General features: G+C 43.3%; 1 protein-coding gene across 6 annotated transcripts; it reads left to right on the forward strand.

Moving 5' to 3' along the window:
* The first annotated feature begins 5,938 nt into the window (after positions 1 to 5,938).
* On the forward strand, positions 5,939 to 30,429 carry KCNA6 (potassium voltage-gated channel subfamily A member 6). 6 transcript variants are annotated; one of them, XM_061357889.1, is made up of 4 exons: positions 5,939 to 12,148; positions 12,455 to 12,541; positions 14,034 to 14,230; positions 28,082 to 30,429. In XM_061357889.1, exon 1 carries the CDS (start codon positions 6,035 to 6,037, stop codon positions 7,589 to 7,591), a length of 1,557 nt encoding a protein of 518 aa, XP_061213873.1. In that variant the 5' UTR covers positions 5,939 to 6,034; the 3' UTR covers positions 7,592 to 12,148; positions 12,455 to 12,541; positions 14,034 to 14,230; positions 28,082 to 30,429. The 6 variants fall into 6 exon arrangements, with proteins under 6 accessions (XP_061213873.1, XP_061213854.1, XP_061213895.1 ...); XM_061357870.1 differs by having other exon boundaries at positions 14,055 to 14,230; XM_061357911.1 differs by having other exon boundaries at positions 5,939 to 12,144.
* The last annotated feature ends 33,871 nt before the right edge of the window (positions 30,430 to 64,300 follow it).

A 64,300-nucleotide genomic window follows, 5' to 3' on the forward strand; every position in this document is an offset into this window, starting at 1 on the left:
CTGTTGCAATCACCACCAGCTAAAAAGCGTTAGAGGTGCCACTGGCAGCCTGTGCAATCTGATCTTAGGCAAGACTCCTACCAAGGGTTTTCTGTACCTGAGCTAAAACCATTTTACTCATTATGCATTTGGAAGAACTAGAAGGGCTTTAAATGTCACTTGCACAAAAATGCAGATTTGCCAAATGACACAGCAGGATTTTAAATAATTGTTTGTCATTTTGGAAATAATGCCCCTTTTTGCAAGGAAAGTGAGCTCTGTTGAAATATTTGGGATTTGAGGAACTGAGCAAAACTTAGAAGGATTAGGAGCAGAAGGGACTGGGAAATGAGGAAGGATAGAACAGTGAACCGGAAGAGGGTAGAAGATGGGAAAAGGAGGATGGGACATGGGCAGGAGTCAAGGCACAGGGTGGCAGGATGAACACTGGGTATCAACTCAGGGACTACAAATTCAGGGATGGAAATTGAATGATGGAGTGCAAGAGCAAAAGGGGTTGAACAGAACCCAGAGAGGACAAAGTCCAGCTGAAGGGTGGGCAGACATCTCAAAGTCTGATACTGCATAACCTGACACTGGACATAGCATTTGTATGCCTCAGTAATTCTAAGGTGCATAGCAAATGGTGTGAAACCCTCCATCTTTTCTGGTGGTGAGTCTGCATATTGTTGTTATCTTCTGTCCTACTCACTTGTTTGCTCACACAACATAGGATTGTGTTGCAAGCCTAAAAATTGTGACCATCTGGCAGGCCAGCGTGTTTTTCATTCTGCGATAGTGTCCTGAAGTCCCTGAAACACTTCTAAGGGGTCTCTCTATAAAAGGCATTCAAGAAAAAACAGGTTTGTTTGTAAAACACTTAAGGGATTTGGCAATAGAGGTTTAAAAGACGTTTAAAAGTTACTCATCTATAGGATAAAAGTTTGGGAATTTATTTTCAGTCTTAGTTTTTTGAAAGTCCAAGACAATCACAGCATTAAAGGCACTTTAGGTTTACAGAGGTAAGTACCTGAAAGCTAGGAAACGCTTGCATGAAAGTTTCTGGTACAACCTGCTTTCCCTTCCCCTTCTTCCTTTATCAGAGTATTGTAACACAGTTTTTAGTTACATAGTGGTATATCTTTTGCCAGTACAAGGACCTGTCTTCATTCAATGCACAGAGAAGATTGTGCTCCAGGAATAGTCCTGGGTGATATAGTGAATGAAACTGTCCTCTTCAGCTTGTCACAGAAGTGTAATTCTTCCTCCATCACTTAACAGTAGCACAAGCATCCTATTCAAAGCATAGTGTAGAGACACCCTGTGTAGCATTTTGTAAAAGTGAAAGCATTGGAAACTATACACTGCTTTGTTATAAAATTATAGCTGTAATCTTAATGCTACAGGGAGACAGTTCAAGTGTGCATGTGGGAACATGTATGTGTGTACACATGTGAATTCATTGTCCTATGACTGGTGTTATATCTCTAAAATAACATCTCCACTCAAGTTTGCTGGCTTTTCTTGAAATGTGTAACTAATGGGGAAAGGAGGGAACTTTACATGGAAGAATGAAAGGAGACAGCAGAACTGGGATGGATGCTTTCTTATCACAAAACAGTCAGCATTGCTTCTGTCTAGGGAAAAATGGAAAGTCTTATACCTGCCTGTTGTGGCAATGCTGAAACATGCAGCTTCATGGGTACATGGGTGCTGTTAGATCCCCAAACCCTACTCACACTGTTGCCATCTGATGTTTTGAGATTCGCATTTGCATAAATTGAGAATTCTTCATATGTTTTCTTCCCTCTTACAGTGTAATGTGAATACAAAAGCCAATGTTCCATTTCCCATATTTAGTGAAGTCTGTCCTCTTTCCTAGCATGTGTCCAGCATTCTACCAGATAAAGAAAGTAACATTTCAGTCCTATGCCTTCAGACTAGTGTAAGGAGGCTGAAGGCACTAAAGAATTTGGCCATTAACATCTGATACCAGTTGGCTGCCTTGATGACTGGAAGGATGTCAGTGAACAGACAGGTTTGTTCCTGGTTTCTGATAACAGAATAAAACAGGAGAACTTCTAAGTGGTGTGGCTCACAGCTTCAGGGCATAAGCTAATTCTGCTCTCCTATCCTGTTTAGCACTCTCACATAGATTTATGACTCTGAGTAAGAAGGGAGGTATGAAGTTGGCTGTAATTGGTACTGTGCATAAATATAAATGACCATTTCCAATGTGGATGCTCTGCCAGCTATTACATTTTTTAAATTTCCCAGTCTATCACTCTTTTTAAACCACTGGGATTTTTTTTACTTGTGTGATATTTTGGCTCCTGGGAGATGAATTCTACCTCAGGGCTTTCAAGCATGCAGCAGTTTATGTTGTACCTCCTAGGCTGCATGTTAAGGCACTGATGCATGATTTTAGAGATCCTTAGTTCACTAGAGTCACTGCAGGTATGAAGAATTGTTTGATTTTCTTCTGGTCTCTTCATTTGGTATGGTATTACAAGAGTTCAACATGCTCTCCTGGTTGCTCAGTGTCTCCTTTCAGTGAACCAGCCAGTCGACCATCACCTTCAGTACTTGTTGGGCAGGGCCCAGTCCCAGTAGGAGTTTTGGAAAAGGATATGAAAAATACAGTGACTTTGATACTGGGGTCCACTGGTCTGCAAGAGAGTGAAGAAACTAGTAGGGTCAGCGAGAGGAGATGGTCCATAACTGGGAAAATGTGGGAAGCAAGAGATAGGGGTGGTACAGCAGCTATGGAAGAGACAATTGGAAAGTTCAGAAGATAGACTGGAAAATCCAGAAAGGCAGGAAGTGGATAAGAAGTTCTGCAAGTTCTAGACAAAAATCTAGATACACACTTGCGGTATGTTAGTTTTGGAGTGCTTACCTTGAGGGTCTCTGAGTTTGGCTTTCCTAAGAAAATGCTATGTACCCATACTTTTATGGCAGCTGAAATACTGTGGGCATCAACATCATGTTGACAGAACATCAACATGTTGATGTTCCCTTTCTCTGAACATCAACACTAGTTCAGCGAAAGGCAGCTAAATGGAATCCAAAATCTAAATGTTACCCAAAATGCTGACCCACACTCAGGGTGCAGAAGACATCCAAGAAATTCTTTGGCTTGTTGAAGCTGAACTGCCGTGTGGCAGATTGACAAGTGCCTATAAGGACCATGCTTGGGGGAGGCAACATCTCTCCAGCTTCTGGAGTAGGACGAGAGCCTAGAAGCAGGTGTCTTGCTATGCTAGAGTCAGTAGCAATTTTCCCCATGTATCTATGAAGAGGTTTCTTTGCACATCACATCAGTGACCGATATAGCTTTGGGGGAGGATGTGGCCATCCTAAACTCTTGAACATAGCATACATGAGCTTGGAGAAGTGAACACAGTCACTACCTCAAAGAGAAGTTTAGTGGCACCTTCAGGTGGCACTGGTCTCATGGTGTTGGCTTCAAACTAGCAGACATATCACTCCACAGAGAGTGCTATGGTACTGCTGTGTGGCTTTCTGGAGTGCTGCTTCAGGTTTGCCTTCTAGCCTCTCTGTGACATCTCTGGATCCCCCTTGTTCTTCTCCAACTTTGCAAACTGTGTACCATTGCAAGATGCTGGCCCAGCAAGATCTGCACGGAGGCTGAATGGTGGCAGCTGGCATCGCCTCTTAATATAGAAGTGAGGGGTGCGGTTGCACAGGCAGTGTGGTGCAGAGAGAGCAGTTTGGGAACAGGCTGTGTGCTAAAAAGAGTATAGTTGCATGTTGCAAAGGCTCGTGGGTTTAATACTGAGCCTGAAGTGCAGTGTAAGTACGCAGAGGGAAATACAGTGGCTTCTCCAGGGCTTTCAGGAGCAAGCAGAGGTAGTATATGGCAGCCTGCATTTTTACTCTGAGATGGACCACAGTAGGAGTTGAGCAGGGCGGTGGACGTGGCAGATGAGACTGAAGCTCACATGGAAACGCTTCAGCCATCTGTAACACTGCTAGCTCAGGTAACGTGAAGACCAGAGCTGTGGCAGCTTGAAATGTCTGTGTGGGCTGGAAAACTGTCCTGCAAACCGTTTCAGAGCTTCACGCTGTCTCTGCTATGCTGCTATAAGCCTGCTTGTTTAAACTCAGCGCAGGATGAGCTCAATCACAGCAGTGATTGCAATAGACATGCTTTCTATCCTCTTACAAACTTCAGGAGATTTTCCATCCCTCCCAAAAGTGGTTTTTAAAGGATTTTTCAATAGTTAACCACATGAATGAATAAATCATAATTATGATTCAAATAATCGTCTGAATGAATAATTCATTGTAATAATTGCAAAAGGAATCTCAGCAAGAAGCATTTTACTATTACAAAGGTAAACATTAATTCATTTTTTCTAAAGAAAGGTATATTCTACAGCAAAGTATTTTTTCATCTGACTGTCATACCCTAATTATGTATAATATGAAAGAAAAATATTCTTCCTTGTGCGACAGCCATCTTCATGTAAATGAAAAAATACGCTTTGTTTTGCAACAGCCATCTTCAATGCTAATGGGTGAGAAAGGAAAAAGGATTAAGAGTGTATTCACCTCCTTCCTGAGGACAGAGCCAAACAAGACAGCCACAGTCAGCTGGTCAAAATGTCCAGAGCCTGTAGTAACTGAATATTGACAGCTAGTTAGGGAGGAACTGGGAGGAGGGGTAATGAGCGGTATGTTTTCTTCTAGATCTGTGCTGCTAAGACATAGTGTAGGCTAAGCATATGGCTCACAGCCAGCAAAGGCATCAGATACTATGATGCTAAAAGCCTGGTTAATAATATTTAGCACTGACAAAGAGCATTCAAGGGAAAGAAAGACTTTGGTCCTGCAAAGGATGGAAGCAGCCTCACCTGTTAGCCCTATTTTCAGAGGGAGAAAGTACACTGTCTTTAATCTCTCTCTTTCAGATGCCAAGCATGACATGGACGTAGCAAGCCACAGGTTTCTAAAGCCAAAATAGCTGGTAGCCTTATTGCCTGTGAAATGCAGTTTTGGCTCCCAGGGAAACTGAACGCTGTGTGGTGATGAATAAAAAAATGAGCAAGCTCATGGAACCTTGGAGAAGGAGCAAACTCCATCCACCCCAAACGAGAGGAGAGAAGCTGTTTTTACCTGTGTCTTTCCCCAGCTGCACTGTTCACTGTGTGACAGGTTGTCTCCATCTGTGGATGGTCTGATGCCACTGTCGCGCTTACATCATATGGCAATGACATTTATAAAGGGAGGTCCGCGAGCCACCGGCATGGAGTGACTGGCTCAAGGTCAACTACAGCCGCCGGCACGGACAGGAGCAACAGAGTCCCACGGCGGAGCCCTGAGCACAGACCGGAGCCGGCGACGTTTGACAGTCCCCGTCGGGGTTTTGGCTGAAGGGCCGGGGCAGGTTTTCCAGGTGGAAGGAAAGCAGGGGAGAAGGCGGGCGGGTGAGGTGCCACCCTTTGGGCAAGCTGTTGCGAAGCGCCCGTCCGGAGAGCTGCAGCCCGCAGCGGGCTCCCCTCGGGGGTAACCCCCAAAGGCGTGGCGGCAGCTGCCGCGGCGAGGTCCGGGGAAGGGGTACGAGCACCAGCGTCCGCGCACGCCCACGGGTCGGTGCGTGCATCTGTCGCCATCTGAGCGTGTCCGTGCTGGCGCTGCCTCTATCTGCGTGCCTCTGTCCTTCTGTGTGTGGCTGCGTGCACCTCTCCTCTCCCTCTGTGTAACGTGTGTGCGCTCGCACACCTCCCTCTTCTCCCCATTCTCTCCCCCCCTCCCGTGTGTGTGTGTGTGTGTGTGTGTGTGTGTGTGTATACGGCAGGGAGAGCAGAGCCGGGAGCGCCGTGCAGCAGCGCGCCGGGGACGGAGTCGGGACCGCGGCCGGAGGAGGAGCTGAGCCGCGCCGGGAGCCCCGCGGAGCAGCCGGGCGAGCGCGGCCACAGAGAGGCGCAACAGGAGGGGTGGCGGCGGGCGATGGCGGCCAGCGGCCAGGCCGCCCGCTGAAGACGAAGGGGGACGAGTCAGCGGCGCAGAGCGGGGCAGAGCGGGAGGGATGCGGGCGGAGGAGCCGCTGGCGCTGGCGGCCCCGCGGGCGGGCGGCGGCGAGGCGGAGGCGCCGGGCGAGGAGCGGAGCGGCGGGAGCTGCTGCAGCAGCGAGCGGCTGGTGATCAATATCTCGGGGCTGCGCTTCGAGACGCAGCTGCGGACCCTCTCCATCTTCCCCGACACGCTGCTGGGCGACCCCAGCCGCCGGGTGCGCTACTTCGACCCGCTCCGCAACGAGTACTTTTTCGACCGCAACCGGCCCAGCTTCGACGCCATCCTCTACTACTACCAGTCCGGAGGGCGGCTCCGCCGGCCGGTCCATGTGCCCCTCGACATCTTCCTGGAGGAGATCCGCTTCTACCAACTGGGCCAGGAGGCCATCGAGACTTTCCGGGAGGACGAGGGCTTCATTCAAGAGGAGGAGAAGCCCCTGCCAGAGCATCACTTCCAGCGCCAGGTCTGGCTGCTCTTCGAGTACCCCGAGAGCTCAGGGCCAGCCCGGGCCATCGCCATTGTCTCTGTGCTGGTCATCCTCATCTCTATCGTTATCTTCTGCCTGGAGACCCTGCCTGAGTTTCGGCAGGAGCCCAAGGGCCCCCAGCCCGGCTTTGGGGAAGCGGCGCCGCCGGGCGACGAGGCGCTGCTGCTGCTGCCACCGCCGGCGGCGCCGAGCGGGACTCCGCCGCCCCTGCGCCCTGCCGCAGGTGCCGGGCCCTTCTTCACCGACCCCTTCTTCCTCATCGAGACCCTGTGCATCATCTGGTTCTCCTTTGAGCTCCTCGTCCGCTTCTTCGCCTGCCCCAGCAAGCCCGAGTTCTCCCGCAATATCATGAACATCATCGACATCGTAGCCATCATCCCCTACTTCATCACCCTGGGCACCGAGCTGGCCCAGCAGCAACAACAGAAGCAGCAGCCTGGGAGCAGCAGTAACAATGGGGGACAGCAGCAAGCCATGTCCCTGGCCATCCTCAGAGTCATCCGCTTGGTCAGAGTGTTTAGGATCTTCAAGCTCTCCAGGCACTCCAAGGGGCTGCAGATTTTGGGGAAGACCCTCCAGGCCAGCATGAGGGAGCTGGGCCTCCTCATATTTTTCCTATTCATCGGGGTGATCCTCTTCTCCAGTGCTGTCTACTTTGCAGAGACTGATGACCCTGACTCCCTGTTCACCAGCATCCCTGATGCTTTTTGGTGGGCCGTGGTGTCCATGACCACCGTGGGCTATGGTGACATGTATCCCATGACAATTGGCGGCAAGATTGTGGGCTCCCTGTGTGCCATCGCAGGTGTGCTCACCATTGCCCTCCCTGTCCCTGTCATTGTGTCCAACTTCAACTACTTCTACCACCGAGAGACTGATCATGAAGAGCAGTGCCAGTACACCCATGTCACCTGTGGCCAGCAGCAGTCACCCTTCTCTGAGCCCAAGAAGGGGGACAGTAATCAATCTCTCAGCAAATCTGAATTCCTGGAAGCAGAAGACCTGGAGTCCATGAAATATTCCAACTTCATTCCTCCCAACAACCAGGGTTATAAAGAGAAGAAAATGCTGACAGAGGTGTGATCAGTTTTGTTAGCCTGAGTCCAGACATGGAGCTGCAAGCTGCTGCACAGCCGTCTTCCTACTAGCAGCTGGATCTATTCAGCATTTACATGCCAGACTGTGAACTGTGATACTGTAAACAGAATGATTGTGATAATGGGCTCTTCTGTCCTGATTTGCTGTTTCTCATTACCGTGCACAGCCAGAAATGTTCTTGCTTTATTCTGTGGAGTGCTGTCATCCCTCACTCCCTTGTGAATTTCTTTCTCTGTTTTTGAAGACTGCTTTAATTCAACATTTGCAGTGAAACTTTGCCTGTCTACTCCGCTAGCAGAGAAGCCCTTGACACTACTTCAGCTGAAGGATTTAGAAGGGAGTAAACAGTTAAAGGGGCTACAAACGTCTGCCTCAAGCTGTGCCCATGGTTCCTGTGCCAGTGCAGTGCCCTTGGCTGTGGGATAAGTCACGCCTGCCATGCCATTGCCTTTGAATAATGGAAACACTGTAGCCAGCATCACAGTGAGTTCTGCAGCTGTAAGAGAAAGTCAGCAAGTAGATGCCTGCCTTGTTTGCAACACTTGGCATGCTGAAGATCCTCTTGGTTTGTGTTTCATAAAAGATGCATAGAACTAAAAGCTCTTTGCTACTTGTGACCATGTACGATTTATCAAAAACAGGCTTATAGCAATCAACAGGCTTGGTGAAGATTCTCTGTGTTTTTCAGCTTATTTCAGCCTTATTTTTCCCAGTGCCCTGATGTTAATTGGCTTTTATTGTACCAACTTAATCTTCATAGTGGTAAGTGCCTTCTGAAGCAAGGCACATTTGAGTAAGTTCATTTGTTATCTCCACACAATATTGTTTAATGAAATGTGCTTTGTGCTTCAGATACTCAGTTCTGTAGTCAGGCATGTGAGAGCAATTGACTTCACTGTGTTTTTATTGAAGCATTTGTATAGGTTAGGGAAGTTTGCCTGTTGGTATTTTGTTGACATGGCTAAAAGACCTGGACCACAGACAGCTGCACCTCTGCTGTCTGAAGCCTGCACTGATTTAGAGGGTCACAAGCATGAAATGCCCCAGGGTAAAGTGTCTCAGCATTTGAGACTGAAATTGGCACAAACTTCCCTAAGCCATCTGCACAAAACCAACAACATACCCCAGACCTTTCAAATGAGGGGAGAAACAGCTAGCCTTGGAGGTATGCTTTTGATGCATTACTCATCTAGCCAGTTCTTGGTATTTCATTGACAGAAGGCACAGGAATGTCTTTTGCATGAGCTAGGCTTTATGAGAGCCATCTATGCTAGCAATGCAAAATGCATAACTTGCCCTGCAGTGCTGGGTTTTCCAAGGGACCAAGGGGTTGCATCTTACAGTGCACATTTTGCTTCCCAGAGCATTTTAGGTTTTTTTAATCAGCTCTGCCTTACCCCAAACCTTAAAGTGTTTCAAAAGCTGCCAGTGGGTGAGAAGGAGAAATGGATGTTTTCAGGTTCTATTGGCAAATTTTCCTGCAAGGGAAAGTCTTTGTTTTAAATCTAAGTGTATATTCTGCATTCACATGTGTGCATGTGTATGAAAGCAAAGGCAGCCATTAATGCCTTGCATCATACTGTGTGATATGCTTATTAGAATGTACTACATATTGCATGTGACTCATGTAATACATAAACCAGGCATACTATCAAGATGCAAAATATATAGAATACACTTTGTGTATATATTATGCTTTTCAATCATAAGACTAAGAATGCTAAAGGCATATACTGTAATATAGTCAGAATAGGCTATAGAACTGGTTGTAAGATTCAGTCTGTTTTCATCTTTGTTACCCTGCTTGGTTTTTGTTGTCTTGAGATCTGGCTCCATGCCTAGAGTGCTTTTATTGTGGCTTCTCTTCATCTGGGCCCTGATCATACAGTAGAAGTTGTTTGTGTAAATCCTAACTGCTGTATTTCTCCAGAGTCCTGTTGTCTTCTCAAAGGTTTTTAGTGTTCAGGGATCTCCCCTGGGGTCAACGCACAACCTTTATGTTAAAATATCTGTTCTCTCTCTCTGAAATCAGTAGCAAAATGTCACTTGTCTCAGTTACTGCAGGTCAGTCTGGGAGACATATGTGATGTGATGAGGGCTCTGTAGCTTGAGAGGAGTTTGCCTGAATACGTAGGTGCCTAATTCCTCTTTGTCTCCTTGGGACTGAGGCAAATTCCTAAAGGTCTGGGCTTTGGGAGCCATTCTGCACCCCTTGAAGCATGTAACCAGCTGGTGGTTAAGTAATCCTGGTGAGTAAGTGGGACCGAGGAAGGATCAGCACAGTGGTATGTCTATTGATTTTATGTAAAAGTTGTCTTGGTCGCTGAGTTAATTTAGTAAAAGGCTGTTGTTCTTAGCTGTATTTCAGGATCACTATAATGAAATCTTTTCTGTGAGTGCAGGAGAATGACTTCATTTCGGGTTTTGTGTTGCTCAAGCAGATGTTCTAGAAACTAGCAAAATAACCTGCTATTTAAGAGGGATGTTTCAAGGCTCCTGCTGTCTCCTAGCAGAATGCCCATGTTTGGGGTTATTTTATTCCTGAGTGTATCAGCTGATAAAAGTTTCCCCAAAGTAAGATATAAAAAACTCAGGTTAAGCACAAGATCAGGAGGAGCCTACGTCAGAAAATTCCTGTGCTCATTTCTTCCCTTGGGCCTGACCCTGTTGCCCCTGCCAGGCAGGAGCCCTCCCTGTTCATAACAGGTTGTGCTTCCAGCCAGCATGGCAGACAACTGGGCAGGGAGGCTCTGGCAAAAGAAAAGATTATAGATGCATTACTGGTAGCATTAACCCAGCATGTCTAAGAAAAATGCTCTTGGAAAGAAATTTCTTGCTCTCAGGTGAAATTCAGCAGTGAGTTTGTAGCTGGACTGTTGTGGTTTCTGAAAATCTCCATACAAATGCATGCATGCCTACAGATGCACACCCAAAGCACCGGTCCAAAGGAAGTCTGTTGCAACCAGGCAGCTTTGTGTACTTTTTTGCCATCCACATTTTTCAGTTCTGAAAAGAAAGTGTAAATGAAAATGTGAAAACAGGAATGGTGTTTGCTCCCTGGGTTTTCTGTGTTAGAGCCAAGAGAAATACAAAAAGCCAACAGAAGCTTGGAAGTTAACCCTGAGACTTCCATTTGGCCATGCAAATCCTTCTCTAAACACCTTCTGAAAATCAAGGCAGTGAAATCCCAGAGTCGTCAATAACACTCTGTGCTATAGAAGTTCTGGAATTCAACATTTTTTATTAAGGAGCCTTTGGATTTTGTTTTCAAGTGATTGATGGGACTTAGTGGCACCTCTGCCACTGGCTTCACAGAGGACTCATGCCGTCAAATCACAGTGTCGCTTTCAAAAATCTTACCTCAAGTTTTCAGCCCTTAGCACTCATTCCTGGATGTCCAGAATCCAAATCTGTCTGTCTAGCTGTTTCCTTCTGAAGGCAGAGCACATACTCATGAAGCAAAGTAGGCACCTCCAGGGACTTGTTTCCATAACAACCTCCCAGACTGTTTCTCTTTACCCTGTGACTGTGGCTACAAGCAAAAGCACTCATTGCATATTTTCAGTTTTTAGATACTAGCACCTTGTCTTTCCAGCTGTTTCTTTGCTTACTGAAAATGATCCCACCACCTTATATCATGTACAACTGTCCTGTCCAACTTCAGACAGACAGTTTCCAGCATGTGAAAGCAAAGAGTGCAAACCAGGAGATGGGAGGGGATTATATTTGTATATCCTTGCACACAGAGAGGTGGGGAGTGTGTGAAGGACAGTCTGAGCACTCGCAGTCAAGGAGCTGAGGGGCAACTGGCCTGTGAATGTAGAGTCAACTGGGTGCCTGGTGGCAAGGAATACAAGCTAAAGCATCAGTTTAAAAACCCCAGATACTTCCTTTTCAGCAATCTCCTTCGGAAATAGTTTTGCTGTGGAAGAGACTGTTGCTTGTTCCTGAACCCTAGGCTGTTCTGCAACAGTCAGTTCCCCTGATGATTTTCCTATGGGGTGTTTTACACCAAAGCAAGATGTGGCAGAAAGCATCTCATTGGAGGTGGGAAAGGAAGGAAAGGGAAGAATTTTACTGAGAACACTGTTTTTTTTGTCTGTAACTCGTCGACCACATCAAAGACAGTAAGTGTGAAAGGCATGAAGAGCTGTTATGTGATATTTCAAAGCCTGTATTACTGGTGTATTGCTGCACTTACCTCCAAGATGAAATTCCTATTTTGCTCTTGCTTGGAAAAAGTCATAGTTCAGGACTCCTGGTTTGGCCCTGTTCCTTCTGATCCAGCTTTCATGGGTAAAAATTCACTGCTACAGCGGCTATGGGAGTGAAGGTGATCGGACTTGGTGTTCTGTCCTAGGCCCCTCGTTCGGTGTACAGAGGTCCTATGGAGATGAAGAAGAATGAGTACAAAGGAAATTCAGGGCAGCAAAAGACAGGGTAAGGACTGAAGTGTCTTCCATAGTGTGATGGAAAGAACAGCACCAATCCTAAAAGCAAAGGAACAAACAGATCCAGCATCTGCTGCTTTAGCAGAAGTAAGTAAGGTTTCTTTTTCTTCTGTGAAATTAATGACTGAGAGTTTCTTGGGATTAACGAGGCAGGATTTCCTAATTAAGATTTGCAGCCTAAAGGGAGAATTTGGTTCTAGGTGAAAAAAGGGAAGATAATAAAATACATCAATGTAGTATGAGCCAGATTCTCACCATCTGCTGATTCAAGTTGGCAAAACTCCATTTAGTACAACTACCTTGGTTTATACTGGGCTTCCACTTCAATCTTTTGCATCAAGTCAAAACATATGTACTATTTCTTAACATGCTTATTTTTATTTGTTCTTTTCTTGAGGTCCTGTCTATATCAGGGAAAGATCTGCAGATTACAGCAGGAGTTAACCACAGCTTTCCCAAAAGCTCTCCTGTGACTTGAGTCCAAGTAAGTCTACCAAACTTAGCAAAGTTTAGCTTCTCTTTATGGTTATATTGACAAAAATAACAGCAGCAGGATTTTATTAATTTATTTATTTTCTCAGTGGTGGAGATGCGCATACAAATTTATAGAGAAGTTTTAAGACTAAACAAGATTCTGCCCTGGGCTGCAGTCCTGTAAGCACAAGATAACTCTATTCACATTGCTGTAACCCAGAGCACAGTCTGAGCTCTTCATCTTTACTTTTCGGTGCTCACACTCTAGACAAATCCTATTCTGAAGACAATTGTATCCATGTTATCAGCAGGCTCACAGTCAAATCCCTGATTTGCAGTCATCTGCTTTACACATAAAATGAAGGAGAGGAGCAGGTGCTTGCAGGATGAAAAGACTGAATCCTCTGATAAAATGAACCTGTGAATGTTGAGTGTCTTTAGCTGCCACCAGAGACGATGATGAAATTGCATACCAATTACAAGATGGAGTTGTTCTTCTGCAGGGTGAGGTCCTAAATAAGGCAAGACCTTAGGGAAATAAATCCAGAAGAGTGTGGGGAAAAGCAGACAGGAACTGCAGTAACTAATTTTTTCAGTGTTGCTTATGGTGTTAGTACACATTAATTCTATATGCTTTGCCTAAGTGGCTGGATTTTAATTGCTCAGGGGAAGTCTGGGGCTTGTTGGCTGGTGCAAGAGCTTGAATATCATAGCATAGTTTTACACTTTGGGAAAAAACATTCATTCATAAACACTACAGGAAATATCCGTGTTTTCTGTAGTGCAAACTAAGAGGGGCTGGAGCAATAGGTTGAACTTCCCTATGTACAACTTTTTCTTAGTGAAAGAAAGGCAAAGTTTTATAGAAGGGAAAGTGCTCATCAACTTCCTGGTCACCCTAAAATACTGAAGCCATGTTGCCTATTCATTAGAGACAAGACTCATGGGAAGCTTTTGTTGTTTTACAGAATGTAACTGAAAGTTCAATAAGTCCTTCTTTAGCTTCACTTCCGCTAAATGAATATAAAACCACTTAGTTGTGTGTAAAGTTTTGGAAGACCTTTAGTCAAAAAATGCTATAAATCACAAATTTCTCAAATTTCTCAAATAACCAAATTTAAATGGTATTGTAGCCATGGCTTGTTTAAAGAAAGCAGGGGTCCCAATTCTGCTCTCTGCCCAAGGCTAGATAAACATATCCTTAAGGATATGAAGCTGTGATTCCTGATTTAGGTGACTGAGAGAGAAGAATGAGTGCCAAAAAGGAGGGCTGTAAATGCAGATGTGCAGAGTAGATCTCTTTAGGTGTTATAGGTAAACGTTGGTGCATTCACCTAAAAGGCTGTATAAATTTTACACCAACAGAAGATTTCACTTTTAGAGTACATATTGGTTTATTCTCTTGCATTCTCTGGAGAGAAATTAAATGGTATTTTACAAGAAAACGGGAACATTACTGTCTCCTCTTGCTGTTTGTTGGTGCATCTGTTGTTTTCAATTAGCTTGATGGCATCCATTTTCAGAAAGCAGATGCTGCCCTCTTTTACACTGGTGCAATTCTGGAATAACTGCACTGACGTCAGTGAAGTGACTCCAAATTTATCCCTGGTGAAAGCAGAATTGGACCACAATCTTCTTGTTTGCTTATCCACACTGGTGTTTTCAGGAAGGTGCACCATTACCGTACCGTAAGGGGAAGGTGAGTGCCTGTCTGCTGTGCCATGGTCAGCTATTTTGTGTCCTTGACATTGCACTCACATGCCTGGCTGGAGCAGAATTCAGGTCTGCCATGGGGTGTACAAGGGCACCAGATCATCCATGTTGAATGGAGCAGTTGCTGCCCCCAGATTCCTGGCCTGTTTCCTATTCCAGTTTCGATCAACTGCCTCATGATTGGATATGTTTTCCAAGGAGTGAGAGTTTTTTAAGCTTAATAAATGTAATTGCAAGTCTTAAGTAATATGATAAAAGAAGGGTAGCAGATGTAGGTATGGAGACAAACTCTAACCCTCCTGCAGTTTTTTGCTGCTATGGCTATGTAAAAATTGTTGCAGTCCTGGCAGATTGGCTACACATCTGTTGGTGTCAGAGTCTCCATTTTCAGGGAACACTAACTAAACAAATTTAGCTACTTCTTTCCTGCTCCATCTTTGCTGATCTCAATCATGCCTTCCCTGAAACTGGACAAAGAACTTCATATAAAGGCCACTAGCATGCTGTATGGAAAAATACCACTTCACATGGGGAAGATGAGGGTGAACAGAAGGAATACAGTAAGTAAAGAACAGCGTAAATAAATACACTGTGTGTGACAGGAGGGAGCTTCTTAAAGGAGTTCCTCAACGGTTAGTTCGGGGATTGTTTAAAGCATTATCTGTAGAGCTGAGACTATAAAATTTAGTAATGAAGCAACTTCAGTGTCATCGTCAAGATTGTATATTAGGACACAGAACTAGATTACTGGATCTAGTAACTGACTTAAAGAAATACATTAAACAGCACAGAAATTAACGTTGTGATAGGGATTTTCATGGTAAGCTTATCAGCTGGGGAAGACAGACAACAAGAAAGACTGGGGATGCTTTCAGATCAGCCAGAGTGCCAGTGTCACTTACTGAACCACCAGAGTAATGCAGCCGTAAAAGCTGCGGGTGGAAGTCTTTGAAAGTCTCAGAAGGAGCACATTCAGTGCCACCTGGGAAATACTAATTCCATCAGGCCTCATCTGGAATGCTGGGTGCATTTTTGGTGACCTAAATTTGGTCAGGAGGGATGTGCAGAAGAACAGCAAGAATGATCAGGCAAATGGAAACTGCTCTGCAAGAGGCAGCTGGAAGAGCCTGACTTTTCTAGGCCAGCAAAAGACTGACAAGACCTGTAGTTACAAAAATATTGGGGACAGAGTTGCCAAAAAGAGGTATGATCTATTTAAGCTAAAAGGCAATGTTGGGTTTGACCAGTAGAGCACAAATTGGCTATGATTAAATTTATCCTGGAAAGAAGAGGATGATTTCTAATATAACAGGCAAAGAAGGAGAAATGAAAGCTCATTCCAGGTTGGATAGTAGAAATGAAGACAAAAGACAGGTTCAGTTGGTTTGTTTTCTTTCCAGACAGACTTTGTTAAAATTTATGAAAGGGATAATATGGAAATAGTTGCATGCAATGGAAACAGTCTAAGTTCAGTGACTTTGTCTACTGGAATCACTCTCCTACACCCGGGATGTATTTAAGATACTGAATAAATGAGAAATTTTAAGATCTTCCCTCATCTCTTGTGCCCTCCAGCTCATTTGCCATACTGCACCCATTTAGCTGTGTACCATCAGATCCTGGTGATGTTATTATTTAATACTTGGGGGCAGGGGGGTCTGTAGGAGGGGGAGCTGGGGGAAGAACTGTAAGTCTTGAGAGATGTTTTTTCTCTATGAGACTGGGGGAAGCAAAAGAAGCCCTAGGAGTGGGTAGGTTGGAGCTGGGGTTACCAAATCACGCTAGGAACTAGTCTGGAGGCAGAGGGTAAAATTCACACCCTTTAAAAAACCACCAGTTTCTGTTCACTCCTCTTCTCCTCAACCTGGGACCTCTGTTGATCTTGTCTGATCTTTTCTCCCTATCCAGACCTCTCTGTGATGACCTTCCTTCTTCCTGGGGTCTCTGGTAAGTCCTTGCTACCATGAGCTCCCTGGAATCATTGGAACAGTGCGTTGCACCTAATTTTGAGAAAAGCCTTAAACCAGCTCTGCTGCAGCTCAGCCAGGTTATCTGATTTGGATGCCGAAATCAACAGAGATGTGTGATCTTCAACAACTTTTGTTGAATGGAAGGTCAGAGCAGTTGGTAGCAATGGCCACTCTGGTCTGAAGAGGGTAGCAGAATAATTTCCTATCCTAGGCACTGTTGTGGCAGAGACAGAATAAAGCTTCACTTTTCCTTGCTTACCTCTTTCATTTCATTTCATGCTGTGGAAAAGTCACAAAATACCCTGTTAAGCTCATCAGATAGAATAGACATTTACTGAGGTGGGAGCTTGACCCATCCATCCAACTCCATGTTAGAAAAGCACCAAGAAGAACCTGTCCTTATGCTTTTGTTCTTGAGCCTTCTAGCTTGTTGTTGCTCTTTGTTCACTTTTATGAGGAAACCAATCTCTTGTGGTTTGTATCTATATTTTGGCTTGCTTATTCTATTAAGAGAAGAAATAGCTCTGCTTTTTCTTCTTTGAGTAAAAAAAAGGAAAAAGCACAAGAGATTTTGCAAATAACAGTGCAGATTATGAAAGCATGTGAATATGGACACCATTTGAGCTTTATCAATTACATTAGCAGGATAGTGCACACTAATCCAGTTGTCTGTAAATAGTCTTAAGGCTTGTCCCTAGTGCTTGGTATAATTTCTTGAGTTATGGCAGTGGGCCAAATTAGAAAGGAATCAGAAAAATGCAGAATGAGGCAATGAGTTTCATTTGAATCATGAAAACAGTGTCGCATCTGTTTCTGAGATCAGTTCACTTTGAAATTGATGAAAGAAACCACCATCAGCATATGGTTATGTGCTTCTTAATTTATTGTTGTTACATCATGTGCAATGCTGTTATGTATATAGTGTTGGTTGAGGCTTGTAACACATTAATGGTGAAGCATTACTGCAGCAATCACCACACAAACACAGAGCAAAAAGGTGGTGAGAGGGCTTGTATGATTAAAATGGTGTATACCTCTTTGGAACTTGAAGATCTTTCCAATAGTGAGAGAGCATTTTGATTTTATAATAGGAGCAGAATAAGGTACAGTTAGCTTTTGACACTGGTGTGAAAGCAAGCATCTAAATGAGCAGAATCCATAACTCTTTCTTTAGCGCTACAGAACAAATCTTCATATTCTTTGCCCTGGCAACCTTGTCTTTTAGCAAGGAGATGTCGACTTTGACAGGGAGTACAGTTAAAGAGCACAGGAGCAAATCCTACAAGTAAATTTATGTTGATTTATGAGGATGTGTAAGAAGCATGGGAGATGCATTTATTGTGAATCTTCAAGCCTCTCTGATTTATTTATGCATAAATATTATTTGCATATATTCTCTTTTCATGGCTTTGCATTGCTAAGTAAACAGCTCAAGAGCACCCTATCCAGTGTGTGAAGCATTAACATGCTCTTAACTTGTGACCAGGTTCTGACCCTATCTTTCCTTTCCACACTTCAGTTTTAAATCTTCCTCAGTCAGGACCTTCATTCTCATAATGGATTTATATTTTTAAGGGTAGGCCTGTCATTAAACAGCCAGGAGCTCTGTGTACAAGCTCCTTTGTCAGTGGTGGAGGAACAGCCCTGCTATGTGTTTGAATCCCACTTCATCATCAGTGTGTGAAACAGAAGGGTACAGAATATCTGTTTTTCTACTGGTCCTGTTTGGTGTCAGATGGCCCAACTTAGAACATCTACTTTATTGCTGTAATTTTATTTTTTTTTAGATAAATACCACAGATATATTGTATATTTCTCAAGCTCTCAATTGTGCTCATATTTTAATGTGTCCAAAATAGTACTGTCAAGTACGTTTCTTTTGGTACTGTAGACTATAGTCTTTCATGCTTACGAAATAATACCCACAAAGCAATTGATCTTTGTAGTCTGTCCTTGCAGATGGCACAATGACTTTCAGAAAGATTTTTGGGAGTATTCACAACTGCTTATCCAGTAGTCTGTTATTAGATGATCTATTACAGTTTTCTGTTGGTGGATTACAAACATTTCTGTAGGACACATTTCCATCAAAAGATGCCTCTTCCTCAAAATCAGCAATATTTGTGAGAGGAGTTCCATTTCAGCTCATTTTGGTATTTTTTAGAAAATGCATGTTTGGAAAATTTTGTAATGTGCGTGATCATTTTCTTAATGTTCTGAATGTTTGGTTTTTTTTTTGCCTTTTAAAATTATCTTTTTTAAAGTAAATATATATAAAGAAAGTAAAATATGAAATTTTTCCAAGCAATGCAGTGATAGCCATTGATTGTTCTTGATTACAAGCAGTGTGGATCTGGTGTCAGCTCCGATACTTTCTTGAATCAGTGAGCTGATATTCAGATGCTCCTAAAAAGATGAAATGACAGACCAAATGGTATGAGTACCTCAGCATGTATTAGTAGTGACAGAAGGGATGTTCTAGTGCTTTGGCTATTGCTGAGGCAAGCCACTTGTTCTTTTCTGCAACTAGAAAACCTGTGCAGGTAAAAAAGTTGTTTAATGAGTCCAGACTGCTTTTACAATGCGGTCTGACTTGCTGGAATGTGTCTTTATGAATTGTGATCTGCCCCTGTTTCTGAGTCCCTCCTGCTTCCACTCAGCAGGTAACCTTTTAGGATCTTTCTACTCCTATAATATGTAATACAGAAAATAAAGAGAAAAAAAAGAAAAAAAATGATTACTGATAATTTCCTGGGAGTACTGGGAAGAATGGAAGTAGAAGGTGCTATCTGCAATGTGCTGTAGCTCACCCCCTTACTTACCTTTTTCTGTTGGCTCTTTAAAAACCAGCTGTGGGGATTTGTGAACTGCCATTAGCTAAGTGGATTTCAGAAAAGATGACTAGTGAGCTCTTTTTTGCATAGTAACCGTTAATCACCATTTCAATAGAAGATGTCTGAATACATATTGATCAAGCCAGCTGCAGCTGTGATATAACTGTGATGGGTTTTGGAAACTGTTGCAGCTTTCCTCTCCATTTTTCATCTTCCAATCACGTAACCTACTCAGCAGAAAAAACACCCACTGGTACTTCTTGCCCTGGCATTTCTGCTTATTTCTGATTTGCAACAATCAAAAGGTTGTGTAAGGTTTTTTATTAATTAAAAGACCACTTAATAAGGAAGGTCTTGTAATTAAATATTGGACTTGGAGTCAAGGGGGTGGGCCCCAGTACTGTCGCATGGGCTTTGGATGTCCTACATATCTCAGTGCCTCAGCAATAAAATCATAGAATCACAGAGTGGTTTGGGTTGGAAAGGACCTTAAGATCATCTAGTTCCAACCGCACTGCCATGGGCAGGGATGACTCAAGGCTCTGTCCAACCTGGCCTTGAACACTGCCAGGGATGGAGAATTTACCACTTCTTTGAGCAACCTGTTCCAGTGCCTCACCACTCTCACAGTAAAGACTAATGAGAGTATTATGTCATTTAGATGATCCTTTTCCCTAAACCATTTAGATGGGAAGATCTTTTTGAATATGCCTATCTCTTAACTAATACCTATATAATGTCAGGCACAGATGGGGACTCCTGCTCTCTGAGACACTGTGTGGTATTACTGTCATAACAGTAGTAACTGACATATGGATGGGGAGAATCAAACCAACTCAGAAAAACATTTGGCCCTGTACATGATACTAACAGTATATCCAAATGCTAGGAAATCCTGCTGTTACCTATCTCTGTGTTGGCTTTGGGCCGGTGCTTTGGCCATGCTGATCTGATTTCTGTTTTTTTTTTTCAGGCCCAGACCCAAAATATTCAGTGCAACCCCCTTATTTGTGACTCTCTGATCCCTTACAGGCTGCCTTATAATTAAAGGCGTGCAAAATATTTCTGTCTGACAAAGCCCAGAGCTTAGCTTACTGCAAGGTAAATTGAAAGCCCGTTGAATGTGCCATGGAGATAAGAAGCTGACATCAACTTCTATAGTCCAAAAGAAGTAAATTTATGCAGGTTTTTCTTTTTTCACCCCTTGAATTGCTATCAGGGAAGATAAAAAAATGCTGAAGATGGGAGGAGTTCACCATCTCTCTCATATACTTGTATTAGCTCTCCAAGCACGAAGGTGATTTGGATGCCAGCAGCTCACTGGTACTGAGCAGTTTAATCTGCACTTTGAATCTGGCAAGATCATTTTTTTTACAGATTTTCACTGGCATTGTTAGGAACTAATCCTCTTAAAAGCTTTGCTAGTTGTTGTTCCTTTATGGCTTTTCAGAGGAACACAAGCATACATAGAATAGCAATCATGGCTCTTCGTGGTTTATATTTAGTCATATATTGGTGATTCAGAAACAAGCATATGTGAAAAGGCCCAAATGAATCCTCTTTCAAATTCCTTCTTGTCCTATAGTGTATTTAGGTGCCTGAGTCACATTTTTGGAGAAGGCCTGTTGTCATGTCTTTGTGCCCACTATGGTGCATGAAGAGTTTTCTTGATGGCCGAAATATTTAAACACCTTGCTGATGCAAAGACTCGGTTTCAGCCAAGTGGAGCCAAATTCTCAGCTGGTATTCATGCACCAGCACAGTTTTCTTCTGATGCCAACTAGGCAGGGTGGTAGAGGGTGTTTTAGAAGTCTTAGTTTTTGAGCTGGTCAGTTTTCCATATGGTTAGGAAATGAGACCTGTTATGAAAATTCAGTGTTTTGAAGCATAACAGAAGTTCCCATTTGAATGTTTTTGAGTTTCAGCTGTTGGATCTGCCACAGCGCCATACCAGTCTGGAGGCAGACTGGTACTCACAGGCACGTTCCGGGTCTGGATCTAACATGTCATTTTTCCCTATGCCTCGATTTCCACAACTGTGGAAGGGAAAAAAGTCTTTTTCTCCTCAGCATGCAGTTGGGTGTTTATCAGTGATAAGGATCTATAGGAACAATCAGTGTGTTTGTTGGTAAACTCATTTTTCTCCAGATAATGCAAATTACCCTTTTTCCTACAGGGAATGCAAGCAGATGGTGTGAGGCAGGGCTGGTTTTCAGCTGGGGCACCTGATTACTGTGGGACCTTCAGTCAGCTTCTCTATAAGCCTTTTTCTGGTTTCACATGCTTGTGACTCCCATAAAGGTTATCATTATTTTCACAGCTGGCAATAGGATAAATGAGATGTTGACCCTCTTTACTTATTCAGTGACATTGTCTCTGATAGTATTTCCCTGCGCCCATACACTTCTTCCTACCAATAATTGTAAATGTGACTAGTAAGTCTTCAGGTGACTACAATGGGAATATACATACTTAGCTAACAAGTCAGACACTCATAAGATACTATAAATATCTCCCAGAAGTTTGATAGAAGATAGCATTTTAAAAATGCCTGTTAAAGCTTAAACACACCATGGCCGTTGGGATTTTTCTCTAGTGATCTTAGTGAAGCAGAGTTGGACCAATAGCAAGCACGTTTGAAAATCCTGCCTCTTGCTCTAAACTGGATTAGTACTTAACAGTGAAAGAGTGACAGGAACAAAGGATCCTTTGAATCTGAATTACCCACTTCTTAGGGACTGGTGAGCTTTAAATTAACTTTCTGCATGTATTCACATTGCTGGTTTTGATCACACTCCTTGTGTCCAGGTTATGATTGCTCTGGTTATCCCATGAGTATATGACCTGCACCATACTACCTCCATTCACACTTCCATGCATGGAGTCCACCAGAACAATACCTCCCCTCGCAGTGCTTTCCTTTAACTCCATGACTTCATCAAAGCATGGCAAATTTCCTATAGATCAGTATGGTTGCTTTCAGTTTATTAATGTTTTATGCCAGCCTGATGTCTCAGCTGCGAAGGCAAAATCAAGTATTGGTGCATATGTGGGGCCAGAGTTAAACCTTGGGGAGGAACAGAGAGAGAGAGAAAGGAGAGCTGAAACAGAGGGGCCATGGGGACCCTTGAGGGGAGGGGAGAGGTAGGGAGCAGAGGTGTCTATTGCCATTGCCACAGCCATGGCAGCAGTTTCCTCATCCCAACTCTCTTTCCACACTTCTCATCAGCAGCTGCAATTCTGCTTCCCAGGGCTCTGGTATAAGCAGAGCAGAGGGCAGGACCATGGCTGTTTTGCTGTCCCTGTCAGCCTGTTGTCCTTGGCAACTTTTCTCTTTGCCTCTGCTGTAGACCCACCTCTAATATTTTGTTGTGATTTTGCATGCCGCCTCCCTGGGTATATCCATACTGCAAAAGAAGCATTTAAACCATCAGTGAAGATGAAACAGATAAGGCTTTAACGAGGGCAAGCAGATGAAGTTAAAGCTGATACAGAAGGTTGGGCTCAACTTGAGTAAAACTCAAGTTACTTCATCAGCTCAGATACTTTAAGCTGAAATAAATGACCTTGGTGATCCCTTTCAAAATTCTTAATAAAGACAAGCGTATCTTGTTGAATTTTAATTTAGAGTAAGTGACTCTGCAGTTCTTCCAGAATATTTTTCTTGATGGGATGCTTTGTGAGTCTAAGGAAAAATCTAATCCCTGTGTCACAGGATCTTCAAACACTGATGAGAAGGCTTTGAAATCTGATCCACAGTCCAAACTTTAATGTCACCAACCTTATAGCCTTCTATGAGGAAGTGACTAGGTGGAGGGATGATGGTAGAGCAGTAGATGTGGTTTTTCTTGATTTCAGTAAGGCATTTGACACTGTCTCCCACAGCATCCTCATACAAAAGCTAAGGAAGTGTGGGCTTGACGATCAGGTAGTGAGGTGGATCAAGAACTGGTTGGAAGGAAGAAGGCAGAGAGCTGTGGTCAATGGTGCAGAATCTAGCTGGAGGCCTGTGACTAGTGGAGTGCCTCAGGGGTCAGTGCTGGGACCAGTGCTGTTTAATATTTTCATCAACGACCTGGATGAGGGAACCGAGTGCACTCTCAGCAAGTTCGCTGATGACACTAAACTGGGAGGAGTGGCTGACACACCAGAAGGCTGTGCTGCCATTCAGCGAGACCTGGGCAGGCTGGAGAGTTGGGCGGGGAGAAATTTGATGAAATTCAACAAGGGCAAGTGTAGAGTCTTGCATCTGGGGAAGAACAACCCCAGGTTCCAGTACAGGTTGGGGGCTGACCTGCTGGAAAGTAGCAAAGGGGAAAGGGACCTGGGTGTCCTGGTGGATAGGAGGATGAACATGAGCCAGCAATGTGCCCTTGTGGCCAAGAAAGCAAATGGCATCCTGGGGTGCATTAGAAAGGGTGTGGTTAGTAGGTCAAGAGAGGTTCTCCTCCCCCTCTGCTCTGCCTTGGTGAGGCCACATCTGGAATATTGCGTCCAGTTCTGGGCCCCTCAGTTCAAGAAGGACAGGGAACTGCTTGAAAGAGTCCAGCGCAGAGCCACAAAGATGATTAAGGGAGTGGAACACCTCCCTTATGAGGAGAGGCTGAAGGAGCTGGGTCTCTTTACCTTGGAGGAGACTGAGGGGTGACCTCATCAGTGTTTATAAATATGTAACGGGTGGGTGTCAGGATGATTGAGCTAGGCTTTTTTCAGTGATATCCAGTGATAGGACAAGGGGCAATGGGTGTAAACTGGAGCATAGAAGGTTCCACGTTAACATCAGGAAGAACTTCTTTACTGTGAGAGTGACAGAGCACTGGAACAGGTTGCCCAGGGGGGTTGTGGAGTCTCCTATGTTGGAGATATTCAACGCCCGCCTGGACAAGTTCCTGTGTGATGTACTCTAGGTTACCCTGCTCTTGCAGGGGGGTGGGACCAGATGATCTCTTGAGGTCCCTTCCAACCCTTGGGATTCTGTGATTCTGTGTGTCTGTGGTTTGTCTCCATCTTTCACCTGTAAATGGGAGAGGATTGTGAAACTCTGTGGATGCTCTATCAGTTGAGCTGCAGCATATGTGCCAAGTATGTCCATGCATGTGTGTGTAAAGACTGGAGCACCCTTCAATCCATGCTAGATAGCTGTAGGCCATGCAAATTCCAAGCTTTTACAGTGATCTTAAGTAGAATTATGTGATAATTAGCAAAATTGTTAACTGAATTTGTTTTGTACAGTACTTTGAATATAGAATCACAGAATCATAGAATAGTTAGGGTCAGAAAAGACCTTAAGATCATAAAGTTTCAACCCCCCTGACATGAGCAGAGACACCTCACATGTCACTCAAGGCTCTGTCCAACCTGGCCTTGAACACCGCCAGGGACGGAGCATTCACCACTTTCATGGGCAACCCATTCCAGTGCCTCACCACCCTCACAGTAAAGAATTTCCTCCTTCTGTCTAACCTGAACTTCCCCTGTTTACACTTGAACCCGTTACCCCTTGTCCTGCCACTACAGTCCCTAATGAAGAGTCCCTCCCCAGCATCCCTATAGGCCCCCTTCAGGTACTGGAAGGCTGCTATGAGGTCTCCACACAGCCTTCTCTTCTCCAGGCTGAACAGCCCCAACTTTCTCAGCCTGTCTTCATATGGGAGGTGCTCCAGTCCCCTGATCATCCTCGTGGCCCTCCTGTGGACTTATTCCAACAGTTCCATGTCCTTTTTATGTTGAGGACACCATAACTGCACACAATACTCCAGGTGAGGTCTCACGAGAGCAGAGTAGAGGGGCAAGATCAGCTCCTTCGACCTGCTGGTCACGCTCCTTTTGATGCAGCCCAGGATACACTGTTATTAATTAGTTTCAGGCTTATCAAATACTGTTTATCAGCAGTAAAAAGAAGCAGTTGTTCTGGAGGTTGCTGTGTAGCTACCAGGGTAAACCTTTTCTGGGGTTAGCTTACTGTTGTTTATTGAAGCAAAATGCCCACAGAAAGCAAATGGTGATCTTTCTGAGCAAAGACACACAAGATCAGTGTGCCGGCAAGGGAGAATCTGTGGAATTATGCTGAATTCCGGAAAGCCTGAAAATTCAGAGGAAAAAAACTGGTGTGAAAAAGCCTGCCTTATACTGACTGCTGCTGTCAGGAAAAGGCACCAAAAGCCTGTAGCAGGTTTGTGGGGTGGCATAGTGCCATCCTGTGGGCCATGGAGGTATTTGACAAGATAACACTCGGGTGTACGACCTGCACTGCAATAGGGTGTTGGGGGCTTATGACAGATTTATCAAGGAAATATATTTTACAATATCTAAACATTTGCTGGATTACTAATGTACACTGTGGTTAAAAGGAGATCCTAGGTACCAAATATAGAATATGTAGACTCTTCTATTTTTTTTTTTCCAGGGGAACACCTTTACTGACTTTGAGGAAGATCCACATCAAATACATCAGTATTAAACTAAAAGTAGAATCAGACCAACAAACCCCACTGTGATTTGTCATAGGTTCAATTAATGCAGCTGTTGCAGACATCTGTCTCTGCCTTTGTTTGATGGGGTCTTTGACTTACCAAACTCCAAGCAATCACTAGTAACCGTTGTTGCTGTGAATTTTTTAAAAGTATGAGCTAGCTTTTGTATGTCTACCAGCTTGTTCAGTCTTCATAATCCTTGGCTTGGAAACTTCCCTCTTCAGCACAAAAATCTACAGGGAAAAGCTTACATTAAAGAAACTTCAGTGAGGGAATATTGCTTCGAAGATCAGCACAGATTTAGCCTGCAAATCGGATTTCCCACAGCTTTGGTGAACTCAAAGCAAGCAGGCCGTACATTTTGTTGGCAGAGCTGTCTTATTCTTAGAAAACTTTATGAAAAATGAATGATTTTACAAATTTTTGTAATATTTTGCACATTTCTAGATACCTACAGTCTGCTTCAATATGTAGCTTCTGTGTGGTCTGCTTAAATATGTAGCTTCTGTGTGACTGTGAATGTGTTTATGTATATGTAAGCATGCATATTTATATATTTTATGTACCACTGGCATTTTCTCCTTTCTGAACCTAGACAGAGCTCTGGACAAACCTTGTTCACTTTGTAGGCTTTCTCCCACTTATTTCATTCTCCTCCTGTGGGCTTTGGCAATGTTACAACCAACCTTCTGGCTTACACTCTTTTTATAGCCAGTTCTTGCTCTTTTTTTCTCCTGGATACTTGAGTCATTGTCAAGCAGTTGCAGGAATTGCGGGAGCAGAAGGACTAGAAAGAGTATGGTCTTCATACTGCATTGAGCTGCTTTCACACTCTGTAGTGATTGGGAAATGGAACTGTCTTAGTAGAAAATACTGTGTAAAACTATAAATGGTGTAAACTCCTTGCAGTACAAGGCTTGAGCTATTCATGACATTTAGGCAGGCACATGTTTAACTTCTTTAAGCCTGTGACTAGCCCTCTCAAGTACTCACACAATTAAATTAAGTCTGGACCTCAGAATTTTGTTTAGGACTCAGGAATCCTAAAGTTATTAATTTAATATCACATCCTAAGCATGTATCTGTGGTGGGTTGTCCCTGGCTGGACAGCAGGTGTCCACCAAAGCTGCTCCATCACTCCCCTCCTCAGCTGGACGGGGCAGAACAAAAGTATAATTAAAGGCTCCTGAGTTAAGGATAGGGAGAGATCACTCATCAATTACCATCATGGGCAAAACAGACTCAACTTGGAAAATCAGTTTCATTTACTGCCAATCAAATTCGAGTAGGATAATAAGAAATAAAACCATCTCACATGTTCTCACTGCTCTCTCCTAGTTGCAGTTGTGCAATTTTTGTTTCGTTTTGGGTTTGGGTTTTTTTTCCACCCCTTCTTAAACACATTGTCCCAAAGGTGTTACCAACGTCATTGGTGGGCTCAGCCTTGCCCAGTGATGGATCCATCTTGTTGCTGGCTGGAACTGGCTCTATCAGACATGGGGGAAGCTTCTAGCAGCTTATCACAGTAACCACCTCTGTAGCACCTCTGCTACAAAAAACCTTGCAAATCAAAGCCTACATAGGGTAGCCATAGGAACACCTAAGTGCCATCCTATGTAAAGAAAAATGCAACAGGTAACTGTTAGGGGCATGTTAGGCTAGGAGAATTGAGGATTTGCACTGTTGACATAAAGAGGGAAAAGGAAAGTATTGCTCAAGTTATGAGGAACTCTTACATGATATTTCAGATTGCAACAGACTTTTATAGGACGGATCAAGTGCCACATTTATTCCAGTCACTTTTGTCTTCCCTTTCTCTCTCTTTTGTCATGGAGGACTGCAGATATTTTTAATAACTTATGAATAGCCCTTTAGGTTTCATGTGTCACTAGCACAGATGGACCTGGATGCAGCTAGAATGGACAGCATCGAAGTGTGACAATGAAGAAGTGTCTAAATGAAGAAAAGTCCTTGCAGACCCAACATGGTTTCCATTCATTGTCTCAATAAATTATTTTAGATCTGATTAAAAAAAAGGATTTAAAAAATAGAAGCCACTCTTGCTCTGATGGGCTTTCCTGATCCTCGCATGGGGGAAAAGACTTCTAAGCCAAATTGTTAATATAGATCTGCCTTAAAAGGACTTATAATTAGACACAAAGAAAATGGCTTCAGGAATTAACAAAGTGTCTGTTACAGTAAAGATCAGACCTTGGGTCTCTATTCTTGGAGCAGTACAGCACTTTAATGCATCTTAACAAACTTTGTAACCTTCTAATATGCATATTTCATCTCCTGCAAGAAGAGATGTATATAATTCCTATCAGCCAGAAGGAAAAATCCCCCATAAATCAAATTCCACTAGGTGTCAAGGTAAGGAAAAAATTGTGGCACTTTCCATTGTAGCCAGCTGTAGTTATATTGATAAGATATATCAAATTTGGTCTCTTCAGTCATTCTTATTAAGAAATTAGCACTTAGGTTGATGTTTCTTAACTGTCATCCATGCAATTGTCTTGGGCATTTATTTAACATGTAACACTTTTTTTTCCCTTGCTAGGCTGGATTCTGGATGCTGCAAGGCTGTCAGGATGCTGCAAGAGACATTGCTGCATCTTCTTAATGCAGAGTTGGAGAAGTTTCTCTGTGTGCAGGGGATACAACATTTATGGACAGGAAAGTGGTTTCCTTGATTTGCAGTTTTCTTGTTTCTGGTCTTTGTTAAAGGGGTTAACACTCTTAGTTCCGGGAAACTGAAACTAGATGTGAATAGGGATGGAGGGAGGAGGCGGGGAGAATCCCATATAAGATTCAAATTTGTCTGATTTCTGGGAAAACTAAATAAAGCTGGATTCAATTGCCAGTAGCTAAATAACAGCAATTTATGAGCTGTTCATCAAAAGCCCCAGTCAAGCACTGAGTACTGTGGGAAGCTGGAAATTGACACTGGGCACCTCCAAAAGACTCCACTGTTGAAACTTTCTTCAAACGCTTTTTCAAGTGAAGCATTTAGTCCTGGCAAATGCATAAGGTCAGCCCTTATAAGAGCAAATAGCTTTCTCTAGAGGATCTAACAAGTGGCCAAAGTCTGCCCATTTGTCTGCCTGTCTTTTGGCCTTGGATTACTGTGCTATTTAAAACTGTGTTTTCATAACTCAAATAAATGGTAGATGTTTCACATAGCTCTACAAGTAGTAATCATCATGTTCGTGCCTAATATCTGATATCTAAGGGAGGGGCCCAAACTAGAGGTATTTCTCATTTACCTAGGAAGTGTCTTGCTTTAGCGTATGTACAGTCAGTTCTTGTGGTGAACATGTGAGTCCATTGCTCCTCCAAAGGAGGCAGTGATTTAGTTTCAGTGGCTGTAGCGTTTCACTGAAGTAGCGCTGTTTGTAGTCTTTCATGTGATTTAGGAGGCACAATAGCCAGACAGTTCTAAAAACGCAATATAATTGTTTGCAGATTTCTAAGAAAATGCTCCGCAGTCTTCTCCTATGGCACCATTGTGACAAAGAACTGTTGCTTTTCAAGCTCCACAAGTCCATGCTATGTAGTGCTGAAACTGATAGAAACCCAATAAGAACCGAAAAGTGAAGGGCAGAGTGGGATACTCTGGCCTGGAATCCCCTCTTTGGCAGCAGGAAAGGTCAGTTATGCAGCCAAATGCCTATAACCAAAGATGGATCCACCCTGTGTGTGTTGCCAGCTCTGCATAGGAGAGTGGGAGGATGGCTAGAAAGAATGGATTCTGGGAAGGGAGAGACTGAGAGGAAGTGTGGAGTAAAAGGTACCCTGAGCATGACAACTGGGATTTTCGGAAGGTACTCTGAGGAATGCTCAACATCCAACTTCCCTAGGACTCTCTATTAATACATAAAAATGACTTTTAGCATGTTTGCCAGTCCTCACAGTCAGTGTGTGAGGGAGAAAGGATGGAAGGCAGCTCGCTCTAATTTGGCAGCTTTTGGCACCTGGAACGGTTTAGGCTGTAATATCTCCTTGTGGCTGCTAGCTGTGGGTCCGATCCTCTGAGGAGCTGTGACTTCCTGACTACCAGTGACTCAAAACAGGCTTAAAGAAACCCTGAGGTGCCAGATCCAAAGATGCTTTTGGAGCAGGTCTGCTCAGTAGTCCTGAGTGTGGATGTGAGCACACAGTTCTTTGGAGGCAACATTCACTCCACATTGATACTGTTTGGGACTCTTCAGAGTTAACCTAAGTGTAGGGTGCATTTAATAAAGTGTGGATATACTGCAGAAGTCTGTGGATACCCTTCAGATACACGGCAAACAGGTCAGAGACTTTAGACCATACTGTGTGCCAGCACAGTACGTTCAGCAGGGATGTTAGTTACAGGATAGCTTTGCTTTTGCTGTGAAACCTTGCTCCGATGCATTATCTCAAAGAAGACAGTTGGGATTTGCAGACCAGATCATGTGGTGAGATAAAGAGTTGCAGATCCATTATTGAAGCTAGTCTGATTTATACAGGTGTGGTCCAACATTTCTGAGAAATTGTGGATGGTAGGGGGTTCTGTTTGTTTGTTGTACTGAAAACCTGAAGCCGTGCAAATAAAGTATGTGAGGTAAAAAGGTGGAGCATGTGCTTTAGGCTGTTTGTTGGATTCAGACTTTGAGAAAACAAGTTCTTCGTAGACAATCCCACACACAGTATTAGAAGAGGTTATTGGGCTTGGAAGTTGACCAAGGAGACAGGACTCAACTGAGCTTTGAACAGCAATCATTTTCTGTATTGGTGATGACATAATATGTGCTTGACTCAAACCCAATGTTGCACAGTCCAGAACCTGATGAAAACATGTAACTAGATATTTGTGATTGTTCCTACCGGTGTGATCCACTGTTAAATAGGCTAGATATATGAATAAAATCAGTATTTTTTAAAGTGTGGTGTAGTTTTTATGTCAAAAAGTTTGCTTGCCCTCTTCAACCTTATTATGTTCCTATGAAATATTTGGTGTGGAATTAATACAGCTGTGAAGCTTGCCTAGGACTGGTCACAGCCACTTGCAGAAGAGCACCTTTTCTTCCTCAGAGGCACTCTGACTGCTACCAGCTCTGTCCCTTCCCTTCTTGTCTCATGGCCCTACAGATACCAAAGGATGGACGCTTTTTGAAGAACTGTGTCCTTTTCTACACAATGTGTGACTTCATTTCAGCCCTTGCTCAAGAAAGGTACCTCAAGAAAGGTTTTTGAAGGTACCTCTGAATTGCTTCTGCGTCTCTCAGATTCTGGATCTTGTTGAAAACCTAGGCAAGATCAATCTGTTGCCATCTCCCAGGAGACCTAGTTTGCTCTATCAAACTCACCACATCTGGGAATGTTCAGTGATAATCTCCAAATTACTTCTCAGACCTTTTGCTTGCTCTTTGACTTGGCAGCCAAAAAGGTAAGTCCATGTATGTGGAATTTATCCACCGGGGAGGTATTCTTTTGCTTTACAATCACACTGAAAGAGGGTGATAAAATAATAGTCAAGGAAAATTCCAGATTCTGTTTCCCGCAGTAGAGGCAGTGGTCTGTATCTTTCTAAATGAAGCAAGGGCAACAGTTCACACACAGCATTTGTTTTAGCTTGACATTGTGACAACACTGTTACTATTGAGTATATGTGTTTGTCTGCTCCCTGTCACTCACCCAAAGACCTGACTCTAATCACAACCTCATACACCATTATATAAGGTCCTTGGCTTTCTTTGTAATTCCTTGAGCCCTGGACAATCTCACTTTCAAATTTGACTTCACACTCATCTTTTGTTCACCTACAAAGCTGTTGCTTTCTCAGCCACCTTATTTCAGACCAGTCTCAGCCTAACTCCACTTACCTACTTCATATCTGTTCCTTCTTCTTTCAGTTCAGATAATCCTTAACTCCTTTTTAGGAGGAAAAAGGAAAGCTGCTGTTCCCAAACCCTCTGCATTAAAGTGGATGACACATATGCCATTGAGGAACCAAAATGTCCCTTGGTTCCCATCATTACCGACACTATCACTGCAAGCCTTGGGTCAGCAGTGGTCAAAACCTGCAGCAACACGTAGAAACTAGATTGGTCATAACCGCCGAAGCATTTTACAGGTAGATGCATTGTGTCTGGGTATGTTATAGGCAATACTATCAGATAAATCATCTGTTCAGCAAAAAAATATCAATTATAACCAGGTTCAGGTTATAATTCACATCTAGCCGTGTCCAGTGATGCAAATCCCCTTACATCCCCATCATCACCACCTCTATCCTTTTTTTTGTTTATTAAGTAAAGCTCAAAATGCTTCTAAAAAAATAATAATAAAAAAAGTTTTTCCTATGAAAATGTGCATTTTATCCAGCAGAAAACAAAGATCTAAAGTACTGCCAAGGCAGGATTGATCATCTTGTCTTTCTCAGGCTGCATGTAGGTGATCACTCATCAGAAGTCTAAATGGATGATGAAGGTAAAACCATTTATAGTCAGGCTGTAATCTTAGCCCTGATCTCCACTCCTGTAAATAATTACAGAATAAAAATGCCACTTCATAGTAACACATGGGTAATATAGATATAAAAGAAACAGCAGGAAGAAGGAGTAGCAGTGAGGAGTATAGACATATTAACTTTGAGTACAGCATTTATATGTGGTATCATAAATGGCCCATTACAATAATTTTCTTAGAAGTGAATTAGTGATCCCAACAGAGGATACAATTTGCAGAGTCATTGAATTAGAAGAAAATGAAATCAAAGACAGACTAACATCTCTCCTCTTAAATAACTGTGGCAGATATCGTGTTGCAGAAATACAGATGAATGCTAACAAATCACCAGAATTGAATGATGTTCACTCATGAGTTTCAAAAGAAACAGTTAAATTACTTATGGCACTATATAATTCACTTAAACTTCCATTGGTTCCTGAAGTCTGCAGAGTAGCAAGCATGGTGCCATTCTTTAAAAAGGTTGCCAAAAGGGTATCTAAGGAACTGTGGTCTAGCAAATTTGACATTTGTGCTAGGCAAATTAATAGACAATATAACAAAGAATTGAATTGATGAATGCCTGATAAAAGCATAAGTTTCCTTGGGAGAAAGTCAACATGGTTTCTGCTACGAAAGATTTTCCTTAGATAGATAATTCTTTGAAGAGGTAAGCAATGATAATGGTGAGTGTACTTGGTTAAGTTAGATTTCCAAAAGGCTTTAGAGGGAACTGCACAGCCACAGGATAAAAGAGAAGATCCTGGCATGTTTACAAATGGGAAACAGTGGGCAGAGTGTCTGGTCAACTGATGAATGGAGAGAAGTCACTGTTGGATGGTGTCTGTCCTGAAACTTGAGCGGTTCCACACTTTCATAAATGACCTGGCAGAGGAGCTGAGCAGTAAGGTGATCAACTTTGCTGATGATACAAAGCTCTTCAGAGCAGTGAGGAAAAGAACGTACTGTAAAGAGTTGCAGAAGGACTTACAAGGCTGAGTGACAGCACAATGAAAAGGCAGACAAAATTTTTTGCTGGTAAATATAAAGTGATGGGTATGGGGAAAAATGATCCTAACTTCAAAGCAATAGACGAGTAAATCCTTGCCAATCAGGAATGAGACTATGTGGTTATGATAGATATCTTAATCAAAAAACATCTCAGTGCTCAGCAGCAATCTAAATAGCAAGCAAAATGTCTCTTCCAAGAGCTTGAGTACCACCTGTAGTCCTGGTATCCCATTTTCAGACTCTAACTGCACAATATTTGGAGAAGGTAAGGAGGATCATCAACGTAAGCAACAGCCCTGAGGAGTAACTGAGTGGGCTGCACTCTCCCACCTGGAAAAGGCACCGTGGGTGGTGGGAAAAACAAGGGAGAGGTCTAATTATGAATGGCATGGAGAGCTTGTTTCTTCTGGGGTAACTAGACTTGGAGTAATCAAATGAGGCCATTGGGATTCAGGTTTAAAATACAAAGAAGGAGATGGTACTCATGCAGACAGGAACAGAACTGTGGAGCTCTCTGAGAAAGAATGGTGAGGAAGAAAGATATTTACATGGAAATAAGAAGAGAATTGATAGTGAACTAGGCAGTGGACACTCACTACTGGGAAACTGGCAATTCAGTAGACACAACAGTGACAGTCTGAAGCTGATGGAGAAGGGTGATGAGAACTGCTCACAAGAGAAAGATGAGAGCTCTACATCTCTCTGACTTTGTGACTTAGCCAAATTTGTCTTCACTAAATACCATGCCCAAAGTATTGAACTGAAGTGATAATATTCTTGATGATACCATCAGGTAGCACAAGATCTGTATAGCACGCTCTTGTTCTTTTAAAAGGGAGAAGTCATATTCCATCCCCAGACCAAGCTGAGCCAGTGTGACTGGTGTGTTTGCCTCTAAATGGAGCAGGCAATCTGCTGGTGTATTGATTTAGTGCACATTAAAAGCTCCTAATAGCCCAGGCCATTTCCTGAGTAGCAATTTGCATACTTGTAGGGGAATAATTTCCTTATTTATTAATAGAAAGATTCACCCTTTAGGTGAACTTCCAGTGTGTTTTGCTGCTGACAAGAGAATAATCATTTGTAGTGAGCCTTCTGCTCGAGCTTTTAGTAATTTTGCAATCCTGACCCCCCCCTCCTGCTTACCTGCTCCACTGTAGTATCCGAATTTTGCAGCCTGCTCACTTAACTCTGCTGTGGATTGAGCTAAGAGAGCCCCAAATCCCTTTGTTAATCCCTTCCCCTCAAGGCACCATGTAGGGAACAGGCTCACCCACATCAGCTGTTGCACAGTGCTTCATTTTTAATTCATGTATTACCTTTACACTGCACTATATCCCTCGAGCTTCCTCCCTTCTAAATGGCCCGGCCTTTTCCCAGCTCTGGTCTTTCCTGTTGCGCACCTCTTGCAAGGGTTGCATGCTCGGTTGAGATAAACACAGTGCTCCAGGAGAGGGCGCAGGATGCATTCAGAGATGAGATGGAGACAGTTGGAATGCCTGATTTTTTTTCCCTTCTTTTTCTTTTCTTTCTTTTTCTTTTCTTTCTTTTCTTTCTTTTTCTTTTCTTTCTTTTCTTTCTTTTCTTTCTTTCTTTTCTTTCTTTTCTTTCTTTCTTTTCTTTCTTTCTTTCTTCCTTTCTTCCTTTCTTCCTTTCTTCCTTTCTTCCTTTCTTTCTTCCTTTCTTCCTTTCTTCCTTTCTTCCTTTCTTCCTTTCCTTCTTTCCTTCCTTCCTTCCTTCCTTCCTTCCTTCCTTCCTTCCTTCCTTCCTTCCTTCCTTCCTTCCTTCCTTCCTTCCTTCCTTCCTTCCTTCCTTCCTTCCTTCCTTTCCTTCCTTCCTTCCTTCTTCCTTCCTTCCTTCCTTCCTTCCTTCCTTCCTTCCTTTCCTTCCTTCCTTCCTTCCTTCCTTCCTTCCTTCCTTCCTTCCTTCCTTCCTTCCTTCCTTCCTTCCTTCTTTCCTTCCTTCCTTCCTTCCTTCCTTCCTTCCTTCCTTCCTTCCTTCCTTCCTTCCTTCCTTCCTTCCTTCCTTCTTTCTTCCTTTCTTCCTTACTTCTTTCCTTCCTTCCTTCCTCTCCTTCCTTCCTTCCTTCCTTCCTTCCTTCCTTCCTTCCTTCCTTCCTTCCTTCCTTCCTTCCTTCCTTCCTTCCTTCCTTCCTTCCTTCCTTCCTTCCTTCCTTCCTTCCTTCCTTCCTTCCTTCCTTCCTTCCTTCCTTCCTTCCTTCCTTTTTTTTCTTCTCTTATCCTTTTCCTCTGCAGCACTATTTCAGACGTGTAAATACTTATCCCTGCAGGCTCTGCCTCTAGGACATTCTAGATTTTTTTTTTCTCCCTTTTTTAGCACAGTCTAAGGAGCTGTCTGCTTTCTTCTTTTTCCCAGCTGTTCATGAACTAGACAGTGTCTATGGAGCTGCCCATGCATCTGTCCTTATGGGGCACAGCTGTTTTAGAAACAGTGAGAAAAGGAAGTTGACATGACTGTCTGTGAGTTTGATCTATATTTGTGTCTCCTTTAGTAACAACATTCCAGTGGTAAAAGGTGGGTCCTTTGCCTCACTGGTGTGGGGTGTCAAGCCATCACTGATGGAAGTGTAAGGTGTCTGCCTGCTGAGGTTGTCCTTTTAGAGTAACTTAACCTGTGGATCTATAGAACAGGAAAGGTGCAAGGGTGACAGTTGGAGAAGAGCTAGTTTGCATTACAGGGCTGCTTTGCCAGTAGCTTGAGCTTCCACTGTTTCCTTCCCTATTCTAATTACATTACATTACATGACCATGGCAATCCTTTCCGGCTTTAAAACTGATGGCAGATGTATTCCCTAGATAATGGGTCTCATAAAAAATTATATGAAATCTGCCATTGAATTTGATAGCAGGGGTACTGTTATAATTTAAAGGTTATAGAATGATGCAAAAAAAAGCTAAAGAAAGGTTACCCTTTTCACTCACCCTCTGAAACTTGGGTAATTATAGAACTGACCTTGCCAACACTAAAGCATATGTTTTTGGATGACTGAAAGGAAGCTCTCTATGGATAAGGAAATGCAGGAACTTTCCTTATAGAGAGATTTGTAGCCTAGAGATTTTGCAGCAGGTGCTGTTCTGCTTCTTTGACACTGAAGTCTTTACTCCTCTTAGCTGTGGATGATGGCTGCATGGATGAAAGCCCTGATCTGACACCAGCCACTGTGGTGGACTTGCAACAGTGGCAACAGATACCTTTGTTATGATATTTGACAAGTATTTGCTCCCATAGTCACATAGGTGTTTGAATACAAACATTATTCCTAAAAGCCACGAACACAAGTATGGCCCAGGCTCATACTCAGCAAGAGAGTACAAAACAACCAGACCCGTGGTGTCTTAACACATCTAATGTCTAGATAGACTCCTTTTCTGCTGCTACAAATTAAATTAGACAGAATTTGGTACTGTGGTCCATGACTGGGGATGCTAGGGACCACAGCAAAGCAGATAATGAACAATCACGGAAGAATGTGTGCTAATATGGGAAAGGTGTGAGCTGTTACAGACATCCAGGTTTTAATGGGTGAAGTTCTATTTAGTGCCACTGGGGGATACCCAATCCGTTTCTCAGTGTGTGAGAGATGGCTCCATAACCTCGGCTTCGTTGGAAATCAATTGCTAGAAGGAAATGTGTGAGAAAGGAATAGAGGTAATAGATATTTAAGTACATCTAAAATCTTTTCTTCAGGTTACAGTGGGAGTTAAGTGAATAGAATCACGTGCATACAAATTGAATCAGTGACTGACAGCAAACTGGGCTGATGATCTCCTTGTGTTTAAAAACTGTAACTTTCTTAGTGTTAGAAAGCGTCTGATTCCTGTGGAATACGACTGATGTCTCAGTGAAGGAGCAGCAGCATCCTATTGTGAGAGCCTGGAAAAGCTGAGGTGATATGGGAGAGACAAGGACATATCTAGAGGTTGAGAGAAGGGGCTAGTGGGACATTCTAGATTTTTCTGCTCTCTGGATAGCTGATGCAAACCAGGTAAGTGGACCCAATTCCAGTTAACACTGCTTGTATAGCAAGAGAGAGCAGAACAAATCCACCAAACTCAGTCAGAGCTCACTTCTGAGGTGTGCTAGGGATAATATAATAATCATGGCCTCATGTAGTGATTCAGGGATTGCTTTACTCCAGAATACAAACTGTTTCAGACAGGGAAGAATCTAAAGATGTGAAGAAGTTCTCAAGGAACTAACAAGAAATAGCTAGTGTTTTACTTCATAAGTCATGCCAAGTAGGGATCAAAGCATTGTCTTACCTTGGCCAAACTAGGCTACACCAAATGCATCATCAGCACTGCTGCTGAATTTCACAGTGTCACCACCAACACTTGTGTCGGTCGGTGCAGGAAACCGATTCCTCTCTGACCTCTAGTAACATGCCCTGTGTAGTGTCTCGGTTCTACCAAGAAGACTGCATCACAGGTTGTTATCTTGTCATTGTCTGAACCATCTTTTAGAGATAGTTAAGCTGACAAAAGCTGTTAATTAGAGCAATGCAAAGTTCTTTGCTACTAACCAAATAATATTTTTTAAGGGCACATGGAACATGTCCTCTTAAGACCCATGGCAGAGCTTTGTCTCCATCAAGTTACTCACCAGTGGTCTCATCCAACACTTGTGGGACTTATGCCCAGGATTCATTCTAGAGCTGTCTTTTCAGTCCTTGCCTTCCCTTTAAAGACTGCAGTGGCATGAATGGGATATGCACCAGGAAAAAGGTTTCTAAACAATTTCCTCTAGAGACTAGAGGTAACTTCTTTCACAGGTGCTGGCCACAGATGCAGCTAGAGGAGTTCATGCTTGGAAAGCTGTACACTGGGATGGCTTTCCTCCACAGCCAAGGCCAGGCAGGTGTTGCTTTTCGGATGTTATTTCCTGAGTGATTGCTTATCTGTTGTACCTGCCCACCTGAACATCATCTGTATGCTGCTTGCATAAGGACTTGTTTCTGCTCTTCCAAGGGCTGTATATCAGTGTTGAATAATGTGGCCAGAAGTCTCTAGAGCTCATGTACTGCAAGTCATTAAACTGGATTGACTTTGGCTCTATGTATGGTGAACAAGCTGTTCTTTTTGAAACAGTGATTGATTGTTTTAGACTGTAGTAAATAGTACCTTATAGAATAGAAATAACTCCAGTTTGCAGAACAATACCTTATAGAATAGGAATGACTCCAGTTTGTAGTGAGACAGTTTGTTTTAAGGTCTTTGAAGACACTCTAATTGCTTTCTTGGTTAAATTATGTTCATTTATCCTCACTGCCTTTTTGATCTCAAAGCAGGATATAATACATCTGAACATTTTCTATCCTAGCCATTTGTGGTGCTTTTTTCACACCAGGAAGTTTCTCCAGCTATGTGTTTGCAATATTCAAAATTTCTTCCATCTTTCCCTCTTCTTCCCCACCTGATTCATCTCCTTTTGTCTTAAAAACTGTCCCAAATGCTTCCCTCAATTCTTCCAAGTGCAGGTTCCCCTTTCATTCTGCTCATTGCTTGTGGCAAAGGCAAAGATCATTTCTTCATCTTGACCAAGGTCATCTGTGGCAGAGGAGAAGCAAAGAATGGATAGATGAGTCTTCTTACCACCTTCTTATGGTTTGGGATTTCACTTGCAAAGAGCCATACCAGGCTTCCTAACTCAGCAAAACTGTATAGGTTTTTCCATTATCTTCCATTGTTTTCCCCTCGGTTACATACAATATTTAAGTATAGTGGGGTTTCTCAGAAATAATTCAGCTCATGTGTCTTATGTTTGGTTTTTGCATCTATGCAGTAAGCTTGATTTTGAAAATCCATAGGACAAGGCCTTAACGTGGGCTGAAAGGTTAACCTCTGGTGCCCAATAGTGCCAGTCCACTGCGCTTGCTGGGAATATCATCCTTTTGGCCAGAAGTTCTGTAGAATGGAGCTCTTGGCGCCTATTAGTGGGCAGGGAAAGGGTGGGCTGGAGCTTTGTGTGGAACCAATTGTGCCTGTGGGCCTCTGGAGAAGGGTGACTGCTGCAAGGTGAAACAAGTGACTGGTGAATTGTTTAAATGTTTTTCAGCTTCAAGAGTTTAGGATATTTTTGTTGAAATGAAGTTACGTTGGAAGCAATAAGCCTCAAGAAGAGACACAAGTAAATGGCTCTCAAATGTGCCCAGGAGGTGAAGTCATCCTGTCCTCTGCAGGGCTGGGTAGTACAGATGAAGATGAAGAACGGGTTTTTCCCTTGGGAGAGTTTGCTCCAGGCTTGGTGAAGCTTCCTGTTCCTCTGTAGTATTTCTCCCAGGAGCAGTAAGAGCTGGAGCATGGTTGAGGTTTATGTAGGCCTGCAGGCTAGCAGCCTGTGAGGGAGGACACTGCCATGACATCCTTTAGCTGGAGAACCCCAGAGATGCCTGGATCTGCTGCTCAGAGACCCCACACTGTGAGGAGCGCAGCAGCAATCACAGGAAGTTGTGAGGCTGCATGTCACTTAACTTCCATGTCTCCAGAGGTAACTTGATTTTCTTATGGATCTGGGGAAAAAAAATAAAACTAGGGTAATCAAAGTTCAAGGAAGGAGACCATAGGGAAGAAAACCTTTCTTTTGCATCAGACAGCACCTGGTCACAGAAACAAGGCTATCCCATAAACAAATGGCTGTCACACTGTCCTGGGTTCTGCTTAAACCATGACACACAACTTCAGGAGCCACCATTAGGAGACCCTGTGACCCAGAGTGGCACACACATGAGGCCCAAATTTTGTGGAGTCCACTCCTTGGTAAATATCACACTGTGTTGGAGAAAAGACAAGTACATTTAGTAAGTGCTCAAGTAAAAAAAGATCTACAGTGAGCAGTTGTTTGTAAAGCGGCTGCCACAAGCACAGGAAAAACCTAATTTGGCTGAATTTTGTAGCTTTTGTAGAGGAAGGTAGCTCCCTGAAGACTCATAACTATTCTCAGAAAAGGTGACAAAGTGTCTTTTCTGGGGGTGTACAACCTCCCCCGTACCAGCTTGCCTTTCTGTTGCAGTCTTAACAAGAAGTCAGGCTAGGTTTTGTTCTCTCTGCAAATCTCTTGAAAGATGGACCAGATTATCCCTAACAAGTGACCATGGCCATTTTAAATGGCTCACCTTTTCCACTGGTGTCTTCTCAATTAGTAACAAGAATGTGATGCGCGGATAGACTCCACAACTCGTTAAAGTTGTAAAGTAGGTATGCTTTTTATTCAGCGCTGAGGCGCATGGGGGATAACTCCTCCAAAAGCATGCGCACCTCAGCATTGTTTCCCCTTTACATTTATCCTCTAAAGTTATACATATGCATGAGGTTGCACAGCACGCCTATACATATTCATGTCCTATTCCCGCTGCTTATTATAATGAGCTAAGAAATCCTCTGTGCCTGAGCAGTGCCTCCTAATGGTCGTGAGCGAGGGTCTCAAGATGAAGTAAATGAGTCTTCCTCGAGCCTGAACTTTTCACCTCTGGTCGTTACGTATGGCCCCTGGAGGCTTGGTCTTTGTCCAAAGCGCAGGGCCAATTTCAGCCAGCCTAGGTGTCCAAAGGACTGGAATCAGGTCATGGTCCCTACTTCTTAACAATAGCTATGTCCTTATATCTAGTTCTAGCATACACGGAGGTATCCAAAGGACGGGAATCAAGACACAGTCCCTACTTCTTGACAATAACTATGTCCTTATATCTTGTCTTAGCATAATCATGAGTGAGCAATGATATTGTTAAGCAAGCGTCCTGATCTATCCCCTTGTACATTGCAAATACCATGTACTATAAGCATGAGCAAGCAGTAACATTGTTAAGCAAGTGGCTCAACCCTAACCCCCCTGTACATTTGTTAACCCTTTGCATCAAAAGAAATTTGGCCAGGCGTAATCTCTGGGTGAATCTCAGATTTGACAGATGTGCCAGGATTTTAACCCATGTGAGTCTGAAGTCCACACATCTGTCTGTACTTCCTGCTCCCTGCCCCAGTACATCCCACCGACTTGAGCTGTCAAGACTTTTCCATACTCTTTGCTGTGCCAAAGTAAAGTAGGTCAGCTAACCTGGAAATCATCTACAGCTAGCCTCCAGCAAGGTTACTGGTGCAGTTTTGGCCACCGGAGGGCTCCAGTTTTATTTCACAAATATAACAGAATGATACTAAAAATTACTATTGCTGTGGGTCCACAGGGGGGTCTAAAATCCTGCAGAAGCCTCATGCCTTTTCCTAATGCTTGGCATGCCAACTGAAAACGGGATGTCCAGCTTCCTGCATCACGAACAATCAAGAATCTGGGACGCTTGCTTAAAATTATTTGGGTTATTACAACGATTTTCTCAGCCTCCTGAGGTCTGTCTCTGTGCCAGTGCAGCAAGGATGTGCTCATAAAATCCTTTTTGTGTGAAGAAGCATTAGCAGGGACTGAGGTGTGTGCGGAGGGAGAGGACCATGGGAGAAGCAAAGATAGATTCACGCCACTCTGAGATGCTTGGTGAGCACAGCAAAGGAGGGAATCCCCAGATTGCACCTGCTGAAATCTGTTAAATTCCTGACTTTTTCTCCCTTCTCCCCTCATTGAGGGACCAGTGCAGGGCAGGAGGGAATCAGAGAGGAACCTTTTATAGTAGCACTGCAGTGGATTCAATGTGTCCTTGAAGGAACCCAGGTTTTGTAGCTGACCCTGAGCTTTACCATCAAGAAAAAAGTGGGTTTTTTTCTTCTTTTTCTTTTTTTTTTTTTCATTTCCCCCTCCCTCATCTCCATTCCTATTTTTAGAGCTTGACGTTTTCTCAGGGGTTTCACAGTCTATTTTTAAAAGGCTATGCTGGCTGCCAAACCATTGTTATTTTCTCTAGGGTGGTGTCAACACAGTGCCTACAGTAAATGAGCCGATCATTTGCAATAGGTAATGTTTTAAAGCAGAAAAACATTACTGTTGAATATGAAAAATGCTTTTGCAAATACATCCCCACTGTGAAGTGTTTTATTTGCACAGAGCAGCCTTTTGCTTGCCTCATGACTTTCCCCTTTTCTGAAACAGCATTGGTCTGACCGTCAGATTGCTCATTGCTGCATGAACCTGATCTGTGCATTATTAGATCATCTAGAGTGACTGTAAATCAGGTTTGGTCCAAGTCTTGCAGCACACTTAATGTTTTCATAAAGCTATTTTTCTTGCCTTTTATATTGGGAATGAGTTAAACAGCCCAGCTCTGAAAGCAATATAAGGAAGAATTTAAAGGAGTTAAAATATGAACAGTAGCAAATATTTAGTAGTAATCATTGTGATAGCATCAATTTCAGTGTCATTTCTCAAATAAATCCAGCAAAATCACAGCTTCTTTTCACCTGTGGGGAGAAAAATAAAAAAAAAAAGAAAAGGAAAAAGTCAGGAACAGTTACGTAAAGATGTGGGAGCAGATGTACTTCTGGTGTAAGCTGGCACTGCTCCACTGATGTCAGTCAAACTAGTTGATGTGGGGGAACATTTGTCTGCAAGGGAAGACAGTCTCAGATTTTCCAGTGAGCTGTGTTGGCTTCATAAGCTACCTCACAGCAGCTTAACACAGTATTTGCCCATATCATGTTCTGATACCTTCACAAATACGACAGACAATGTATTGAAGCTCTTTCATTGATGCTTAACCCAGTGTCTCTTCTACACTGCCTCCTGAAGACAACACTGCCCAAGAGAACAATTCCTGCTCTTCAACCTATGTGCAATGGTTCCTTGAGCTGTAATAGCTCATCTGTGCCTTTGAGAACCAAGTCTATAGGCCACAGACATGTGCAGAGCACCTCCTCAATCAGCTTCTTGTGTGAATGTCATGGGAAGACATGGTAAGCCACCCTTCCTCAAAATTGCAAGGGCATTTAGAAACCTGAAGTGCCTTGTTTCAGTAGAATTTGAGCTCATAAATACTTCTGCACATTTGAATCCTGGTATGCGCTATGGGTTCTGGGCAAGGAATGGCTCTGTTATTTTCACAGTCCTTGCTCTCAGTCCTTTCCCTGAATGATGAAACATCCAGGAGCTTCACAAGCTGGTGGTATTCATTTCCATTATAAACCTCAAAGGGATTTATTTTCCATGAATTTGTCCCGCTGCCTGCTGAACGCTTGTAAACAATTACTATCCACTACGTGCTGCAGCAAGGAGTCTCACAGCTCAGCTTTCCCACGTGGAGAGTCACCTCCTCTTCTTTGAAAATGTCCCTTTATTTGTTGCCTTCTCACTCATAACTTTACTCCACTGCATTGCTTGATGGCTCTAAGCTGCCTAGCATTCAGTTTCTGTTCTCAAAGTCCCATCTCAAGTTTACCAGGAGACCTGTGAACTTTTGTGAACCTAACCAGAGACTTGTGTTTGTAACCAAACCGGAGGAGTTTTGCCCAGGTTTGCATTTCATTGCAGATTCCTTACATCCTTCTTCTTACCCCACCAGGCAAAGGACCATCACTTGAAAGCCCTCAGTAGAAGTGCTTGACTTCAAGTTATTTTGGCACCATACCCCAAACTCTGAGAAGCCACCAATGCTGGTTCATGCTCTTGGCTGCTGAGCTGGTTGGATGGTTTTGAAGGTGCAACTGCCATGGCAGATGGCTGTGAGGTTACCTGGGAATTTATTCAGAGCTATGCATATACCAGGCTGTCTTTCCTCAGCAGGACTGGCAATCAAGAGCATGCTCACACACCCACCCACATCTGCAGGCTGACATCCCAGCACTATGTAGTGACCAAGGAGTGGAGGAGACAGCCTGTCTGTCACACACCAACTCTTTTGTGCTGCTTCACCCCACAGTCTGTGCCAGCTCAGCAGGGCTGTTGGCTCAGTCTGCACTGCTGAACAGCGGAGGTGTTTCATGAATAGATGAACCTGCTTTGTTCAAAGCAGAATACGGCTGAAATGGTGCAGGGCCTCCATCTTGGGCATATCCTTTTAGATACCCTTCATGATCCATGCCCAGTCAGCAGTCCCATGTTGCTGTTGCACTGTTCCACTGCAAACTAGGTATCAGCAGTTTGTAACACTGTTTTTCTGAAGTCCTGGCTTATAGGAAGCTCAAAGTCTGATGGCAATCAATGGGTTGGGACAGAAGGGATAGGAATAATTCACTATTTTCCTGGAAAACAACATTGTGTTAGATGTTGGTGTTGCAGTGAAGATGGCTGAACAGAGACAAAACTGTAAACCCTTGAGAAGGTTCCTCTTAAGTGTCTGTAAGAGTTAATCATGTCCACCATGTGCTGGAGAAAAGATGAATGACCCTTGGTCACAGCCTGTGATGAGTCGGCAAAGACACCCACAGTTAATGGGATCTGAGCTGCCAGTTCCTTAACTTCTTTCTCTACCCCCAGAATAGCTGCATTAATTTTTATCTTTAAACATTCCTGATACATGAGAAAAAAAACCCACCAGTGATACCAGCTCTGAGTCACGCCAGCACATTTGTATGCCAGTGTATTTAGGAGTAAAGCTGTTTGAGTTCAATAAGTGTAAAGTGGCACTTGATAAGCGAAGTAGTGGTAGTAGTAGCTTATTTAGATAAGGCAAAGGGAGGTGTGCTATGCTGTCAGTAAGTACTTGGCACCTTGCAGTGCTGGCCTCAAATGAGGTTGGCCCAGGCTGTTTTAAGCTACTGTATTTCCTGTGAGTTAAATTCCTTTCCTCAGACTTGAAGGACATATCAGTGTTATCTGCCCAATGGGAGGCAAGTTTAGATGATCAAGTATACTTTGCTGTAATAGTATCAATATCTATCCTTCTTACTGTGGCATTTGAAGACCATATATGCTAAGTGATACGACACATATCACCTCTGTCCTTTTCACCTCAGGCTGTGGCTGCACAATTAATGACCACTGATATGGGATCTGTGCATTATTGGATCATCTAGGAGTACCTGCTGGGTCTTAAACCAGCTATGGATGTTTATCATGTTTCTGCTGACCTATCAATAGATAGCAGGTGAGGCAGTTGCTTTTGGTAGTTGCAGGAAGAAGGGTAACACCTGCTCTGACACAAAGCTTGACAAGATGGGGTTAATCTTGTACATATTGGGGTGTATTCAAATCACAGAATCATAGAATAGTCAGGGTTGGAAAGGACCTTAAGATCATCCAATTCCACCCCCCCTGACATGGGCAGGGATACCTCACCGTAGACCATGTCGCCCGAGGCTCTGTCCAACCTGTCCTTGAACACTGCCAGGGTTGGAGCATTCACAACTTCTTTGGGCAACCCATCCAGTGCCTCACCACCCTCACAGTAAAGAACTTCTTCCTTGCATATAACTTAAATCTCTCCTGTTTATGTTTGAACCCATTACCCCTTGTCCTGTTGCTACAGTCCCTAATGAAGAGTCCCTCTCCAGCATCCTTATAAGCCCCTTTCAGGTACTGGAAGGCTGCTATGAGGTCTCCACGCAGCCTTCTCTTCTCCAGGCTGAACAGCCCCAACTTTCTCAGCCTGTCTTCAAACAAGCATAGTAACTTTACATGCTTTTGTGATGTGGTTGTGCCATTTTTGCTTTAGCACCAGGACTCCTAAAAGCACATTTGTGGTGTACACAAGGTACAGGCTCTTCCTATGTACTATTCTTGTGCCTGCAGTACAGTGGGTGTCTATCAGAGATACATTTGAATTGTGACTGGAAACCTGTGAGGCATCCCTTTGATTTGTAATGCCCTGGAGTTGCACACTAGACCATGCAAACATGCTAGCACTGGGACATGGATTTAGGGTCATCCTTAAGGCAGTGGCCTAACTGTTGCTCCCCAGCTCCCTATTTTATTCCACAAAAAAAAAATTCTTATTCCAAAAAGAAATTATCCCTCTAACCAGACCAGTGCTTTGCCTGTTCAGCCCTGGTTCCCAGTCTGTCTTTGTCAGATGTCTGCACATAACACAGAAACTCACTTGCTCCCCTGAAGTACAGAAGAAAAGCCTTTCATTCAGTTTCTAACCCAGCTCTTTGTTCAGATCTGTGTGCAAACAACCTCTGCATGTCAGACTGCAGTTTCTGGGTTACTGCTCTGCAGAGCCCTTGCTGGTGTTTCAGGGGAATTGGTTAGCTTCTAGGTAACGGGTTACCTCTTTGCTTCCAGCTGCTGAAGAACATGGAAACAAGCTAAAAATACATTTCAGCTGATACCTCATGCCAGTTCTACACGTGAGGTATTTGTGCAGTTGCTACAGGGATGTGAAGCAATTGCACAGGGGAGGGGACATAACCCTGATTTTTGTGAATAGAGGGGGAGGTGCCCATGAGAAAAATCCCTCTATGATAAGGCTGTGTAGCCCAGTGCTTTGATGCCTGTGCTGAAAAAGCGTGCAGCTAAACACAGATTTAGACCAACCAATCATGTGGGAATGCTATTTTTGGATAGCACAGTGCAGAGCTACGGCACGTGCATCACATGTGAATTGGGAAAGTGCAATCTATTTTTGGAGCCTGTTTGCATATGTGCTGAGTCAAGGTTTGCACATAGAGCAAGCTTGTACCTAACATCTCTTAAATCTGCTTTAGCAAGGTTGCTAGCTTTCAAGCGATTTATGGGTACCACAAAATCCTTTCTCCCTCTGATTTTACTAGCATCTCAGTATTTCAGGGAGATTAATTAGAAAAGCCAAACGCAATTACTTGAGAAAGGGAGCCATAAGAATAGGTGAAACAATTTAGAGTTGAAGGGAGATGAGTTCTGCAAAAGTAATAGCTAGGTAGTGCAGAAATGCCAGAAAAGCATTATAAAGAAAGAAAAGACAGAAAGGGCTCTGAAAGAAGCTGGGAGATCTACACCTTTTTATATCTTTGCTAAAGCAAGCCTATATGCATGGAGCAGCCCCAGAGAAAACAGGAATCAAAGAAAGAAATCTGAATTTCCATGAATTTACATTGCATGAATGACAGCCAACCCTGGCTTTGTGAGCATGGATGAAAAGCCTCAAGGTTACCAGGACTCTCAGGCTGCACAGCAAAGGGATGCTAGCTGAGGATAAAGGACTGGCTGGCTGGTGGTGGTCCCAGAGGACGAACTCTGTTCTGCAGGACACAACCTTTGGCAAACTACTTTCCAGAGCAGTGCTGTTGTCCTCACAGATGATGGAAACTAAAACAGAGGTCACTATATGGTCAGAGGTTTTACCCTGCATGGGATGCTTCTTTATTGATTATTTCCAGGAGGCAAAGACCTCAAGTACTGGAGACAATTAGGCTGCTTGCAGACTGCTGTGGTCATCAGGGGAGGCTTTAGGTCCATGTCTTCTGTCCTGCCATGCCCTTTACACCACTATACACCAGTGCTGCAGTTTACCTTCTGCTGGTGGGAAGCAGCAGCACAACTCTGCGGAGGGGGTGGGAGGGGAATGCGGAGGGGAAGCTCAGGTATGGCACTGGAGTGCTTTCTTGATCCTGTGTACACAGAAATGGGGATGCAGGTGTGGAGAATATGGTGCTAGCACACCAGACAGACAGTGGGGATGGAATGTGGCTGGGCAGAGGAAAAGCAGGACTGTTCTTTAAGAGCAGTTAGTCATAGCCCACAAACCACAGGGTGTGTTTTCCCAATGTGTTATTGCCTCCGGGAGCTGGATAAAGCATGACATAGTGATGAGTGAATACAGCATGCTAGGGCTGCCTGCTCAGCCATCCAGCAAGGGCAACACAGGTGAGCAGAAGGTGAGCTGAACTCTTTGCCTGCCCATTCTTACTTTCCAGCAAGTCTCCTGACTTGTGGGTAGCTGTGTTATGAAATGACAAAGTAAGCCTAAAGAGAGCTGCTGTGTTCTGGAGATGCGAACACAGTGTACCTGCAGCTTGCTGGAGCCATTCCTACAGTTCAGGAAAAGGCAGGTTGGATGTTTGGAATGACCAGAATGGATTTCTGCTCAAATGGAAACCAGAAGGTGGATGGAGCCAGATGATACTCACAGCTTCAGCACATACAGCTCTGGGGTGAAGGGAAGGTGTTGTTATACTAAAGATGGGAAGGACAGCAAGTGCAATCTGAGTATTGGTTTGTTGGTGGAGGTCCAGGTGAAGTCCGGAGCAGAAACATCCAGTATCCTTCACATCAAAACCAGTCTTAAAGATTTTATAGAGATGCCTTAGAGTCCTTGTCCTGGTGAGGTTGGCTGTAGAGGTTGAGCTGAGTGCCATCTAGTGATCTAAAAGCATAAATAGGTGGCATTCCAGACAAATGACCATGCTGGACTGCAACAGATGCTCTGCACAGCTCAGTCAGAAAAAGCAGAAGCAGCCCATGTTGATGAAGTAGATCTCCATGAAGTAGACAGCAGTTTCCTAAAAGGCCAAGTCTAGAATGGTTTGACATCAGATGTGTGAACAGCTCAACTGAGTTCAGCTGACCCCCATGAAATCTGCACCACTGCAGGATGTGCAGAGAGCTCTTGTGTTGCCAAAATGTGAGCAGCAAATGAAAACCCTTCTGTTGCAACCTACATGAAAGGTGACAAGCTCTATCCATGTGCAGCAGACACTGGGTTTTGTACATTCCCCCCACAGTCTTCTGAGGTTGTACGTGTAGAAGGATTTCAGTAAAATCCGGCTGTGTTTTCTTCTGACTACACTAGATCACCCACAGTCTGTCTTCCAGAAGTTAGCAGTGCTTTCTGAAGGCCATCAGTTGCAGTGCTTGTTCAACTGTTGTGTAGCTGCTCAGCACATGCACAGCATATTCTGTAGGACTGTGGGTAGACTTTGTGGCAGCATGTGGGAAAGACATTAGCCATGTTTTCCTGTTTCCCTGACAGGAATGTCACTGCCCCTATGCACCCTCTTACAGGCTGCTGGGGACACAGGAGGAGCTTCAGCAATGTGACCTGGAAGAGGCTTGGAGCAACAGCTATAGATAAAAAGGAAGCACCTTACCCTGAGACAGTTAGCATCCCTTTTGTTGATGATAATAGCATGTAATGCAGCAGGGTGCAATGAAGAGGTGGGATCCACGCTGATCTCTGTAGGGGGGATACTGTTGAGTCAATTTGTTTATTCAGTTGCTAGAGGCATAGATGTCAACATAGAGACAGATGTTAAGAAAAGAATTGAGACGTACCTGTAAAAAGGGTGAGACACTGCATAAAGCATGCCTGGAAGACTGCCTCCTACGTGTGCACTCCTGGTGTACCTAATCCTGATGGAACAAAACCCATATGGTCCTTTCTGGGCCTCTCTCTGCTAGGTATATGTAGCTAGGAAAAGTTTGTTAAAATGATAATATATTCCATTTTTCTTCTTGCAATCAGAGAAAACAAGAAGTCAAATTCACTCAATCAGATTACAAAAAAAAAAGGGGTTGGAATACACATGAGATCTCAAGCCCTAGTCTTGAAGCAAGCCTGCGTTTAAAAGCAATATGACTTAAAACAAGAGTAAAAAATGCAAATGTTGATATAAATTCCAAATTTGGCAAGTGGATAGCAGCCAAAGAAATGCCAACATAACAATGCCCACAAAGCAAAACAAATCAGAATTCCCCTCCAATTTTCAGTGTATGCTAACAAAGACTTGAACACATATCCAAAACCTGTGGAAAAGCAGAGGAAAATCATACAGGTCTCCACTTTCAAGCAGTTCTACTAGTAAACCTTTTTTCATTCTGACACTGTTCTGTTCTTCATATAACCAAAGAACAGAAAGCATCACTTTTCCAGATCTTAGGCTAGACTAGTTTCTGATTAAAACCACTCAGGTTCATTACCTTCCTTTCTGCAGCCATAGATCCTCAACCCTAGAGCCTAGGATGACTAACTTGGTAATGCTGGAAATCTGAGTGGTCATTTCATTCAATACTCGGCTCATATCCAGTGAACTTCAATAAACCTAACCTGAGATTCATGCTTGTAATCAAATCTAAGCAGAGATCAGTTTTGCCTGGGTTTTAGTTTCATGGAATAAGGTGCCCACCTTCCTGCCTGTCTTCACCTTGACCAGGCAGTGGAATGTCCGGCTATCTCCTTGCATGTCATCAGTAGCTTTTCAGGTTACATTGCCAGCCTGCTTGTCCTGAAACTAGTAACCTACCCATTTGTGCTTTATTCTCATAAATTTTGCTTATTCTGGTTAGTGTTCCCTATCAGCTGATGAGATCAGCTCTGTTCGAGGAATGACTCTTCACCCAGATGGTGGCAAGCCTGACAAGGACTCTTTCAGAGCTATGTACAAATCATGCTGTCTTTTCTTGGATGGATTAGAGTCAACAGCACCATAATTGCAAACCCACACACCCACCTCTGCAAACTATCATTCCAGGCCTGTGCAGGGAAACAGAATGCTTTCCTGACCCACAGAAGTCTGCCGTGCCAACAAACCTCACTGGCTGTAAGCAGAACTAGAGATAATAGATTATTAGCTCAGTAACAATTCACACAGTGTTTCTTGTTCATAGCATCAGAATGGTTATTTTCCACTGAAGAAACTGAGGTACAGCAAATCAAAATGCTTTTTAGAGGTCAGGCATGCATCCAGGAACAGAACATTGGACAGTGACTGCGCCATATACAGAAGTGATGATTTTAATGTTAATTCAGTGTCTTCTATTTTGCTTTGCAAAAATAATGTGAAAGAATACATGTGTTTGCATCCTCTCTTCTCTCAGATTGTCTTAACTGTCTGCCCTCTTGTGTCTGAAGAAGTATGCCATATCTCAGGGGACTCTGGTGCTCACAAATAGGTGCTTATGAATAAATTGCTATTTAAACTCCTAGTTATGTTAGCTTGCATAGATCAGATAAATAAATTACGTGGTCTGTTCTGGTTTTGGACTGCTGAATGTCTCAAACACTTGCTGGCCTGGAAGAAATAGTCTCATCAATGCATTTAAAGTGGACTTTCTTTAGATATTGTGAATGACTTGCTTTGAAAGTATTGCTTTTCTGGATTGTCTGACCATTAGACTGTTGTTTTTAAGAAACCAGTTAATCCCCAAGGTTTAAAACCAGAGCTTGACTAATAGCTCTCAGAAACAATAGGGCATTTTGGTATAGCGTTTTGTTTTTCAGAGCAAAGGCCATTCTTACTTCTGTTATCGGTTAATCCAGTGGTAAATGTGTCACACTGGGCACATCTCTCTTGTGAGGACATAGTAAAATCTTCTGGTCCTTTACACACTGCATCTCTTCTAGAGCAAGAAGGTTTGAAATAAATAAGCGGTGAGTTTCCTAGGGCATCCCAGGCGAGTGTAGGGACTTGCGGGCATGGCTCATGGCACTGTTCTGAAGCAGCAGTAGAAAGCCAAAGTAGGGAAATCCTCCATAATCTCAGATGTCATCAGATGTCCATAATTAGACAACTGAACTGAGCCATGGAGCTCCCACTGATGACCAGTGGAGCCAAGAGAGTTTCTGCTTGTCTGAAGCAGGCTTTATCTGGTGGATAGCTGGAACACTGGACTCCAGGAGCCTGCACTAGCTGGGTTTCCTCTGCAGGTCAAGCAACCAGACACTGTCACAGGCACGTTCTTCATCTTGAGCTCAGTCTTTCTCCAGCTGAGATGGCAAATGAGCTAGTGTAAATATAATCATGCCCCTATTCTCGTTGATAGTAGGAGGAAGAATGAAAAGAAGGAATAATGACCTGCATGGACTGGTAGCAATCTGGAGAAGGTGTTTTGGAACATCACTGCTAGGCATCCCGTACAGGTTGAAAATACTAGTAGGTACTTTAGTAAGATGCGCACCTGGAATTATATATATATATAATAAAGCCAGCTATAGTGGCCCTCTTCAAGGCTACGGCTAAAATAACTCCACACTGTGAATGTCTGTTGGCTGTGTGTGGTTTTACACTAAGAATTATAACCTAGCAAAAAATATATTGATACCGTATGCATAGCATAAGTCACACAGTCTACTACTAGTGATGGTAATAAAACAGGCCATTTGAGCATTACACTGGTTTTGCCTGCTGGGTTATTTTTTCAGATGAATATGTGAAGAATATATGAACAATAACTAAGCTCATTTTAACTTCTGGGAAGAGGCACAACTCTCTGATGCTGATCTTAATATTTGGAATAGAAGTAGCTCCACTGAAGCTGATGAAAATCCAGTTTGAACCTGGTCCACAACACACACCTATCTCCCTTTGGGTGGCAGAATTGGTGACAGTTTCTGTGTGGCATCTGTGCCTGCAGGTGGCCTATTAAACACCTTTGCGGATCCAGCAAAGAGCACTTGAAGCACAGCATGAGCAATGTTGACTTCATTAATACTATGTGCACGTTTAAACAGCTGCTTGAGAGCCCTGTTGTATTGAACTTACATATCTAATAAAGAGCCCTGAGGGCTGAGTTTCATCTCTGAACACAACTTTATTTGGTTTATGCTATCTGTCACATTGAAATAATGTTGTTGTCGGGTAGAAGATATGACTATTTTTATGGCTATGTGTAATATTTTCCTCTCCCACCAAAGTGCATTTCTGAGTGATAAATGTGTAGGTTTCCTGCTTCCCTGGGTCTGAAAGAACAGAGGAGGCTGGTTGGGTACAGTACCTTTTCCCTGTTTATACAGTCAGTGCTGATGGAATGATGGAAACCGCCGGGCTGCAAACTGGTAATGATCAGCCTGCAGATGCCCTTTTGCAAGTGGCACATCAGCAGGCTGATGCAGAACAGGAACTTCTTGTTTACACAGCTCACCATCTGCATCACAGTGCACCATCCTCCAGTCTGTGTGTACAAACTGGAATGCTGCTCCCATGAACAGCGCGCCTGTTTAACTCATTGTAGCCTTCTGAGAAACCAAAATCTTCTCACTATTCTGACACTATCTTTTTCTTCCCTGGGACAGATGATGTAATCTGGACCTGCATGACACAGTTGTTAACAAGTACTAGAAAAACTGAGGAAATGAAACGATAGATGGAAATGGAGAACTCATTCTATTTGGTAAGTTGCTGAAGTTTCCCTATGAAAAGTTTTATGCATCCCGTTGGTCTCTGGTAAACTCTTCAAAGGAAGAACCATTAGTTAAAACAACAATTTTTTGTTTGCTTAGGTAGTAAAGGAAGGAATGAGTCATAGTCAGTTGTTGTAGTCACATATGCAATAACCAGAGTATTAAACTGTGCCATAGACAATGACAAGGCCATCAGTTACAGGGCTCGGTTAAACACTAGAGTACTAATCACAGCCAGGTGGCATATTAAACATGACTTGTCTCTCTCTGCACTTACAAAAGTGATGATTATAATTGTTTCAATGAAGATACCTTCATCAGGTAATATGCTAATGCTGCAGTTTTCCTAGCAAAGGTTAATGTGATCCTATAATGGTTTCATAATGAAACTTAAGCTACAGGATGGAAAGGAAGTATTTCCAGATGAAGCCACATTTTGTCCAGCTGCTGCATTTTTTTCAAGACTGCAGTGACAGAGAGGATTGTAAAGAAGTGCATGTGTGATGCCCAAGAGATTAGTTGTACAGGAACTTCTTCATTTTGAGCTCATATCTTTCTTTGCAAGATGAGAGTTCTGAAACTTGCCTGCTCTTAAACCATTCGAAACACAGCATTATTTATCCCTCTCAAACAGGATCAGATCTATAACATCTGCAAACATCTAATCTGAGGGAAGCATGGTGGCATCTGATTGTTCCCTCAGCAAAACTCTTCCCACTTCCTGCACCCATCCTGCATCTGTGTGACACAGGAATGCAGGGGGACAGTGAAGTTCCCAGCTCTCCCCTGTTGGCGAGTGTTAGCTCATCAAATCATTGCTGTCAGAAGCATCCCAGACAGCCTCTAAACAGATAGGGCTTGCTAGATCCTTTCATCTCCTCATGACCCATCCATTATTATCTCTGTTCTTTTGTGGATTTGGACCTGCCAAAAAAGTCTTTGCTCTTCACCTTTTTCTGCTTGTTTTTAATGTTTCTTTTATAGCCTTGAAAAATAATTATTGTGCACTCCATGTCTAGCTGAAACAAATGCTCTCTTCCTTACACCTGCTTTTCAAGACCTGAAACACTGCCATAGCTCCAATGTTCCCCAGTGTTCTTCAAGTAGTGAAGATGGTGTTTTTCTTCAACAGTTTCTACCCTTTCTGCTCACCTCTGACAAATCGAGGTATCTTTTCGAATGTGAAACAAGCAGTTCTTTTTCTTTGTACTGGTGAGTGTCTTTATAGCAGGAGTGCTCCCTGACTGGTTTGCCAAAATCTTCAGTAAAGTGGCCCTACTTTCTGTTTCTGAAGGCTTACATCCTTCTTTTAGAAGCAGTGACTGTATGTATCTTGCCCTTAGCTTGACACTTTGTTGGAGAAAGCAAGGCACTGGCTCCAAAGTGTACCTTTGTCAGCACCCATTGTGCCAAGCACTAGCAATCTATACTTGCAACCAGCTTTCACAAAGCAATGATTTTCTTTCTCCTGAAGCTTCCGCTGCTACGTAGATCCAAGAAGTTCATGTAGACAACCCTCAAGCCCTTCATTTACCAGTAGAAACCCCACTGGTAGGAGTAGTGTGTGTGGACCTGCCACAGTCATACTGTCTGTAGTGCAGGTATTCTCTGCAGTGCAAAGCAGAGGTGATGCAACAACCATGTAGTGTAAGTGGTGTTCCTGTGTGCATGTCTTCACCTTGCCTTTTATCCCTTCTCAACTCAGCGTCAGCCTGATATGTCTATGTAGTAAGGGACTTTCTTGGAGTTTTGAGAAACTTTTTCCCCTGTTTTCTACTCCAGCTGCAAGGCTGAGGTGTTTTCTTACATCAACAGTTTCTCTACCACTTTTTGGTGAATATATAGACCTTGATGCTCTGACCTTTCTTTCAGTTCATTTCATGATCTAATTCCTACTGAACATTAACACGCAGACAGAAATATCCTGAAGAACAGGAGACAAACCAAAGTGCATGCAGCTTGCATTGGGCCCAAGGACTTCCAGCACTTGAGTTGCTGGAAACATACAGGGTTTTTGTAGATTGTTTTTTGCTTAGTGTCAGAGGGCATTTATTGTACTTTATTACATGTTACTGAAAGATAGGATTTTAAATGATGAAAATGTTCAATTTAAAACTTGGGTTAAAATGCCAATTGTTTTCACATGTTTAACCACCTCACTGTAGGTGTCTAGAAATAAATGAAAGAAGCAAGAGAATTTGGGTCATCCTATGAATATGCCATTGTACCCACCAAATCTCAGCATATACCCAAACATGATAATGTTTAGTTCTCCATTCAGTTTTGGAGACACCATAAGTAGAACATGAAGGATGACTTTAACCTGTTGTAGAGCAAATCCTGGTGAAGAAAAGATGTTTCGCTTCGAAAGCAGTAAAACCCATGCTTTGCAAGACACTTTTGAAAAACCTGTGGGAAGACAGGACAGTGAAAGGTAGGAGCAGGTCACAAAGTCCTTATGCACATGCAGTTTAAATGGCCAGCAAAACTGCGCTTTTTCTCAGCTTAAGAAAACCTGCTTGAGATTTCTTACACTTGGAGTTTACTTACCCATAGTGGGAGTTTGTTTACTGTTGCACATTTGTAGAAGGTGTGAAAGAGCTTTTGTAGAAAGGATGCTGGCAGTGAGGTAATTAAAGGCAGGGTGATGAACGTAACAGGCCTGCAGTGCTAGCTGTCAGCTCTGGATTCATGGCTGTACAGCACTTGTGCTTCCTACACACTGAAGGCCTCCTGTCTCTAATTCTTCTGCCCCCTCCTCACCCAAGACTCACCCCTGCTCTCAGTGGAAAAAGAAGTGGGAAGAACAGACTGAGACTCCTGCATCCATTCTACTGTGCTCATCACTAGCCAGCTCCTTCCTTTCATCTTGAGAAAAAGGATTAAATGTAGCTCTGTTAGAAGATCCCACGTTCCTGCTCTTGTCATTGCCCTCAAAGGCAGAGATATGGGATTCATTTTACTCGGGGGGATGGCAACTCCCTGTCTTACTGTCTGTCAAATCTTGCAGTGGAGTTTGAAGGGTTAGATTTGGGGACGATGTAGGTGGCTGCTAATGCTGAAACTACCCCCCAGGACAGCAGCAAGCGATGGTACCATCTCGTTTGAAGTGGTCATAATTGTCTGCCAGGAAATGACACACTCTGCCTTTGTGGGCTGAGTCTGATTCCCTCTGAAGAGGGTGTTTGCAATGAGAAGCCATCCTGAGTCTGTTATTTACTTCCTCTTCATAGTCTGGCAGACCAAAAAAACCTTTAGTAGTGCACCAAGAGTGTGTATGTGTCTTAGAGGGCTTACCTGTCTTCTTCAGCTGGAACTAAACATTCTACAGCCAACATCTGAACTCCTTGGGTGAAAGGCAAGAGACAGGGTCCTAAAGCTAACTCGAAGCTAGAGAACCAAAGTAATGCTTGTCTCCAGTAGATGTATATTATTTTGACCTCCACAGCCCCTCACTGAAACTCTGCCTCCTATGTTCCATGAATTGAGTAGCCTTGCTTGTACCTCATCAGTCTTGCCAGCTGTTAGAGCCTGAGCTGATGTAGGCACGGTTAGGAAAACATTGCTTAGTTTCCTCAATAATGAGTTAATGTCAGTTCTTAATCCATTTTATGACTACGAGCTAACAGAGCTTTTGTGAGTGTATTAGATGAGTTTGAACAACTTCTGGTACTGTGATTTCATCCCTCACTATTCTGCACTAACCACAACTGTGCTCTTGCTTGGAGTATCAAATTTTGGCCTTGGTGAGTGAAATTTGGTAACTCCAGAAAATCATTTTCCTGTTTGGTTGTCTGAGCTTACACAGAAATGGTGTTGCTGACTACTCAATAGTCCCTAGAAATTTGGTGGTACTCTAGCCCCACAGTATTAAAGTAGCTTCTCTTCTACACTGTAGGGAACCATTTTTCCCTATTCTTGTTCCAGTTCTGAAGAAATTCTGAAACTCACTTTGCAAAAATGCATAGTTTTCATTTCTGTGTTGCATTAGGGATAATACCATGCAGTGAGGGAGGCAGGGAAGGGTGTTATTTGACTGATTTGACAGCTGCCAGGGTCTTCTTCTCTCCTCAGCTGCCAGGGGTAGGGAGGTAGGGGGCAGCACAGCTAGGTGATCCTCCATACACAGTGTGTAGTATGGCCACTGCCTCATGATATTTGATGCAAACTTACATGACCAGTTTAAATCATAGTATCATAAGAGAGTTTGGGTTGGAAGGGACCCTCAAAGCTCATGCAGTCCAACCCTCCTGAAATGAGCAGAGATATCTTCAACTAGGTCAGTTTGCCCAGAACCACATTCAGCCTGGCCTTGAATGTCTCCAGTGATGGTGCATCTACCGTAGTACTGGGACATGCCCACACAAACAGCAGCAGACTGTGATTACAGTGGTCTTTGCATAGATCAGGTCAGTTTGAACTGGAGATTTTGGTGCATGTGTATGTGTATGTATATATACATATACGTACACATAGATATAAACACATACTCACACCCCCCTTTTTTTCTGCAAGCAGCTAATGTGACTGTCTCTGCAACACAACTGGATGTTATGAGCTTCTTTTGCTACTGATTGAATTCATGGTCACCCTGAAAGAAGGTCTACATGGGACCTTGTCGTGGAAATTACAGTGCAGGTCTCAGTTGCCAGACATTCAGACACAAGTAGGTTTCTGTGAAAAGGGTAAGGTACAAAGAACCAGCTAGATGTATTTTCCTTCCATTTGAAAATCAGATAGCAGTGCAAGCTTCAGGAATCAGGACAATTCATACTCCTCTGGGAATCAGCTATCCATGTATTTTGTTAGAATTTGAGAGTATATTGAGCAAATAGCACACTAGACTTCTAGGTACCCCCTTGCAATGATGCCAGAGGTCTTCTCTACTGGAAATGTTTCTGTTTGTGTAGCCAGCCATTAAAGAGCTTTTGTCATCTTCCTAGGGAATTATGCATTTATTCCACTTATCACTGTGGTTTGTCCTGTCAGAAATGAGACCTATTTCTTTATTCCACTGAGAGTCCACTGCCAGAAAGTTAATGAATATGCTCTTCCAGCTGAGGTTGTCCCATGGATTTCTTTTTTTCCCTGCAAAAAGAGTCTTTGTGCTTCTTATTCTTAGTCATATGTTCAAATCCATGTGCTTGTGTTTTTCTGCTTCACACTAAAGTCTGCTTTCTAAACTGTGCTTTGCAAAGGTCTTGCTATTACTTCTTCTCACCTAAGTTGTCCTGTGTCTGTCTTCTACATGACAGCCTTTCTTTCCCTTTAACATGTTTTAAGCAGCTTTATGATAAGACAGTACAGCAGCTGTCAAGGGGTTAATGTTTTCTGTTCTGCAGCATGTTACAAAAGTCATAGAACAAGAAGCCCAAAGGAGAACCTTATTGTTCAGTACACAAACAAAAATCAAATAGGAAAATAAGTGGCAATACAAGTATTTCATCTAACTTTCACTCTTCTCCAAGGCAGTTGCAGATCAACTGGAAAAATACAAGCGAACATTGCCATGCAGAGCATCTCTATTGCTGACAGATATGCTGAGCATGGGACAGATCATTTACAAATATTCCTTCATTTATGCTGCCTAGGGGGATTTGATGAATTGATTTTAATTTTATTTTTTTCTTTCTTGAATTACATACCAGCAATAATTCACAAACACCTTTCAATTTAGAGGCCATTAAGAGAAGATCATTTGCCATTTTTTTAACTAACATCGTGCTTGGACTGATGGCATCGAGGACATCAGGGAGGGGTAGTAGCTTTTATTAGTCCAGCTGATAAAACTGGAAAACAGGGAAGATTTCTGTGCAACAGTCCCTCTGTCCAGCTGAGTGCTGTTTACATTATGTGTTACTCCAGTGTAATACTACTGTAAATCTACAGAAATCAATGGAGTTACATTAGCATAATATTAGGATACCTCGGTAGTAAATCAGGCCATGAGTTGTTGTGGTTGATAAGCTCTGAAGCAGAGCTTCATTTCCTGCAAAAGTCAGAGTGATGGATTGTGGATCAAATTTTACATCCTCTGCTACATCTTTATTTCTACATGGCCTTTCACAAACCAGCAAAACAGGGCATATCTTACCCTTCCACACAAGCTAGAGCTTTTCCAAATTGAGTCAAGAAAACAAAAGAGGTCCATCACCCTCCTGGATTTGACAAAAAGGCTGTATCTGTTATGACAAATCCGCATGTGTCTGAAAGAATTCCTGAGCACCTGAATGTCATTGTCTGCACTAGCAAAGCTCTGCAAGCAGACATGAACTTGGCCTGTCTTAACTAGCACTCTGGTTTACAAGAAGCCACCTCATGTCTATGTACATGGCCATTTACAAGTTACACGTCATTCAGCCATTGGAATAATCTCCTCAGGGAAGTGGTGGATACCCCAGCTGGACAGAGTGCTGGGCTATCTTGTCTAGACTCTGCTTTTGCCAAGAAAGATTGGACCAGATGATCTTGAGGTCCCTTCCAACCTGGTATTCTGTGATTCTATAATATTAGTTGGTTTCTGTGCCCAAGAACACTACTGGTTAGTTTAGTGCAGTGCAGATGTATACCAAATTATCTGAGGACAAAATGTGAAACAGTCAAAATCTTCTATACTTCGCACACCCTAAAGGATGAGCTGTGGAGTTAGGAAAGGGTTTTGTTCAGCATCTCCTATTCAACCTCTGCCATTTTAAAACTGTACGTTCTATTAAGCAGTTGCCCTAGCTCACTGGGGGAGGAGAACCAAAACAAGCACGGTGTCCACATACAGGTCCACACTCACTCTTTTGTGCTGTCTGGGTGGGCTGGGCATGAGTAAAGCTAAGCCATTGCTATCTACTCTACCAGCAAGTTTACCTGATCTTAGCCCTTCTTTAGCACTGGGAGGATACTTTAAGCAAGAGCTCCCCTCTGCTACAGTCACTGATCAAATAGGAAGTGGGTGGGTAATGGGTTTCCATACCCGACTCATGTCATTTCTCTACCTCAAAGTGTAATTAGTCCTGTGTCACAAACATCCCAGATGCATACGCAGCATGTTCAGTTTTACTCTCCTTACCAGGTGTAAAGAGGATTTCATAAACTAGGAAGATGAGACAGCAGTGCACATATATATTGTTGTGGTGGCAGTGACAGGAAGATCTACAGATAAAATCAGTGGGGATAAAAGGATTGTTCAGGGAGAAAGATGGTAGCAGAACTGAATGTGAGCTCCAAGTTAGTGTGGAAAGCCAGGGGAGCTTGTACAGTCTATTTGCTCGAAGGACAATTTTACTGTTCAAAGGACTATAGATGGTGGAAGCTCTAAAGAAAAAGAACATTTACTGAAGTCAGGCAGACCAGCACCTGCATTTGACTGGACAGAGTATGTGAGCAGCAAAGTTAGCTCTAGAAGGCTTAAATTCTACACTTAGAACTACAGTGACCAGGTAAAAAGATGGCTGGGTAAAGATAAGCAAGGATGGAGCTTTTGGATTTCACATCATAAATGAAAGGAATTCTCTGACTTGATGTAAACAGCAAGTATAGAAAGGTGGTGACTAAAACTCAAGGGGAGCAAAAGGATTAGGATGGATGTCCAGATATCCCGCGAAATGTAAAGGTTCATCTCACTTGCAACACAGTGCTCCACTCCTTGCTCCTGCATGTAGACATCTTGTTGAATAGTGAATCTGGGTTCCTAGACTCTATGAATAGTGCCTATAGGTGGTAAGACTGTGTCTCTGTGGTGAGGTCTGAGAACATACATTCATATTTCTTTACAATGAGTATTTCATTTTTGCAACCTCCTTTCATAATCCTTAAAGGCATGATAAGACATAACTGGGGATTGTTAGTCTAAGGAAATTGCTGCTGCAAGCCTGACCTCAAGCCTTATGACTGTCCAAACCAAATAGAAAACTCATTAATTTTTTTTCATTATTATTTTTTTTCTTAGCCACAAAAGTGCTCAGGAGTCCAGATCATCAAGCCCTGGTATTCAGGCTGAAAATACAGCAAACTATTCAGACTGCTTCCTTGACAGATCATAGGGAAGACAGGGACCTTTTATTTTGTGTTTTAAGGACTTCCACTATGCAAGACTTAAAAGAATACTAACACTGAAAATCAGAGGTCTGAAACGTTGAGAAATGCCAGAACTGGAGTAAATTGTGCTACACAGAGGTTTCAAACCATTTGCAGTAGAGCAGAACAAGTGAGAGTGAAGATTTCCCCTGAAGCACAGAGTAAGTTAGCCAGCAGTGGCTGGACAGGCAGCCAGGGATGCGGGAGACCTGGGGATGAGGTGTTGCCCTGTCTTCTCCAGCGTCCTCTGTAAGCGCCTCAACCCTGGAGCCATTACTGTCTCTTACTCCTTCCTGCTGCAGCTGCTCTTCTTTCCATAAATAATTAAACTTTCATTGAGGCAGGGACCTGAACCTCAGTTTCCCACATCCTGCGTGAACGCCGGAGCAACAGCACTGTCAAATCAGTCTCTTGAAAACACTTGCCTCTCTCTGCAAGTGTTTAAGTATTTATGCAGGTTAGATAACTCTCTAGCAGTGATAACTGTGAAAGACATGCCCTGGGGTAGAAAGTACCCAGTGGATGGGGAAAGCAGCTTTGTTCATGCATGAGAGAGATGGGAGACTCAGGCTGGAATTCCCTGCCTAATTCAGGTGTTGAGAAATAAACACACTTGCAATGTACATGGTCAGTCAAGGAAAATACACTCTTTCACACCCCTTTTTACCAGTCTTTTCCTCCTGGATCCAAGAGCTTGGTCTCCCCAGAGCTTTCATTGAATGAAAACATTCCCATGAAAGGTTTCTTTTTGTCACAGCCTCATTTTCTAACAGCAAGCCCTTTGCTGAAAACTCCCAAACAATAAAAATGTGGGCTTGCTGCAGCCCAGCACTCCAGCTAAATGAACTGCAAGCAACACACATAAGCTAACCACCCACTGCTTAAGCCTTCTCCAGGGAACAGGAATACCATCCTTTACTGGAAAAGGCACAGGGAGGGCATCTTAGTTTTTATCTCTTGGATATCATACCTGTATCGAGGGAGAGCACAGCTTAAGGATTAGACCTGTGGTTGCAGACAGAATGCCTTAATACAGACTTTGCCTTAATACAGACTTTGCATATCCTGAGAAACTAACCAGATGAGAGTCAGCTCAGTCATATCAGTGACTGGGTTAAATGTCCAGCTTTGCCTGTAATGACCTCAATTGCAAAGCAGGATGCTGTCTCCCTGACCCCTTTAAGTGAGGGCAGAGGTTTGGGGCTGCAATAAAGGTGGTGAATTGCAGCAGGGGATTAAAACTACTTAGAACAAAGGATGAAAGAGGATACAAAGTTGTTCAGCTCTGCCTAGAGACAACCAGTGTTTCATTTATGGCTCCTGCCTGACTGTGGCTTTGTCTCTGTCAGCTCTAAACTGAGATACTAGGGTTCTGACATGGCCACCAGCTTTAAAAATTGGCTAGAAGGAAGAGACAAAAGTGAGGAAAGCAAAACATGCCATCAGTGAGAGGACATAAAAGTGAAAGATTCACTAGTAGCAGAGGAGGCTTATAATGAAAGAAATTTCATGTGGAATGGCAGACACTAACAGCAAATGGAGCTAACCTCTTTTACAGCTTTTCTCTGGGAAAGGCACTGGACAAAAACCCCATGTTATGCAGCAGCATAGGCACATCCCAATACAACTTTTGGCCATGCCTCAGAAGGAGCTACATCTGGGCTCCCTAGTATCTCTTTCCCTCACCATGGTGCCTGTACAGGCAGCGGTATAGGCAGCTGTGCTTGAGGTCCCCTGCTCCCTGTGCAGAGCCGGGGCTGCTATGCTGGAGAGAGTGACAGTTGTCAGGGCTTGAGCATGAATTGGGATGTGGTGACACCTCAGGTAAGAGTTAGAGGATGACCCAGTGTTGTGGGGATACATTATTGCTGGCTTACTCTTACAAGGCTCAGGACTGAAATAACTGATCTGATCATAAAACATCATTGATCCCAAATAACACTGCAAATGGAGGTGACCCTTTTGGCACCAAGCAGACAACTGCATACCTGCAAAAAATGTAGAGGTACCGTTGTCATGGGTTGTCTGTAAAGCTGGAAAGTGCTTCTCTAAGTGTGGAGATGGCCTACACTCCAGTTTTAAGTCACAAGTTTTGAACGGACCATTGCAGGAAACCAGGCCAACCTGACCACCCTGTTGGTAGATTTTAGCTGTTAGTGAGCCCAGACATACTGTTAGAACAGAGCCTCAGTTCATATAGCATTTACTTGGTTTCCCACCTTCATGGGGATGCTTTGCACAACCTGATGTTTGATATGACCGACTGTGGCAGCCTCATGGTGACTTGTTGAGTACCAGATCAGGATATTGATAGAGGTAAGCAAAAAGGTAATCACAAAGGGGGATAAAGGGTATGCTGAGTTTAAAGCTGAGAAAGAGGAAGGAAGGAAGGAAGACTGAGGCTGCAAGCTAATCTGATGAATACATAAAGGGGAAGCCAGAAGACAGTGGAAGAGGATCTGCAGCAGGGTGGGGTAGGAAGGAAGGTGAATTTGGGTAAATTGAGACTCTGGGAAATGGAAAGAAAAGGCTGAGGCCGTGAAGTGCTTGAGAGAGAAGGTTACAGCAGAGGGTGCAGGGGAAAGACGGACTGAGCAGAGCTGAACATTTGTATGGCTAAACAAAGAGCCTGGGACTCAGAGGAAGAGCCTGAAGAGAAATTCAGGGTATGCAAAGGAAAGATGGCAATGCTGGAAGCATGTGGGGCAGGAGGGAGCAGCTTTTGCAGGGTGTGGGTGGATGTTATTGTCTCAGTCATAGTACTTTTACTCCATGAGACTGAACAAAAGCCAAGACACAGAAGTTTTATCAGTTCTCTGCTGTTGAGAAATGCCTTTGAAACCTACTGATAAAGTGTTTGGTGTATTGACCATCCAGGCGCCTGTGCTAGGAATAACTCCAGGCTCTTCTGTTCCCAGAGAGAGGGTCCTCTGGGGTAGGGACAGAAGGATACAAATATCCCCTTTTCTGTTGTAACACAATACATCCCATACTTCCTGGGTTATCTATTACAGCTGTTTGTCAGCAGTGGTTAGTCCTTTTACTGCCATTATCTGCCTTCAGTAAACAAGATACATAAACCAGAGACCAGAACAAAAGGCTTCCTAATCCAGCCTAAATGTAAAACTGGCATACAGAGTCTTGTTCCCACTGATGTGAGTGATAACTTTCTTGCTGACTGTAGTGGGAGCAGACTCCAGACTTTCTAAGAGTAATCTCCAGAAACAACATCTTCAGAGAACATTCAGCCACAAAGTTGTTGTTCTTCAAGGACAAATGCACAAAGTCATTAGTTAAAAATGC

Source organism: Neopsephotus bourkii, unplaced genomic scaffold (assembly GCF_033783945.1).
Source record: "Neopsephotus bourkii isolate Nb327-2 ecotype Australia unplaced genomic scaffold, CSIRO-AGI_Nbou_v1 NB_107, whole genome shotgun sequence".
NCBI classification, from domain to species: domain Eukaryota; kingdom Metazoa; phylum Chordata; class Aves; order Psittaciformes; family Psittacidae; genus Neopsephotus; species Neopsephotus bourkii.

Coding starts and splice junctions, on each gene's coding strand:
- KCNA6 (XM_061357889.1), top strand. CDS start 6,035: ATGCGGGCGGAGGAGCCGCTGGCGCTGGCGGCCCCGCGGGCGGGCGGC.